This window comes from Notechis scutatus, chromosome 1, assembly GCF_049901735.1.
Source record: "Notechis scutatus isolate UNSWTSFEM ecotype Mainland chromosome 1, rNotScu1.2, whole genome shotgun sequence".
NCBI lineage: Eukaryota > Metazoa > Chordata > Lepidosauria > Squamata > Elapidae > Notechis > Notechis scutatus.
The window spans coordinates 267484667-267556755 of NC_142009.1; the positions used below are offsets into that span (position 1 = coordinate 267484667).

The 72089-nt window shown below is 38.5% G+C and overlaps 1 protein-coding gene across 5 annotated transcripts; it reads right to left on the reverse strand.

Moving 5' to 3' along the window:
• Positions 1-7879: 7879 nt before the first annotated feature.
• CHST1 (carbohydrate sulfotransferase 1) lies at positions 7880-39392 on the reverse strand. Of its 5 annotated transcripts, XM_087951284.1 has the most exons (5): positions 36931-37154; positions 36695-36896; positions 35223-35365; positions 16885-16986; positions 7880-13030 (listed from the first exon to the last, which is right to left on the reverse strand). In XM_087951284.1, exon 5 carries the CDS (start codon positions 12984-12986, stop codon positions 11727-11729), a length of 1260 nt encoding a protein of 419 aa, XP_087807410.1. In that variant the 5' UTR covers positions 12987-13030; positions 16885-16986; positions 35223-35365; positions 36695-36896; positions 36931-37154; the 3' UTR covers positions 7880-11726. The 5 variants fall into 5 exon arrangements, with proteins under 5 accessions (XP_087807410.1, XP_087807409.1, XP_087807412.1 ...); XM_087951283.1 differs by lacking the exons at positions 36695-36896; positions 36931-37154 and adding an exon at positions 39159-39392 and having other exon boundaries at positions 35223-35343; XM_087951286.1 differs by lacking the exons at positions 36695-36896; positions 36931-37154 and adding an exon at positions 39159-39392.
• Positions 39393-72089: the final 32697 nt, after the last annotated feature.

A 72089-nucleotide genomic window follows, 5' to 3' on the forward strand; every position in this document is an offset into this window, starting at 1 on the left:
TTGAGCAGGAATGGGTAACTTTCTTGTGGCCAGGAAATGCAATTGATAATATCATAAAATTAAAAGGATATGTGGGGCAGTCTTTCAGGGAGTGTTTTTAGAAGTAAAATGGGTGTTTTAAGTCTCACCAAATCCCCAGACATACCTACTCCACTTCCTACTTTGGGAAAAATTGGCCTAAACCCAAAATTATTATTATTCTTTCAACTTATCCATTTAGCATCTTGGCAATCCCCCATCCATTATGTCCCACATATGTGGTCTGATATTTTTGGTATCAACAAAGATCAGTTAGGAACTCTATGCCCCATTCTCCTTAAACAACACAGCAATTGTTGTTAGAGTTAGGAACAATTGTGTGGCAATCCTCACAAGAAATGTGAGAAGTTCATTTCTGGATTTGGGCTGCTTCCCCCTCTCCTTCTTGCACTTGGGGCATGGATATGTTTTACAGTGTATATTGGGTGTATTAATCTTTATATTTTAAAACCAACACACTTTTAAGAAGTAACTCCTTTATAGTGTTTAATTATGTGCAGAAGTAAATACAGGTAATAAATGAGCTCATTTCAAGGATCATTGTCCTGTTTCATTTACTAAAATATCCTGATTCAAACTAATGTTATAGAGATGGATGTATTACTTTTCATTCCATCCTCATCCAGTGGGGTGGCCCATGGCCATTTTTAAATGATTAAACACAGAGAGTGCACAGTTCACCATCAGCACGGTAGCAAGGATTAAATAAAAGAGGAGTAGTTACACTGCACTGCTACAAAAGGATTCTTGACTTTCAACCACTTATTTGATAATGTTCATTTGAACATTATATACATATAAAAGACCTTTATACATATAAAAGACCTTTATGAGCTGCAGTGAAGGAGCTCTCTAAGAGTATTGTTTGACTTCATTTTTGAATTTTAAAAAATTACAAGGAGGAATGTATCTCCAGTTACCATAACTCAGGTACCCCAGCTAATCTATTTCCATAATATTTTTCATATATAAATATAAACAAATAGTTTGGGATTTTTTTTAAAAAAGCATATGATGCCAACTTGATTTACCAAGGAATATAGAAGGAGTCCGTTTGTAAGAATCTCATGAATCTCATTTCAGCTAGGATTACATTTCTTCAGCTTCCATCTTCAGGGTGAAACAGTTCTTGCGATCAAAAGGAATGGGCACTTCACTGCACACTTCAGCTGTATTCTTGCTCTTTCATTAGGTGACACCTGCTGTTTTTGCTATGGTGATTTTTATCTCTATCAGTTTCTCTTGAGTGATCTCCTTTGGGCAGATGTCATGTAATCGACATGACTTGACACAACTAAGATTGGGCTATTGGAAAACAAATCCCAAATTGCTATGTTTCATGTAGTAAAGCAATGTCATGGGGGAGAGGGTCTTGGAGACAGGCCTTTTATGTCTGTCCTATGTGAATAGCATCCCTCCTGAATCCTGTGCAGTCCCAACCCCATATGTCCTCATAAGCAGTGGTCCCCAACCTTTTTTATGCCGCGGCCCGGTACCGGCATCAGCTGGGCGCCGCCATCTTGTTTTGATGAAAAAGTGCTTCTGGTGAGCTTTTTACCCGGAAAAGCTCACCGGAAGCACTTTTTCATCAAAACAAGATGGCGGCGCCCAGCAAACCAGCGGCCCAGTAGGATTTGTTCCACGGACCGGTACCGGTCCGCGGACCGGTGGTTGGGGACCCCTGCTCATAAGGATTAAAAATCTGACTTTTCCACAGACTGGAATATGGGCTGCTCCCCTGCAGTGGATTTTTGTCTTAGTCTTATAATAATTGCTTGTCCTTTTCCCAATGTGTTGTTGAGTATTATTATTTATATATATGGACTTAGATATTGTATTAAGTACTAGCTTGATATCCGTGCTTCGCTATGAAACTATGTGGTCGGGCTTAGTTTTGCGGGAGGAAAATAAGGGAAAAAAATTCTGCCTTCTGCCTCAGCATCCATCTGTATTCATCTGGCTAGCGTCCTGTCAGTGTGTGAGAGTTGAGGGCTGTTGGGGAACTGAAACAGTATTTCTGTGTGAGCAAGAAGGAGACAGCAAGGAGCCTGGGCGTGCCTTAGCTCAACTGTTCTGTACTAAAGCTGCTTGGTGCTAAGAAACCAAAACTGAAACTCCTCTCCTCTGCTTGTGTTTTGCATTTGGAATAGATTTCTTTTCAAGTGGGGAGTGGGAATCAAATTCCTTAGCATCAGAGCGTGTTAATAATAATACACAAAATACTAAAGCTCTGTTGGTCATTTTGAAAAATCCTTTCTTAGCGAGTACCTAGAAGCCAAGAGAAACATACATACCAAATTTCAAGTTTGTAGGCTGGAGATTTTGTAATAATGCGTGAGTGGTATTTCGCTTTTATATAGATAGATTCTGGCTTTATCAAGCCTAGAGTTAGGCCATGCCCACAGAACCAGTTAGTGGTCCCTGGGATCTAAAATTATGAGTTTGGCAGCCCCTGAGGTCCAAAAGGTCCATAACCCCTGCTCTATGGAACATGAATGGTTTGTGGTGGGTTTTTTGCAGGAAACCTCCTTCCTTTTTCATCTAGTCCTGTGTGGCTGCCAAGTAGATCTCTCTCTTGACAGCAAACATGATTTATAAGACTCCACTGGGTTGGGTTTTTTTTTTCCCTCCAAGCTTGGAGGATAGGCCACCCAGTTCATTTTTTCTGCTGACCTTTTACAGCCATTCCCACTTAAAATGGGTTCCCATCTTCCAAGCTGAAGATATTCCTTGTGAAGCCTCTCCAACAGGAAGGCATGTGCGGCAGCAGTTCCTGCTTCTGCTCTTTCAAAGAAGAAAAATTAACAGAACAGTTAATTTAACATAGTCTGCCTTGTCCCCATTTGTTTTCCTATTAAGAGCTTGTGTACGTTTTTCAGCCTGAATATGCATTGCTCACAAACCTGGCAAGTATTGGATTTCTCCTTGAAGTTAATCAGAAACCAGAAGATTGTTTAGTCCATACCAATACACTCAGGCATTAGCTTCTGACTATCTCCAAAAATGTTTGTGAGAAGCAAAAAAAAGGAAAGGAAAGGAAAGGAAAGGAAAGGAAAGGAAAGGAAAGGAAAGGAAAGGAAAGGAAAGGAAAGGAAAGGAAAGGAAAGGAAAGGAAAGGAAAGGAAAGGAAAGGAAACAAAGCATCGTAAATAATGTCAGAAATTTTTTGGCCTGAAACATTTTGCTGCTTATCCAAGTAGCTTCCCCAGTTTGAGCAAGCCAGACAGTTGCTCAGATTGAAGAAGCTATTTGGATAAGGAGTGAAACATTTCAAACCCAAACCCAGCTACCGTGACTCAGCTTCCAGACAAGTCAACCTGGATAGCTGAGAAACTTCATGGACTTAAATGTCAGAAATGTTTGTAAGTTTGGGCCTTTTCTCATGGCTCTGTTTAAGAACTATGCCTTCACTACTCAGATGGCTAAAAACCTATATTGCATAAATTGTGCTACCATCGCTATCCTTTGTTCTGGCTTGCTAAAGTATGGGAGCATCTATACTTGATGTTGGGCTATGCAGGGTATGTAAAGCAAAACGATTGCTGTGGTAAGATGGCAGGACCAAATGGTACAGGGTGGAGGGAGTGCAAGAAGTGATGGTAGGTGGAAATAACCCTGGCAGACAAGAAGACTATTGCCTAGACAACAGTCACATAAGTAGCAGCTGAGTACAGAAAGAACATGGGTGTGGTATATGACCCAACAGGGATCTTCCCTAGTTTATTGGACTGTAAAGGTGAGAGGTGGGGAGAGATATACTTTCAGACTTGCAAGATTCTGTTCATGTAATCTTACAGTAAAGTTAGAGCTAGGGTGTGCTTTTTGTTAGGACTAACTTACAAAACTGGTGTATGTAAGGTGGAAGGGTTTCTTCCATTTTATCAAGTTGGTCTCCCTGACCCAACAATCACCGATTAGACAGACTTGTTTTCAGGGAATTTTTAGCAATTTTCTCTTTCAGATCCCACCAAGACCATGTTCCATGGACTCCAGGAAGCAGCAGATACAGGCAAAAAGACCAATTTGAAAAAAGCCAGATTCTTCAGAATTCCAAAACAGAGGAGGATAGCTAGATTTAGAGGGCAAGCAAATTCCCAGCAACCTGAAGCGATGAGGAGGTGCTGAGCTGATCTCACCTCTTCATATGACTAACTACCAACAGCAAAAAAATGCAGAAGTTTGAATGTAGCTCTACCATGAAAACACCAGAACAAGTAAGGACAATTGAAGGCCACCTCAAATAGAAGAGATGGAGGCAATATCAAGAGACAAGGCCAAAAAAAACCGGGGGAGGGGAGTATATTTCCCTTGCATTTAGGTGGGGAAATGTGGGGAAAGTTCACACTAGCACAAAGGACAATTCATATGAAGTTCAGTGTTTGAATAATCCTATTCAGTAGACATCTCTTAATTTCTCATGTTTGCATGACTGAACCATTGAGAATGTGACTACCAATTGTGAAGATTCAGAAGCCAACTTACCTCTGTGGAAAGGAATCCCACGATAGTCTGTCCTCGGTGAAATGGCAAAGGGGCCATTTAATTTATTGAATCATCACATTTATTTGCTGCCCATCTCATGGTCCAAGGTGATTTTCAAAGTTCCCAGCCCACAAAGGAGGGTGGCAGGCTGTAATTGCCTTCTTCTACCTGTCCACTCCACTTCCAGGACAGGAAAACTGTTAAGAAATCCATAAGGCCTGACTGGGTTTAGTGCCTTCACAGGCAATGCAGAGGATCTTGTTCAGCTTATCTCCTCTTTCTCACTATAAGTAATTCTTAACAGATTAACAGAGTTGGAAGGGACCTTGTAGGTCATCTACTCCAAACCCCCACACGAGCAGGAGACCCTACACCAGTGGTGGCTAACCTTTTTGGGCTCCTGTGCCAAAAATTGTGCGTACTTTCGCATTCACATGCCAGCACCCAAAAGGCAATGCACCCCCCTTACGCATGTGTGCGCAATCCCCACCCACCCACCCATGCCGCCCCCTTACCCGGACTGTGCCTCACAGCTGATTTTTGGCCTGTTTGAGGCCTTTTTCAGACTCTCAGAGGCTTGAGGAAAGCTTCTGCAGTCTTTTCAGGCCGAAAACTAGGCCTGTTTCGTCACTTCTGGTATTTCCAAAAAAACAGGAAGTGATGAAACGGGCCTAGTTTTCGGCCTGCAGACGCCTTCCTCAAACCTCTGGGAGGCCAAAAAAGGCCTCAAACTGGCCAAAAATCAGCTGGGAGACACGCGCAGTGAGGTAAGTTTGCCTGCAGCTCACGTGCCAGCACAAATGGCTCCGCGTGCCACCTGTGGCATCTGTGCCATAGGTTCGCCATCATGGCCCTACACCATTTCTGACAAATGGCAGCCCAATCTTTTCTTGAAAGCCTCCAATGATGAATCTCCTACAACTTCTGAAGGCAAGCTGTTCCATTGGTTGATTGTTCTCACTGTCAGAAAATTTCTCCTTGACTTACAACAATTATTTTAGTGACCATCTAAAGTTACAATGGCACTGAAAAGTGTCTTATGACTGCTTTTCACATTTACAACCATTGCAGCTTCCCCATGGTCACATGAACAAAATTCAGACTGAGTCGTGTTTATAATTGCAGTGATTCATTTAACAGCTGTGGCAAGAAAGGTCATAAAATGGCACAAAACTCACTTAACAACCATCTCACTTAGCAACAGACATTTTGGGCTCAATTGTGGTTGGAGGTTGAGGACTACTTGTATCCCCTCCCCACATGGCCACTGTCCATTATGAAGAAAATAAACCCAGAGATAGAGAGTTCTATTCTTCCAAGGCTGCTCTGTAAATGTGGATAGCTATACAAATTTGATCATGTTTGGTTTGAGTGGTAGAAAATCTGTCACTTGTCACAGAAGCACAGGACCTGGCCTGTCCTATCTGGATTGCAATTCTAAGCTGGCTCATTCTTGGATAGAAAAATCGAGGTCTATCAGGACTAGGATAGTTCAGGAAAACTTGGAAAAAGCCAATGGCAAATGACTTCTAAATTGTTGCCAAGAAAACTGCATGCTCGTGTCCATGAAATCACCAGAAACTGAAGTTGATTTGAGGTGCCATTAACATCTTTAATGCTATTTCATTTGAAACTGGCAAAAAAATAACTTCCATCCCAATTATCTTCAGAAACAATTTCTACATGAATTAAAAAATATAGAAATATAGGAATATAGAATATAGGAATATAGAAGGAGTCCGTTTGTAAGAATCTCATGAATCTCATTTCAGCTAGGATTACATTTCTTCAGCTTCCATCTTCAGGGTGAAACAGTTCTTGCGATCAAAAGGAATGGGCACTTCACTCCACACTTCAGCTGTATTGTTGCTCTTTCATTAGGTGACACCTGCTGTTTTTGCTATGGTGATTTTTATCTCTATCAGTTTCTCTTGAGTGATCTCCTTTGGGCAGATGTCATGTAATCGACATGACTTGACACAACTAAGATTGGGCTATTGGAAAACATATCCCAAATTGCTATGTTTCATGTAGTAAAGCAATGTCATGGGGGAGAGGGTCTTGGAGACAGGCCTTTTATGTCTGTCCTATGTGAATAGCATCCCTCCTGAATCCTGTGCGGTCCCAACCCCATATGTCCTCATAAGGATTAAAAATCTGACTTTTCCACAGACTGGAATATGGGCTGCTCCCCTGCAGTGGATCTTTGTCTTAGTCTTATAATAATTGCTTGTCCTTTTCCCAATTTGTTGTTGAGTATTATTATTTATATATATGGACTTAGATATTGTATTAAGTACTAGCTTGATACCCGTGCTTCGTTATGAAACTATGTGGTCGGGCTTAGTTTTGCGGGAGGAAAATAAGGGGAAAAAATCTGCCTCTGCCTACCAGCATCCATCTGTATTCATCTGGCTAGCGTCCTGTCAGTGTGTGAGAGTTGAGGGCTGTTGGGGAACTGAAACATTATTTCTGTGTGAGCAAGAAAGAGACAGCAAGGAGCCTGGGCGTGCCTTAGCTCAACTGTTCTGTACTAAAGCTGCTTGGTGCTATGAAACCAAAACTGAAACTCCTCTCCTCTGCTTGTGTTTTGCATTTGGAATAGATTTCTTTTCAAGTGGGGAATGGGAATCAAATTCCTTAGCATCAGAGCGTGTTAATAATAATACACAAAATACTAAAGCTCTGTTGGTCATTTTGAAAAATCCTTTCTTAGCGAGTACCTAGAAGCCAAGAGAAACATACATACCAAATTTCAAGTTTGTAGGCTGGAGATTTTGTGATAATGCGTGAGTGGTATTTCGCTTTTATATAGATAGATTCTGGCTTTATCAAGCCTATTGATTGGGCTCAATTGTGGTTGGAGGTTGAGGACTACTTGTATCCCCTCCCCACATGGCCACTGTCCATTATGAAGAAAATAAACCCAGAGATGGAGTGTTCTATTCTTCCAAGGCTGCTCTGTAAATGTGGATAGCTATACAAATTTGATCATATTTGGTTTGAGTGGTAGAAAATCTGTCACTTGTCACAGAAGCACAGGACCTGGCCAGTCCTATCTGGATTGCAATTCTAAGCTGGCTCATTCTTGGATAGAAAAATCGAGGTCTATCAGGACTAGGATAGTTCAGGAAAACTTGGAAAAAGCCAATGGCAAATGACTTCTAAATTGTTGCCAAGAAAACTGCATGCTCGTGTCCATGAAATCACCAGAAACTGAAGTTGATTTGAGGTGCCATTAACATCTTTAATGTTATTTCATTTGAAACTGGCAAAAAAATAACTTCCATCCCAATTATCTTCAGAAACAATTTCTACATGAATTATGCATGAGTAAGACGATACCAATTCTTCTAAAAAAAATTTTTTTTAATTTAATCATTTTCAAACTGGCAGATGAGCAAATACCCACCAGTATATTTGAGAAAGAAATTACATGTTGGGTAATTACTTAAATAATAATAATAAGCTCCTATGGAAATTCCAGGTCAACCATTTAAACCTGGGGTCAATTGCATCAGACAGCAGCTGAACTTTTTTAGAAGAAGGGTTTGTATGAGCCAATGCTTTATGTCTGCTTCTCACCTTCTTATCTCTTTTTCTGCTATTGGAACAGAAAATGGCTTCAGGCAGGGTTCCATTACTACAAAGGCAGTAGTAACAATTGGCATTTTTATATGCCAAGGCCTTTTAACAATAAAATTAGTTCTGTCATTTGAACAAAGAAATCATAGTTAATTATTTATATGAATTTTAATTGAATCAAATTTGTATGAACAAATCGTATTTGAATAAACATTCAGAAGAAAAGGCATTTTAGACGGTAGTCCTATATCTTGAAGCAAATTTCAGTGAATTCGGTGGGACAGTACTTCTGAGTAGGCAAGTATAGGACTGCACAAACATTAGATAATGCATGCATATTTCACAGAATTCTCAGAAGTTGCTTTTTCTGTGTGATAAAATAGGTCTTATCTAAGGACGTATGGATCTCCCGTGGACTGCTTATATAAAAACCCCAATATTTTAAAAGATGCAGCCCAACAAAATATTCAGTTTTTAATAGATCAAAAATTATTCAAAGTTTTGATGAATATCTTCCCTCCTGATTTTCTCCAGATGTATTGGACCACAACTACCATCATGGCTTGTTGTCTGGTATGACAGATGTTGTTGCCAGATACATCTCTAAGGTGCTAAGCTGATCAACACTATCATGATTATTTCTGAACTGCCGATTGGGAAACAGCAATCTTGAATAATTTCCCATACCCAAAATATGGTCACAACATTGGAAACACTGAAACGTATAAACATGCAGTTTTACTATCATTATCAGTGACAAACAGGCTCAGGATAGGACTCTTCAGCATGAAGATCTCAATAATGAAAGAATGAACTTGTTCTTCAATGTATATTTAAAAAAAACATTTATAGTGTAGTTCTTGCAAATTTTATGTGTGCATTTCCTTTGTTATACTTTTCCCAAGGAACAAACACCAAAATGAGCAGATAATAGCCAGGTGGGGAAAGGCACATATGCATACCATTCACAACTCACTCTCACACACATGCTCCTTTGCTCATATAGAAAGCCTCTCCTTGAGTAGGAATTAGATTCTGCCACCCCACTGCCACCATTCCCTGGAGGAAACCGGAAACTTTATGTAGACTCCAGTACAAGATTCTGGCAGGTCACAGAAGGCAGGAAAGGCATGGTTTACCCTTCCTAACTAATTCCCCCATTTCAATCCTGCCATAATCAGGCTTGGGGAAAAGTACACTAAATATTTTAGTTGGTTTAGCAGCTGTTCCTTTTCCATAGGGAGTGCTGACTGCATTTGGATCACTAACACAGAATCCTGAGGATTTGTTCGATGCTAACCATCCATCTTTGGAACAGATTCCTGCTTCCCTTTGATGCCTTCTGCATGTTTGTCAAATAAGGGCTGCATGGAGAAAAAGAGCCTGTCCAGAGGGATTTTTTTTTTAAAAAAAAAAATTCAACATATTAATGACACAACCACCTGCATATAATCCTCTAGCAATGGTCCAGCTAAGTCCAGCTCTAGCCTTTCCTTTTTTGAGAACTAGGATCTGCTTTACATTTCTAGTATTAATTCTGACAACATTGAAACCAATCACTTAACTTGAAAGCTTAGATTAGGAAAAAGAAGCTGAATAGTAAAGACTACCCATGTTTTCCCAAAAATAAGACTGGGTCTTATTTTCTTTTGGGCCCTAAAATAAGCACTAGGACTTATTTGGGGGGTGTCTTATTTTTTTTTTCATGTACAGGAGGCCCACTTCTGCTTTTTGCTTGTGGCAGCCACCGTGAGGCATGTGAGGTGGAGCTGTTCCATATGCCCCGCACTGGCTTACCTTAGGGTCCCTGCAACCAGGCCACTCACACCCCACCTGCCTCACCCACAGTCATGGCACCATCACAATGCTCAGCCTCTTGCTCTGTTGCGGCCACAAGCAAGCAGAAGAAGTAGTCCGGCAGCCATGTGGGCTCCTGCTGCACATGGCTGCTGATGCAAGGCAGGTGTTGAAGCATGGATAGTCTGGCTGCGGGGGCCCTGAGGTAAGTCAGTGAATGGCAGCTCCACCACCACCCGCCTGGCCTTGTGATCATGGCACCACGAACAACCAGACAGAATAGGCAACCAGCTGGCTGTGCAGGCTCTTAAGTAAGGCTTATTTTGGGGGGGGGTAGGACTTATATTAGGTGTACATGTGGAAAATACACGAGGGCTTCTTTTTGGGATAGGTCTTGTTTTTGGGGAAACACATCAAGAATGGTTTAAACAATAAGGTGCTGAAAATTAGGGAAGGGGCCTACTGCTAACTCCAATAGTTCTTTTTGATTTGGGGTTGCAGTCTTGGCCATTTCCATCTCCTTTAACTTTGCCATTTGAATCAGGAGTTCCAATGTCCCATTAAGCTACCTTCCATGAACATATGGTGATTCTAGCAGGCAGACAGGCAAGGTTTCTTTAGGTTGAAACTCCTGAGTTCTATTTTTGTTACACTGAATTAACCAGTCATAGGCATCTAGTACAAGCTAAGATGGTATCACATGTGTCATGACATTGTCTTACAAAATGCAAAGTATGTAATTGGCATCAAATAGGTGCCCCCTCCCTTCTACCTATGATTTCTCGGGCAACCTGCTGCAATTGACTACAAATGAAAAGAGCAAGTGTTTAAAAGCTATACAGATCATAGGATTGCCATCACTTCTGCACTCTCGTCACTTAAAACAGATTGTCAACTTGTTTTATTATCATTCTTCTCACTGCCCAACCTTGACTCTAAAAATGACTCCTTCTTCTTCTCCCTCACCATAACATTAAATAGTATCCACAGCTGTCCTGAACAGAGTTCAACAGTCTCAAGATTCACTGAGCCTGGCTTGGTGAATTTCACCCCCCCAGGAACAATTGGTTTTATTGAATTCTTTATTTCAAGAAAACACAAAGATAAAGCATGTTGTCCCCGTTTAGCAAATCTCAATTTTTCTTTCTTTCTTTCTTTCTTTCTTTCTTTCTTTCTTTCTTTCTTTCTTTCTTTCTTTCTTTCTTTCTTTCTTTCTTTCTTTCTTTCTTTCTTTCTTTCTTTCTTTCTTTCTTCTTTTTTGGCACAAAGAAATGTCATAAGTGTTACTAAACAAACTGTGGAACAGCAACCAGCCTGATAACATGACTCAGATATATCAAAACAAGATTAAAAACAAAGAGACAATTCCACCATCAGCTAACAGTAAAACCTGCTCATAAAAGTTGGGAGGGAGGTAACAACACTATTCATAAATTAGACATATATATATTTATAATTATATATATATATATATATTTATAATGACCTCTTACATTGTAAAAGTAAAAAGTGCAAAAGTATAAGCCTTCAGATTCCCATCAATGTGGAAATCTGAGGGTCACTTTTTTTCCCTTTTATATATTGTTAAGTGTGTGTGATTTGTAAACATTGCTACCTGTCCACAGTTCGTTTATTTTAGTTTTTGCTCTTAAGACCCAATAGTCATCCATCTATACAATGGTTTGAGAAGGGGAACTTTCCTTTTGAGAATCCCATTCAACAATTAGTGCAAATTTTTTAGAGAGTAGGCGGGAAGAGGGAAAGTAAGGCAACGGTTACAAATGGCTCATCTCAAACTTACAATAGGAGCCCTAACATCTGCATTACCAAAAGGGCAAGAAATCTCTTTCTTCCACCAGACTTATGGAGAGGTTTCTTAGTTCCTTCTCGGAGGATACCAGTTTGTAACCCAGTTGTATTAATACCTGCTGGCATGCATTCTGTGTGAATGCTACAATTTCATAAGAGAGGCGGAACCGCCACTTCTCTGCTGTTGCTGCTGAATTTCGGACAGTCCCGTATTTGTGCTTGGATGCAGACCTGTCTCCTCTCGTATTATTCTGTATCCATCGTTCCACATTGCTATCCATTGGGATACCAAGGAATTCATAGATTTCCTCAGTCTTTTTTAGAGGATTCCTAGCTAGGTCTTCATATCGCACCAACATGTATTTGCCTTTCAGCCATGAGGGTCTATTTAAGCCAGTGGATACAGAGTTCAAAAAGTCCTCACAAACAGTGGTGAGTTGTGTCACATCCAAGTTGTAGGGTTTCCTACCTGTGCCATCCCAGATTCGCCAAAGTCTGTAAGTGTCTCTAAATGTTTCACTCCTGGAAGCAAGGATGCCTCTGGGGTCCCTCACTAATTGTATAATTTTCAGGTTGAGCCTGGGATCATCCACCAAGGCCCGAAGGTCATTGACCTCTGGCACTCGCACTGTTTTGATAGCAACATGCCCATGATCTTTGCATGATTCGGTAGCTAGGGTCAAGTTCAAAGTGCCACATTTTTTTACGCAGTCTCCTTCTTCCAGAGTCGTATTAATCGGTGCCAGTGTCTCACAAACTGGTGCAGAGCATAGAGCTTTGCTGGCCCCTCTCCTGAACAGTCTGTCTGTGGTGTGGTTCACCGGCTGGGGTTTGATGTAATTTTCCAAAAAGTAAAGATCACAGTCATAAAGACTCCTCAGCAAATCTCTGCCAGCTCCCAACATGATCCGTCGGTCCATGGAGCCCTTCATCTGCGTTAACTTTGGAATCAAGGTAAACTGGACATGGTAAAGGGGCTCAAATAAATAGAAAACATCCAAGTGCTGATTAAAGAGTTGACCGACAAAAGAAGAACCACTTCTGGTGGTGGCCAAAATCAGGACATGAGTCTTCTTAGAAAGGTTGTAAGAAAAGGTTGGGCTTTCATCACACAGTCTGTCAGCAGATTCGGCCTCCTGATTCAGGCTACAATTCATGGGATTGGGTACAGGGCAACTTTGGAAGGACTTGGTTGTGAAAGTGCGGATGGCTGTGTACTGGATAGCAATGGAGGCCAAAGCAAGTAAGAGGACAGCCTTCCAAGAACATTGCATGGCTGGTCACCTTCATGGAGATTCGTCACAATTCAGTTTAGTATCTGCAACACAATAGAGTCAATCTGATTGAATATGAATATTTATACTCCCACAGAAATCACACATGCTCTGTACAATAGCCTCCTTTCAGGAATTTCAAGAAATCAATACAAAAGGTATGCGGGTCTGTATATGTGTAAACACTGTGTTCTGTAATCTCAAGACTTTATAAGTAGAATGGTTTATGTACACATCTACATGTTCAGCCCCTGCTGAGAAGAAAAAAGATGCCTAAGGGCTACCCTTTCTCTCCTAGTAAAAAAAGGTGAAAATTGTACATTTTCATTGCCAATGAAAGGCAGTCCCCTGCAGTCTGATCAGCTGTGGCAGCCTGTATTAATAGCTGAGGAGTGTAGGCAATGTATGACCCCAGGTTTGTTAATGCTGGGAATAATGTATATAATCCAGGCACAAATTGAAAATATGAACTTCAATTACAAAAGGTAAAATTCAAAAGAATCACATTTTCTCCTTTAAAAAAAAGCAATACCTGGGATGTTTAATGGAAGGGGAAAATGGCTTTCACAAGCAATGTACAACCTGCCTTTTGCCAGAGGATGCAGAGGTTGGAGTGCAAAATTCAAATCTTTACCTATAAAGCATACCGAGAAGTGTAATTTACCATCCCACAGCCTAATTGCCTGCAGAAGAATGACAGTAAATTAGCATTTCCTTTCCCTTATACACAATCCTGATTTCATCTGTTTCATGGATTAAGCACACACCCACACAAGGGAGAATGCAACCATGGGTATGCAAAGTGTGGTTACTGAACAATTAACTCTGTCATCTCATCTGCTTCCTGATCTTTTACAGGTTCTGTTTCACCCAGTTCCTCATTTCACTCGGGTTATGTTCTCACTGGTATTCTGGTTTATTTACTTGCACAGAATACCCATTTCTTATTAAACAAACTGACTACATAATGCTATAGCCAATCAAATCGGGGCAGGGGGAATAGGGACTCTTCCACACACTTATTGATTAACCGATTGCCAAAGGCAACTGTTTTCTACATATGATTCAGAAAATTATTGAAGAGGAAAAGGTCATTGAGTAAAATCAATCCAATAGTGTATTTTTATTTTCTAAATTATCAACATAAAAATACCAAAAGATAAAATGTCAGCCTTGTGGTGACTAATTATTAAGACATCTCTTGCAAAGTGTTCAAAAAATAAAATGAATTCTTCCTGTGCAATGCGAATGGATAGGCAAACATTTTTATGAGTCAAATGCTGAATCTTCACAGCAACAATCTGTAAGATTAAGATGCTGCTATTGGGAAGAATCCAGCAGTGTTATTCAGAAAATTTAGATCTAGTGGATCCTTCTATTAATGGGAGGAGGAAATTGTATACTTTTCTCAATTCCCTTTTCCCCCCTCAAGAATATTCCTAAAAATAAATTTCAGAAGATTGGTTGACCATTTAAAACAGTTTGGAAGAAAATATATAGAAGGAATCAAAGAGTAACACCTGTTTTCTTCCTTCATTAGCTTAGAGACATTACCTGACTCTAAGAGTTATCTTATCCAGTGCTGTACCACTCCTTTATTCTCAATATTGAAAGTTTAATTCAAAGGATGAACCCTTGCTGTGATCCAACATCTTCAGATGGAATAGATCTATATGTGGACTTATTTCTATTTCACAGGAAAGAACTTGAAACTGTTGTTTGTAGTTTAGGATTTGAAGCAAAGATGAACAGATCATAAACCTTTTTTGAGGTTCCACTAATGAAAGGCCGACAGCCTCTGGAAATATGCCTAACAGATTTCTTGAAATATTGCAGATTTCTTGCAATAAAAACCATTTTGGATAATGCAACTGCTATCTCTGGACATATTATTGTTTAAGATGCTTTTGTCGCTGCACTTCTGGCAATTTACATTTAATCCGATTTATGACAAATATGACCAGACTGAGGCATTTGGCAACAGTTGCCAAAATATTTCATCTAGACTGAAGGCTTCAAAATCTGTTTTGGGGGTGTGGGGGGAGAGCTTCAAATTGCTTTCTTTCCTGTAGAAAAACCATAATGAAAATATATACTGATATGTATATGCTGTGTGTATGCATGTGCGTTGGTTGTAAATGTATCTATATAGGCTAAAATTAAATATGTATATTCAAAGTAAAGATATCAAATGTATATTTGGATAGCAACAATTTTTAAAATTAAAAAAATATCTTCTGAATTGTAGTCACTACAAAACCTTCCCTTTTTTTATCACTGCCCATATAGCTAAGCACTCTGTAGTGATTCAAAAACTAACAAAAGGCCATTGGACAACCAGTCATAACCTGTACTTTGAAACTGCAGCCGGAAAATGCATGGGAGGGTTGAATTAACAATGGAAAGGAGACGATTACAGGATGAAATTATCTATTTCTATTGTCAAAAAAAAGTAGTCACTGTATCATTCTAATGATGAGTCAGCTAAGTAATGCAGATAAGCTCTCTGTCTATTGAACTAACCTTCAAGTATTGTACAAAAAAAATAATCATTGAAATGCATGATTTGCAAATGTAAAAAGAAAAAGTGGGGGGCTTGTAAAATGTGACTCAGAGAAAGGAGAAACACGTTATTTGATTCATGCAAGCACAGTCCTTGCATTCTAACAAATGGGAGACACAGCTAAGAAGGCAGTAAAGATCTAATGCAGGGGTGTCAAACTCAAGGTCCTGGAAAAAGCAAAGGACCAGCTCGCGGTGCCTGTTATCAAAAACGGAGTGCATGCAGCCCTCCCGAGCTCTGTTTTCGCTGGCAAAGGGTTGCAGGAGGCCATCGCAGCTGAAAACAGAGCCTGGGAGACTGTTTTCTCTGATTAGAGTGCTCAGGCCATCCCAGGCACCCCTGACACGAGTGATGTTGAGCTGGCCATGCCCCCCACCCGCACACCAGTCAAACACAACCCTGACGCGGACTTCAATGATATTGAGTTTGATCTAATGCTTCTCATGGTGGAAATACAGGAGGAGGCTATAAAATAGGGTGCAGACTGCTAGAATCTGCTTTCAAAATGAAACTTGGTTATTGTTTGAAAAACTTTTAATCAATGAAAGCATTCTTCCCACCAGGTGCCAAACCAAATACCTCCTGACTCAATCCCCATCTTGGCCCTTGTGGGAAGAGTCAGAGCTTCATGGCCTTTCAAAGGTAAAAAGGGTGTCTCAGATGGCAACAGTTAAGGGAGGAGACCCTTATTATTTACTAGAATCTCAGATAAGCATAAGTCAGCCTTTCCATATTTTACTGTATCCTGACAACCTTACAAAGTGGATCGGGCTGAGAGATATTGGCCTGTTTCACATGACACTAAATAAAACGGTGAGTTATTATGTGACTATCTTTGAAAATTGCGCTCCAACAGTTCATTTAGCTCTTTAAAATGTGTAGCTTACCCAATCAAACTAGAAATCCTGGTTTCCAGAAACCCAGCGCAACTGTTTCAGATTTTGCTAATGCAACTCTACCCACAGGCATCTGGTTACTTTTACCAGACTGATTGGTTTGACTGTCCCTGTCCCTATGAATGCCAATGCCTACAGGCCTAGAATTTCTGGATGGTTTCCCATATAAGTACAAACTCTGTCCAATCCTTCTTAGCTTTTCAAGAAAACCAAGGTTATCTAGGTGCTGCACCCAGCAGGGCAAAAAGTCACTCAAGTATACTATTGAATCAGAAGTTTTGTCCCAAATATTTAATTTTTCGTCATCCTAACCAAAGAGAATTACAATCACTCTCACATCACACTTGTGGGATAGATCAACAATTCAAGCAGCATGAGACCATCCAGAATTTGCTGCCTGGGCATGTAAGAACAAGGAGTTAATCATGCAATACTTAACTGTTTCAATGGGTAACATGTTGTGCAGCTGTTGCAGGATAATAGCATGCCCTGCTGTCCTCTGCTTCACTATTGTGAACTTCCTGGCTATAGAGGAAGATTTCTATGGGAAACAGAAATATTACATTAACGTTCTCTGCAGCAAATACATGTTCTTTAAACAACACAGAATACTGAAAAATAATAATTGAGGGGTCAAGATTTCTTGTCCTTATAAATGTGCAATGGATAATTCCAAAGGTTTTGTCTCACAGCACAAATGAATAATATCAGTGTTTCCATGAATAGCTACTTGCAGTGGACCTCTGCATCCAAGAGTTCCCTATGGACTCTTGAATAGCAAAATCCTGCCAGCAGATGTATTTGGTGCTCAATGTTTGAAGCAATGTACCAGGCCTCCCTGAGGTTATTGTTTGCAGTCAGTATATTCTGATCTTTACTCCCTTTAGCATACTTGAGATCATGTCAACTATATTTAACTAACTGATCACTTATCCACAGGGAGAGGAACTTATATGTTGTTGATATTCAATTGCAATTTAGATGGCACGGTTAATGACTAAAGATGCTGGGATTTGTAATACAGCAACATTTAGATAATCACAGCATTCCATGGCTTTAAGAGCTCAATTTATTGTTACTCCCTGATAAGCATAACTACATCTAACCACCTTAATTTTGATCTCTTTATGAAACTACATTGGCCTAATTTCCGGATGAACCTATTGCAAGTCAAATTAATGCAGCTTCCTCTGCAAACCTTTATATTTAGATATCTCTGTGAGTTGGACGTTATGTGTCCACAAGCCTAGCAGGTAAAGTATGAGAGGCTTCCTGTTCAATGATCATACGTTCTTGAAAATTAATATCCAGAGTATATCTTGGTTGTCTGGTAGCCAACTTTGATCTAGTATTCCTTCTGATCTTCTTTCAGTCAGTTGGAGATGGATGGCATCCACATTGAATGAAATAAATAAATAGACTGTTAATTTTCAAGTTTTTAATCCTACATGGATCTTATGAAATGTATATCTTGGGCTATATTCTATCCAGCCAAAGATAATACTTTGCTTTCATTTAATATCTCTTGAATTATCTATGAAAGTTTTTATATCCACATTCACCTTTGTTATATACTTGTGCTTCAGTATTTCCTCTTTAGTGCACAATATTATCAATTCCCTTAATGGAAAACAGAATTTTCAAGTATCCTCTCTTTTATTAATCAGAAAAATGAATCACTTTTCCCATGTTTTTAAGCCTAATCATCTCTATTATTATGCTTACATTTATGCCAAACACTGCGAAGCCCTGATCATCTGCAATAGAAAGCAAAGGGCTGAAACTCAACTATTCTCCTCTCAGTTCATGTTCTTTGGACAAAGGCTGTTGGAATAGACTATTATTGAGTGTATAAACACAGTCAGCGTTTGTCTGTTTTAATCTGGTGGCCATGACTGTCTCCCCATTGTGCCTTATTGCTATGTTTTTTGGTTTTAACTGCTGTAAATGAGGGAGTGAAAAATATCATCCTCCATGCAGTGTAAAATCTTTGCATATATTTTGCTAGGTTGTTAATCTGAATTTGTTTAGTAAAGTGAACTTTATTGTTTATTTGTGTTGGTGTGGGTCTTTTTAAGTTAAGTACTTAAATAAGGAGTAATTCCTGACTCTGAGAGTCATGAAGCAATGGAACAGCCTAGCCTGTCTCTTGGTGTTACGGATCACTGGAAGTTTTCAAGCAAAGATTGGACAGCAATTTGTTGGGAATGGCGTGAGGATTCTTGAACTTGGCAGAGGGTTGGACTAGATCATCTCCAAGGTATCTTCTTCATGATTCTATAAATCAACACAGCACTCATAAATATTTCCCACACTGGAGGTTATGGTCAAAAACATACTTGACAGAAGTAAGAAAATCTGTTTAAATTAATTCCTGCAACAAGTTACTTGTCTACCTTAGACCAAGGTGATATCAACAAGAGTACAGAGCATTTTGATAAAAGTCTCATTCAGTAGATTGGATAGCACATGCAAATGAAAGACAGAAGCCAAAAACAGATGTTGCTGCAGTTTGGCTATGGGATTTGGATGAACAGACTATGCTGGCACTTTTACTCTGTCCCAGAATGAGCCATACAAGCTGCACTCAGGGAGAAGTATCTTCTTGGCATAAGAAAAACACTATATAAGCCCAAAATCTCTCCCAGCTGATATAAACACTTATAATATTTTAGACATGTCCTACAAAGTTCCAGGGTAGACTATATTTAAGAAATACATAATTGGTCATACTCTTACAACACATATGAGGCAACCTGCCATTCTTTGTCATCATAATTTTATCCTATTATTTTTCCAAAATTATTTGGGTAACCTTTCTTGGATATACCCTATATTTAGCAATATATGTAAGATACGTAAAGCTAACAGTGAAATGACTGACTTCACAGTCAGTCTGATCAAGTCCTATATTCAGTTCATGACATCATACTGATGGATCTTTCCATCAGAAATGAAATCTGGCCATAATATGAAACAGTATCAGAGATTTCATCAGGATTCTCTGGCTTGTATTTCCTCAGGACCAAAATATAAATGAGTGAAAACAAACTCAGACTTGTTGCTTGCTATTTATTTACATTTGGGGAAGGAAAATAATAGACTAGAGTTAAAATCCAGAAAGGGATGTTTACTTTTTTATTCTTGCATATAATGAATATGGGTTAACTTTGCTCTTTAGATTGGTAAAACAGCTTCCATGTTTTCCACTTTACACATAAACACAATCATACAATTTCTCTGCATCATAGGAATTTAAACTTCCTTCTTTCTCCTGACAAAATTCTTCCTTACACTGTAAACAAAGTAAGAAATTCCAGCAGCAGCTCACAATATGAAACTATATTTTCATTCATTGGTCTAACAACTCTCTTCCTTAGCACTGGAACTGCAAGATATATATTTTTAAAACATCTGAAAATAAAAGAACACAATAAAATACATGTTTGCAAACTCAGATATCATACAAATATCCAGGCCTGGTATTTGGGATTAGGTAGGAGTATTCCCACTCACTTAATGACTGATGGCCAGATTATCAATCACATAAACACATTAAATGGTCTGAATAGACAAATATTAATAAGTGGTGTGGAATGAGACTTTTAAAACAGAGGACATTTTGTTTTTAAAGTTACAATGAGAAAAGGCTTTTTAAAAAGGCAGGTAAAGCTTAGAGAGATGGGATGTTCAGTTTTAGAGACTGAGCATAAAACACTGACAACAAATGCTGTGTAAATCTCAAATTAATTTACCCAAATATTTTTTTAATCTGCCTCTGTTGCAAACAAGAATCTGAGGTTATTCTAATAGCTTGACCAGTAGTTTGCTATTTTCTCTCCCATTTATTGTGAAGTTTTCCTCCACCCACCCTTAAAAGGCACATGCACAACCTTTCATCTTTAATAGTTGCTCTGAGCATTGCTTAAACACCCAAAACAGTTTGCTTCATTGGTGTATTGATGCACACACAAATCTCTTGTCTCCTTATTGCCCATTAAAGCTCAATGGGAGAACAAGAGCAGCAGCTGGCAGCCAACAACATGAAGAGGTTTCTGCAGCCAACAACATAACTACACATACAATGCAGTTTCAGGAATACAGTAGCTACAAATATGTTAGTATTCAACTATTCCATCTCAAAGCTTCTTGTGGCTTTAGCATATTAAAATGCCTAACTTAGGAAAGGTCAAAGTTCTTGGTGATTTCTCCCAAGAGGAGACTGTTGTAGACTGATTACTTGTCTAGAGAAGAATCAAGAAGGGGGGGGGGGGAGGCTAGATCATCTCCATGTCAGTTACAGAAGGCAAAGCAGGACTGCTTTGAATGGGCCCAGAGGCTGATTCAAAATAGCAATGTTTTCATTTATCATTTAACAGCAATGTTTTCATTTATGACCATGAATGTTTTAACTCCAAAAAATGCATGAAAATTAAACTTTTTTTCCCTTGTAAAATCTGTGCATAAGACACTGCAATTAAAAAAAAAATCCAGATGTTGCACAAAGTACAGGCAGTCTTTGACTTATGACTGATCACTTACCAACTGTACAAAATTATACATTTCCTTCTTTGGTTACTTATGACCTGGATTCAAAATTCCAACATCTAAGCCACTCATGCACATTTATTTATTTATTTATTTATTTATTTATTCATTCATTTTATTTGTCAAACAATTATTAGATAACATGTATAAGTATAAACATGCTTATAAATACATGAAATTGATACGAATAAGGAAAAAAGAAACAATAGGACAGGGACAGTAGGCACGTTTTGGTGCGCTTCCCAGTCATGTGATCACATTTTGGGCACTTGGCCACCAGACTGCATTTATAGTCATTTGCAACAACCAACAATCACATGACCAGGGATGGGATTCTCCCGGTTCAGGAAAACCCTTTGTTCAGACGATCAGCTGGCTCCGAACTGGTTTGCTCCAATGAGCATGTGGGCCAGTCCGCTAGACCCTGCTCTTTCCTGTGCTTTTATGTATTTTTGTTAGAGCTCAGCTGATTCACATGGCAGAGCAGTTTTCCGTGCCTCAGCTGTTTTCTTCAGCTGCAGTTGAAGGGAAGTATTAGCTTTTTTTAAACAAGGAGCGCGTGGTCAACAAACCGGTTTTTATACCGGTTGAATCGCACCACTGCACATGACCATGATTTACAATGCTTTTTGCTTTGGGGATTTTGTTGGTTTTTTTTTCCAGAAACCTGCATATGTTTCCAGTTTCCAAACGAATATGCTCATTGTGGACAATGGATTTGCTTGAAAACCACTGAAAAAAAGATTGTAAAATTGGGCGTAGTCATATGGTGACCCACTTAACAAGTAGTGTGACTTACAACAGTAATTATGGGTTCAGTAATGGTTGTAAGTCAAGGACTATCTGTAGCATGGCAGATTTAACCCATCCTATCCCTATATGGTTGGCCAATATTTTGCAAACCTGGCTAATTTTAATAAGCCTTATTATGGAACTATATCCCAAATTCAATCTGTAATCCCATGATTAAGAACAGAATCATTTATATGGTGTAATCAATGCTCACAGGTCATTTTTGCAAAAAGAGATAATCAAGAAATGCTTGCCTGAAGTCACTTACGTTCTAAACTTCTTTATGGGAGATATGAAAAAAGGGATTTAGTCTCCCTGAGAGATGAAATTCTATTTCAAAATTCTCTGTTTAATTTTTTTCAGATTCCAGTTCTAAAAAAAAACGAGTTAATGAATGGAATCCCATACAGACATACGCTAATATTTTAAAACCAAGCCCATTACTCTCCAAAAAAACAGTTCAAGATTGTAAAATGTGAACATGGAGGAGGGGAGAATGTTCTGAAACCAAATGTAAGGCAAAATGAATTTATTATTCTTCAATCAGTAGTTAGATCTTCAAACTGTAAAAATGCTTATTTATTTCTGTATGAAAAACCTAACTCTATCCAGCTATTAACAGCCCTACAGTTCTAAACTGTTTTGAGCACTTGCAAGCAAACAAATATTGTTGCTTAACATTCTTGCAGGAAGGGAGAAAAGGCCAAACAGAAATGTTTATTTTCATAATTGCTTCCCTAAGAGACATGGCCATAACAGGTATATAGTAATCTGTAATATATTGTAGTCTGTAATGTAGTCTGTAACAGGAGTGGGATTCAAATTTCTTAACAACCGCTTCTGTGGGCATGGCCTAATTTGTGGGTGTGGCTTAAAAGTCAAGTGACTGGCTGGGCAGGGCTTGTATGTAAATATTATAAATATTTACATAAATATTGAATTTTTTAATAAAAAAGTAACTTTTACCCAAAATCAGGCAAAGCAGGCAGGCAGATTGAGTTGCTCACAGAATCACAGATTCACTTAGAGATCTACCATTCTGCAATCTGCTACCTGAGTCTATCACATAAAATTTGCTTGCAAGCAAACTCATAAAATTTGCCAGCAAGCAAGCTCACAAAATTAACATACAACACACCATGTATGTAAATATTGAATTTTTTATTTTAAAAAAAGAGCAACTTGTACCCAAAATTAGGCAAAGCAATTAGGCAAAGCAAGCTCACAGAATCAGAGATTCACTTAGAGATCTACCATTCTGCAATCTATTGCCTGAGTCTGCACTGAAAAATAGAAAGTTCAGTCCTAAGGAAGTTCAGCTCTGCTTTTAGATTAGCTAGAAAGCAAGAAAACCAAGGATTTCTTGCTTTCTAGCTAATCTAAATCTCCTGGCACAGCAGAACAGCAGATGATCGAGGGGGGGGGAGGAAAAATAGCAACTTACCAAACGCAGGCAAGTTGGATGGCACGCATGCCATGTAAGGAGTGAGTGGGAGGGGAGGGGAGGGGCACGGCCAGCCAGTGACACGATTTTCTGGTTCTCCAAACTGGGCAGAATCATAACAGCCAGTTCTATAGAACCAATCCGACCAGGTAGAATCCCATCCCTGGTTTGTAATATATTAAGGTAGTCTGTAATATATAACAGAATAAGACCTTGGAGGTCTTAGTCACTTCATCAGTTTCTGAACAGTCTTCATCAAACCAGTGGCCAAATTCCACCAGTTCTCCCTTCACAAAATTGGCATCCCTGAAAGAGCCGCTGTATCTATCTGGGAAGTTGCCACATACATCGTCACATTATCTATGTAATCTAGTCTTCTGCACTTAGATGTTCTTTGGATCAGGCCTACCAAACTGGTGGCCGATAGACCAGATACGTCATGCACAGGACGCACCTACCCGAGCTCCAGAAAGGCAAAAGATGTCACGATATATCATGATCTGGCCCGTGACACAATGTTTGACACCAAATATCAATTCTAATAATCCCTACTCACTCTAAAGCATCTGAAAAGCACCAGACAGGTAGTGTATTTCCAGAATCATATGCAGAAAGGTCTTTTTCATAATTATTGCTTAAGAGATGCCAAGGATTGAACCTAGAACCTTTTGCATGTAAACACATGGTCTGTCAGTGAGCCACAGGCCCTCCCCAATTCCTGCATTCATAACTATTTAAGTTTATATTATTATATTATTTAAATTTATATAATTTATAGCCTTTTGCTATTTGTTCATTGTGGTCCACTGCAACATATTTAAATTCAGCAGTCCCACAACAATAAACAAATTGAACAGCAGGAACAGAATACGTAAACCCAGAAGTTTAAAATGTAGAAAGTTCTGTGATATTACTTCAAGTAACAGTAAAATCCAACCTATAAAATCCAAATGTCTTCTTAAGTAGGAAAGCCTTAATGTTGCAGCAGAACATCAAAGTGAATCTGCTTGGGGGGAAAATACCAAATCTAACAGCTGTCCCCTTCTGTCAACTAAAATTGTCTTGGAACAGATCTGAAGGTCTCCACAGTTTGTATCAATAAGAGAGACAAGAAGATAAATCAGATACCCACACTTTACAGATTTAAAGATAATTCTGCATCATTGCAAAGAACCTACAAATCAAGGCAACAAGTATCCCCTTCTAAAGAAGGATCACAATAACAGTTTTAAAAATCTCTCTACATCACTGAAGCATGGGAGTGCAAGTTTTTGTTCAACTCTTAATTTTTGACAGGATGTGGCACCTTGATGCTCTCAGGAGCAGGTTCTTGTAGGCATATTACAAAACACACATACAATCAGTTAGTTTCTAATTGGGAAATAAATCATCCCCATTTTGGAGAATGAACACACAAAGTTCGTTTGCAACAGGCAGCCACTGAATAAGAGTGCCATTTGCTAGGTCCACCATAAACTCTCGTTAACTAGCTAAAATCTCTTTCAGTTTTACAAAACTAATAATATCAGGTGCTAAACAAAAGAATAGCTAGGAAGTTCTAGCTATAATAGCCTTACTCTTGGCCATGTGGAAACTGAAGTAAGAAGAATAAAGGCTTGCCAAAAATGAATTATTTGTGGACAATCTAGTTTTTCATGCGCACTCCAGCTTTTCAACAGAGCACTCTCTTTTGCCCTCTTGTGGTACTCTTTTCCCGTCTTCTAAAATATTTGGAATTTTCCTTTGGATTGATAGTGGCAAGAATGTAATGGCTATGAAAAATGAACCCTTGTCCTCTAAAAGTCGAGACAGATGTCAAATATGTTTTCTAAATCCTTCTTTTACCAACAAGCTTCACTGTCAGTTTACAACTGAGTTTTATTTCACACTTCTTCTTTCTGCTTCTCATCCCTGCACTTTCTGATGTCTGTGATGTCTACAATTCTTGAAATCGTCTATTTCAATACATAGAGTATGACCATATTTCTACAAAATGATTAAGGAACTTTCATTTGAATAAAGTCAGAAACTTAAGGCAAAACAAATAAAAGATTTTATCTGATTCTAATTTTTAAGGACAACTGTGGAAGGCTCCTCTGTCTAATGCTTACTCTTTGCCCTTTCTGACTCCAAATGATTCCCATGAAAAATATAATAGCAAAGCTGATGCCTGCAGAAAATTCCTCTCCACTTTCACTGAAAATAACGCTGTATCCCCATTGGAAATTAGGGCATTCCCATGTTTCAAATTACAATTTTATAAAACTACTGTTGTATTCCTTTTCTTTTCAGCTCACTAGCATGGATGACCCGAATTCAACAGAAAATCAAGAAAAAAGTAAGCAATTTTCTAGAAAGTAATTTTCTGTCTCTTAATAGTTTAGTGATCAAGACTCATACTAATTACTCAAGTAGACAACATTTGCAACATTTCAGTCACAGCAAATCACAAGAGAAATAGAGAAAAGGGTAAGGCTAATTTGGTTGTTTTATTCCTTTTTTCTGGGGGAAGGGTGATAATATCTCACAAGGAGGAGTGGGATTATGATCAAACATTTTGAAAAAAACCTGAATCTATTGCCTCACCGAACTTCTCTAAAGTATCCTGCTTATAATGGTATCTAGAGGTTTTGGTGTGTGAAGCAAATAGCCTTAGGGCAGGCTGTTTTAATTAGGAGAAATGATATGAGGGGAATGAGTGGAGAAAAAATAAACCTCTCCCCACCTCCCTACTTCCAAGACTTGTTTTTATCTTAGTTATACAAAAGCATTCATGGCTAATATACACAATTATTTTTTAAAAAGCCTATACAAAGCATCTTAACATGCCAGTTTTCTTCTATCACAATCTTCTCCTGGTGCTTTGTGAAAGTGCTAGACTACAGCTTCCATCACTTCTATTTTTGTCATGGCAAAGATGAATTCTACTGTACAGTCCCCTACACTTTGACAACATAAAAATAGGGAAGAGTTACACATCTCTTCTCCCCCATTTATTTATTCATATATTCATTTCAGTATCACTTTTGTTTGCTTCACCAACTGTGCTTCTCAGAGGAAAATGCAAGCACTTTTACTTCTGAAATTGTTCAGATAAACAGCAAAGGTCAAGGATAGCCATGCTTTTGAAGACTGCTTGGCACAAGAAACTGTCTGGAAATGCCAAGGAAATTCAAGCTAGTCTTGCTTAGGCTAACTTGGTACCATACAATATATTGTTTTAAAAAATCAGCTTGCAGCCAAATGTTTTGCCCCTTTCCCATAACATTATGAAACTCAATATTTATGGGTCATGACCTCCTAATAACACATTCTTCCAGACAACATAGCAAAGAAAACTACCACATTCCACTACTGTTTTTAAAGAGCATGGCAGTGTACTCCTTTACCCTCATTCTCTGTGTTAAGCCTTCTTGTCTTTTCGTGCCAACATTTCTACAAGGCAGCTGCACTAACAATGTCCCTGGCATTAGCAATCAGAGCCCAACACTAAACTTCTACATGAAGAGCAAGAGAAGATTGCCAGGGTAGCCTAACCAAACATATTCTTCATCTTTATATATCTATATCAACTTTCCCAATCTAGCACCATCCCAAAGAGTTGGGAGTGCAGCTCCAAAATTTCTAACCAATATGTCCTCTGTAAATTGCAATTCCAGCTCATACAAAGGATACCAGAGTGAACCTAATTTACCTGACACTTAGCCCAAATTAGGAGTTCTTAAACATTTTTACCATCACAACTCCCTTCAGTGTAATCTTAAAACACATCTCCCCTAAATATCAGCACACCAAAATGAGCACCAATGAACAGTAAAAACAATACAATGAAACTATATTTTTAATAAAAGCATAAAATGTTGAAATAAAAGGTTCTTCATATCTCCCCTGGACTTTGTCTGCACCTTCTCAAGGGATCTATGTCTCACAGTTTGGGTAACTCTGGTGTAAATAATCACCACAGACTTCCCAGATTCAAAATTGGTACATGAAAATAAAATTTCATATTGTAAGTAATCATGTGAACCAAACTGAAATTTCTAAGCCTATGGATAAAAAAAAGAAAAGGTTTGTAGCAGAGGTGGTATTCAGCAGGTTCTGACCAGTTCTGGAGAACCGGTAGCGGAAATTTTGAGTACTTTGGAAAACTGGCAAATCCCACCTCTGGCTGGAGATTTTACAGTGTCCTTCCCCTGCCACACCCACCAAGCCACGCCCACAGAACCGGTAGTAAAAAAAATTGAATCCCGCCACAGGTTTGTAGTAATAGGTAAGACATTGAGCTAGAAACTGGGAAAGTGTGAATTCTAGTGCTGCCTTAGGCATAAAGCCAACTGGGTGATCTTGCACCAGTCAGTTTCTCCCCATCTGGCAAACCAGTTATGGAAAACCTTGTCAAAAAATCCTACAGGGACCTGCCTATGCAGTCACCAGTAGTCAATAATGACTCAAAGGCAAACAAAACAGGGGTTGTGGGAGAATAAAATTATTCCTGGGACCTACAACATAATGCTATTATTTTTTTTATCTCTGTTCAGGGTTAATAGAAGGAAAATTATCAAAACCAGGGGAGGTTATTCCTAGAACTTCATATCAGCCACCCAATCCCTTGATAGTGAGATGGGCAGCATATAAATTTAATAAATAAATGAAATACACTTCTAGAATCTTTTGCTAGCTTAGATAAAAAAAAGTAAGCAGTAAAAAGTAAGTAAGCAGTTAAAAGCAATACCCATCTCTCCATTGCTTCCATTGTGCACTTTGCATACCACAGAGACCTTTTCAAGGTGTGGAAAAGCAGCACAGTGAAAAACATGGGGAACACCAACAGCTTTTCACACAAAGACCTGAGATTCAACCCACATGAAAGCAACATGCTTCCGACAGTTTTACTTACTTGTTTTAATCTGCAGGTTTAATCCACCCCTGTTTCAGATGAACTTCATAATTTTCCATCTTTATTTTTTGACTTAACCTTGCTTTCTGGATAGATCTGAATTGATTTCTTTCTTTTTTCCTGCCCATGCTGGCTGCATCCCTACTGGGAAAGATATTTCAAGTTTCTATGTATGGAACACAGTGGGAAAGAGTCAGAAAATAGATGTGGACATAGTAATTAACACAAGGCTTTTCATTGGAAGTTTAGTATTGATTTCCAATTTTATTTCTCGATGCCCGCAGAGGGTCCCTCATTTGGGATTACATCAGCAAGGACTTGACATCTGGTGACTCACAATCACACTCTTGTCTCAGGGGAGAAGGGAAAACAGGAGGAGGAGACCTAAGAGCTGAGCAGCTATGCTAAGCCAGCAACAATATCCCCGCCATATTGTCTGTACCCAACAAAGTGCTCACTCCCCACCACCACCCAGTCCTTGGAAATATTGTTACCTAAAGTCCTAGATCAGAGATGGAGAACTGAAGGATTGCTCAGCTTTGTAAATATTGTTACACCAAGCAAGGCTATCGAGGAACAACTTGCTGAAGGAAACCAAACCTAAACTCAGTTAATTTTGCTCAGAGACTTCTGGTATTCTGCAACCAAAAAATGGCAGAACTCCTATAACAATGTTGCCTCCGATGCTTCTCATTGCTATCTAGATTCAGCTCTTTAAATTGGGCTGCTATCATAGCTATGAAGAAATCCATAGCTTGGCTCTCTCTCTCTCTTCTCTTCAATTTTCCCTTATGTTTATTAATTTGAACACTATTAATCAGTGACCTGAGTTTTGGTATTCAGAGTTTATATTTCATTTATGACCATGAGATTAGCTTGACGGATTTAATATAGTAATAATCAAGATAATAAGCTGACATTCACAATGCCAGGTCAGTAGCTTCACTGTTCTTCTTATCCATTACAGTCTTGCACATGCAATGATATATCTCAACATCTTATTTTGGTTTTCTGGTAACAATGCTGAAGAATAGAATGTTCAGCTATCACAGCAAAACAGGTAATAATGTTGTAAGAACAGGTTGTGTGGTTAGGAAATGTGCCTGTAAATTTCATGGCTTAGCTGTCATACAAACATGGGTATATTGCCCTTAAAACCAGCAGGCGTGATTTTACACAACACTGCTTTCTACAGTGGTAGAGAATGAAGCATGAGCCCCTCACCCAGCATTATGAAATCTTGCATCTCTCTTGCCAATATGATTCTGGCAAAAGTCCAATCCCTAGCAGCATCTGTACTATATTTTCACTATCCCTAAAATGCATTATAACGAACAAGTCTGTTTCCATGGAAACAATACTGTGCCTCAGGATTTGGGGGCTGGCTCTAAACATGATTGTCAACAGCAAATGCTCTAGGAGATTTAGGATACTCAAGCAATGAGACTGGGTCCCTCCCTCTCTCTCTCTCTCCTCAAGCTGACACGGATATCCCATATAATGTAATGCAAAGAGTAAGATAAAGGCACATGGCTCAACTTTTTCCCCACAGTCCCAATTCAAATTCCTTTAGATGACATCAGAGCTATTGCAGCATTTGGGAATTACATGGTAGCATGCCAAATAATTCCCTACCAGGCTGAGAGATGAGTTTCATTCAGCCAACCTGCCAGTCATTTTTGATACACTCAACATATCTGAATATAAGCATAGTTAAAAGTTAACTTTATACTTCATGCAGATATAATGTAGCCATACCATTATCTCTCTGTATACTGCATTTTCAGTTACAAAATCGCTGAAGTATAGCATATGTTTTCAGACTTACGAAATAGTATATGTCACATCCTTTTAGTTGTGAATTTAAATCAGAGTATTTATGATGGAGGAAAAGATTTTTGCAGACTTCTACATTGTACAAAGTCTTATTCCAGTACCAACAGAGAACAATTTACTAAATCTCATCAGTTTCTCAATAAGACCCATTATTCTTTCACAAGGGTATACTCTATTATTTTAAATTTACTAGCTAGCTAAGCCTGATAAGTAAGCATGTTTCTTTTATTATCTAATTCAGCTTTTCCTTATATTGGAGAAGCCAGTCAATACTATATTCTTTTCGCCAATGATTTCCAAAACAACCCCAATAATATTCATATATGAGGCTCTAGTTTTCAGAATTATCAACATCCAGCATTTTCCCTACTATTAATACCATTCCCTATTGTTACTTACAATATTGCCTGTTTGCAGCACAGAGTGACTGACAGGTCTTAACATGAAACAACAATCAGTCTCAGAATATTTAGACTATAATGCAATACCTGGTTTCAAACAATCCCCATTCATACACATCTATAAGATGTAAGATCTCATTCATTTTGCTCTAACATTTATTCTGGTAGCAAAATCATATGAGCTAAATTTCAGCCATCTCCAAGAGATATTGGGATTGCACTTGCCACAATTCCCAGCCTCAATTTATCTAAAAATCATGAAATTGGGGTGACCAATACAGATATTTTCCAATATTAGGACAGAAGCAACTTCCTCATGATACAAGAGAGAATATGTAGATAACGAGCCATCATACCTAAATACAGTAGATTTAAACATATCTAATTGTATTATTTCTGTTGGGTTGAGATTAAAATCAAATCATATAAAACTTTAAGAAAGATAACTTTAGGAGCATCTTTTCAAAGCAGTATAGATGCTGGAGGGGGGAGGATAGAGATTATTCTGCAAAGATACATGAATCTAAACAGGATGATTTTATTGTTTGAGAGCCCCTTGCTAAGATATGTGAACTGGACACAGCCCAAGTTAAATCAGAGGAATCAACTTCAGTATTTCAGTAGAGACTTTGTTTTGACAATTCTGAATCAATTCCATAAGCAGTTGTCTAGTGCTAGAATTTGAACTAAGAACCCAGTCGTCTCTTACTGATGTTGCCCGCTTCCTGATCATATGTAACTAGAATGTATAATTCTTGCTCTACTGTAATCCGCTAAAAGATTGCATAGCCTTCGATGCCAAACTATTAAACAGAAAATGTGTACTAGATGCTGGTGCTGCCATAGATGAGATTATTACACCAACAGCCAAATCCCAAAAAGGTCCAGGATTAAATGTACCCAATTTTCTTTTCTCAGGATGGCAACAGAAACCAGTGGAAACCTAAGTCATATCTATATAAACCGTTGATTGAAACTGGTCCTCTTTGCATTTGTGAAATACTGTTAACTGATGATAAATAAGATTACCTCAAAATCATACTCTAAGAGTCTTTCTCTCATTGCTAAGAAGCTGTTGCCTTCAAAGCTAAGCTCCATGGTTTCCAGATAAGTTTAAACCTTACCCCAGAACTCATAAATAAGGACAAAAGGCACTGAAAAAAAAGTTCTGTCTAACAAAAAAAAAACAGTTTCTCTCTTTAATTTCCCTTACCTTCCCCCTCCCCACGAAGCTTTCCTCTTCCTAATGGATGCTTTTATTACAACTACAAACATAAGACTATTGGTTGGCAAAACACAAATCCTGCTAGCAGTGAACAAACTGCTTTTGCTACTTGCCTGACTGAATAACTTTTTTTAAATTAGAAATGCTGTCGCTTTACAGGCATAGAGTATACATGACACCAAGACTTGGGCTCCAACATGGCTTTATTATTTGTATATCCATTCTCAGGATACGCCAAAAAAATTCTGCAGATTTTTTATGCTTGTAAATATTAACATGCATTGGTTAGAGTGGTCAACTAGTTTTAAGAGAGCTCTATTTGATCTTATGTCATTCATCCTGCACTAACTTGATTTTCATATGAATTCATAACCTAACGGAGGCATGGTAGTATTTTGTGCATCTATATAAGTGGTCTTAAAATTAGGAGTGTTGAATGGTAAAGCTACTGGGTATAGCGAGAAAAAAAGTTGTTTCTTTATGAATTACTTCATAGAAAAACATTTCCTTCTTAATAAGTGCTTCTTTTTACAGCCACAGACGTCAGACTGTTGGTTTGTAAAACACAAATTCAGCTGGAAGTGAAACTATAGCGTTGCTGGCTGCCTTAACTATTTGACTAAATAACTTTGTTTCTTGAAATGAAATGCTGTTGCCCTGCAGGCATGGAATACAGCAAGCCATAATAGCAAGAGTTAGGCTCTGGCATGGTTTTATTTTTCTCATACCCATAAGAGTGGGAGGGCAGAATAATACAGAATGGCTGGAAGCACTGTTGCCATACAAGAAGATAAAAACTGGAGGTTGTTGAGAAATCCTTTGGTTAAACATAACTCAATCATCTCTGGGTTTACCAAATTGCATCCAACATGAAAGACACTGTACTGTTACATCAGTGATATAAAAATCACTTTTCTGAACAGCTGAATAGCATTTAAGAAACAAATCCAAGAATTAGCAACTTTTTTCAGCACAACAGAGTGTGTCCTAAAAAGAGAAAGAGTCTGTGACTAAATATGCAGAGTATACATATTTAAAGCTCAGATAAAACGTGTCATAAAAATAGTAAAGCCAATTTCAATCCTCCTAATAATTTTTGATATATCATACAGATTACTTAAATCGTCTTTAATAAAATGTTCAACTCAGCAGAATCTCTTTAGCCCACACTCATAGTACAAGCAACATAAAGGCCAACCGCATTACATATTATTTTTCAAGTCAAAATCCATCTTATAAAAAGTCTATCTTAAGGTAATTCATTAACTTTATTATTCCCAACATGTCTCCTTAAAATAACATTTCTATCTGCCTCGTAGATGATGAAGATGACTTAAATTTTATAGCTACTCACACCACATAAACTGAAATATGAGCATAGGGTGTCTGATTTCAGTTCAACACAAAACTTTGAAATATATGTGCATTGTTCCATGCTGAGAATATTCCCAACAGCTAAATATTTATACTTCGTACTTTCTTATAGGAAAGTATTATAAGTATGCTTGTATCCTTAGAATCTATTATGAAACCCTTCTTTTGATCTTTTATATTTTAAAAGTTGGTAGGATCAGAGAGGGTAATTTTTATGCAAATATCACAATATACTTCACATTAACATTCTGTCCAATCCACAACAGTTATCATTATTACTATTATTGGTATTGTTTCAAAATATTTCAGCTTATTAGCCAAGCTTTTTAGTTATGACTTAACCCTTGAATCATATGATTATAAACAATTCCAGTCCTTTCTCGATCTGACCCTTGGTAGTTATAACCAAGGAACCATTGTGAATATTCTCAGTATGGAACAATGCACATGTATTTCAAAGTTTTGTCTTAAACTTGAAATCAAACAATTTGTGCTCATCCCTGATCTTAGGGGCAATATTTTAAGAGTTCCAATTGTCTATGATCAGATTCTTTTTCAAACTAGAAAGATATCATGTATGGATTCCAATTCTTTTGACATTGGCTGGAGGTAATTTAGTTCAGGATATATAGGATATGGGAAGAAGCCAGTTAGGCACAGTTTGAAGACTAAAAGCAATTGTGCATTTTTGTTTGTTGAACTCTTGAGGCAAATAATTTTATTTTTGCTATATTCACAGGCTGGGATGAGGGGAACCTACTGCTAATGTTTGTTTCTTTGTTGGGCTCATTTCTGAGGTTGTGCAACAAATTAGGTTGCAAATATCTGTTCAACTATTGCTTCAATTGCTTGTAATGGGAATTTTAAAAGTTTTAAGTTTTTATTTATTTATATTTTATTTATTTACTAAATTTATTTGCCGCCAATCTCACCACAAGGAGAGTTTTAAAAATGATCTTATTGGTCAAGGTTTGGTAGGATAGGATCAGGGGTGGGATTCTCCCTGGTCAGACCAGTTCTATAGAACTGGTTGTTACGATACTGTGCAGTTCAGAGAATTGGCAAATCATGCCACTGGCTGGCCTTGCCCTGCCTCCACTCACCCACTCACTCCTTACCTGGCATCCACGCCATGAAACTTACCTGCATTTGGTAAGTTGCTATTTTTCCTTATTCCCCCCCACTGACCATCAGCTGTCCTGCTGTGCCGGGAGATTTTGATTAGCTAGAAAGCAGGAAATCATTAGATTTCTTGCTTTCTAGCTAATCTAAAAGCAGAACTGAGCCTTCCTTAGGACTGAAGCTTCTATTTTTTTTCAGTGCAGACTCAGGTAGTAGATTGCAGAAAGATAGATCTCTGAATGAATCTGTGATTCTGCAAGCAACTTAATCTGCCTGCCTGCTCTGCCTGATTTTGGGTAAAAGTTGCTCTTTTTTATAAAAAATTCAATATTTACATAAATATTTATAATATTTACATACAAGCCACGCTCAGCCAGTCACAAGCCATGCCCAGCCAGCAAGCCATACCCAGCCAGTCACATGATCACCAAGCCACACACATAAATTAGGCCACACTCACAGAACTGGTTGTTAAGAAATTTGAATCCCACCCATGGATAGGATTTAGCAAAAATATTACTTCAACCATTTTATGATCCCACTATGAAAAACAAAACACTTCATTCAAGTTTTCTCTATTCCCTACAGTAAAAGATTCAAAATATTTTAATTTAATTTCAATGGAACACTAGTTTCAAGTTTTATTACATCAGGATAGGAGACTTTAGCATTTCCCTATGAAATATTCTAAGTGGTTGGTATTGTTCCAAGCTCAGAACAATTTATATATTTCATGGGCATTTCTAGTAGGAGAAAGTTAGGGATGATGAATCAAAGAAATGAACTATCTTAGTCTGAAATCTGAAGCAAATGAGCTAGCTCAATTTAAAACACATGCATCTTAACTGTCTAAAATATAGATTCTAAAAACAAACATATAGAAATGTAAAGATAACCAAAGTGTACATCTTTGAAAAGTGTCATTTCAATTTTCATCAGATGGCCATGCAAGTTTGCAGTCAGTGAATAGAAGAAATATATTCTTCAATATTTTACCAAGTTAGATCTCAGTTTTGCATTTTACTATCTACTACAGATGATTCTCTTAATTTAGTTGCTGATTTTCTTCAAAAATGATGTCCCAAACTAAGATAATTTGTTTTAAAAAATCATTTTGGTAAGTGTATATCCTACATACCTTATGTAAATGTACAGAAGTCACGGACAAATCTGCAAGGGCAGCAGCTTCTCCCCTTTTATTCACCCCAATCTTCCCTTGCCTGTGGCTTGGTTTTTTCTTCTTCTTCCTGAGCTGAGTTCTAGAGACAGAAGTCAGATTGGCTGTGAGGAAAAGTTATATAAACAGAAAATTACAGGTGAGGAACATATTAACTCTCACTTTCCCAACTGTCTTCTGCAAGAATAACCCATTTTATTATGAGGGAGAACTTTTGTATGCTTTGTATCATCTAGTATGTCTGGTTTAATGAAAAGAAGAACTAGGGGTGACATGGTAGCAGTGTTCCAATATCTCAGGGGCTGCCACAAAGAAGAGGGGGTCAACTATTCTCCAAAGCACCTGAAGGCAAGACAAGAAGCCATGGAGGGAAACTAATCAAGGAGAGAACCAATCTAGAACTAAGGATAAATTTTCTGAAAGTTGGAACAATTAATCAGTGGAATGGTTGCCTTCAGAAGTTGTGGGTGCTCCAACACTGGAGCAACACTAAGAAGAGATTGGATAAGCATTTGTCTGAAATGGTATAGGGTTTCCTGCTTGAGCAAGGGTTGGACTAAAAGAACTCCAAGGTCCTTCCAACTCTGTTATTCTGTTACTTTGTTAGAAGGATTAGTAGACCTCTAACATAGGAAATTTTGTTTACGATGTGTAACACTTGGAATGTACCCAATACCAAATCTTGTGTAATAGGCAGACCGCCTTTAAAGCAAGCATTTATAGCCCCAAGCATCCGTCACTATTGGCCATGCTATTTGAGGCTGCTTGAAACTGCATTTCAGCAACATCCTAAGGGCCACAGTGATTTATAGTAATGAAATCACTACTGTACTAAAAGCTAGCAATGGCTCCATGGGATAGAATTTTACTCACAGTTCTACAGGCCTTAAGAATATAAATAATCTATTAACTTAACCATCAACCTGTCTCTTTCTCATTCTTGGTCTGTCTTATACAGCTTCTGATTTTTCCTCAATTTACCCTTGACAACACAACAGAACAGAGCATTCAGTTCAGTGCTTATTCAAAAGGTCCCACAATTATTTTTCAATTGTTGTCAATAGACTGCTTTGAATTAAGGATCTTCTTTCTAGAATATTGAGAAAAAGATTGTTCCGCAGCCTGAGTATTAAAGATGAATACACTTTCTAACCTTTTTACCTGTCAGGTGTAGTTTCCTACCTAACAAATATGCTTTCATTTACACATAAACCATAGCAATGCGCTGAACATATATAACTTCTTATATAGGTGAAAACCAAAACAGGCAGAAATTTCAAAACATGGTGGCAGATTTGCCTACTGCACAGGGAGAAATGAACTTATCACATCGATACTTATCACTGGCTCCATCATATTTGGGGGCTCAATTCAAGGAGTTCTTTTAATTTGGTTGTAGTTTGGAAAGAGGAACAGGCTATGCCTTGTCATACCTTCCCACCTGGATTTTGAGATCTTCTGATGACTTTTTCTAAATGTCCCTGCTGAACATTGGCACAGCAATTCTCAAGAAGAAAAGCTCCTCTTCAGGTTTTGGAATGTTCTTCCCAGAAATATGTACTTGGCATCTCTCTGGGTTAGTATGATTTCAAGTAAAAGCCTGTATTTTTCCAATGTTTCTGCCCTTTCACCTCTCTGCTACTTCTAAAGCAACATTTCTGTATTTTACTTTTCATTTCTTGCTTAAGAGATTTGTTAATCTAGCAACCTTTAAAATCCAAAATAAAATATCAATAAGAAGTCATATTTATTTCACCTCCTCCTCAGGACATCTTGGCATTTGCATTGATGGAACAAAATCTTGAAAAATAAACAGAACTGTGGAATTGGTTTTACTTCAACTGTGAATAAGATATATTTACTCTACTCCAAAGTTTATTTTAAAAAAAATAGTCCATTATAAACCCTAGAGTTTTTCAAATTAATCTTTGCCCTAACTATTTTTAGGAGCAATTGTAACAATCAACATACATCTATATTGCATTTTGGTCCTTACTTTATAGAATTACTTTACAAGATCATCATGAACAGCTGATCTGCACATAATAAATTAAAGTAGTTTTGCTACTACAACAGAACTGCTATTATGAATGGAAATAAATTAGAATGTGTACATTTCCAGGGAAATACCCCACCTGAAAAAGATATTTTTTTCCTTTCTGAAAGCTAGAACTATCCAGCAAAGTCTGAAAACATGGTGTGTTAGAGGGGGAAGGAATGAATACGAACATTTTCAGTCACTTGAAACCTGCTCAGTTTCAGGTCTTCTCTAAATCCACTCTTTGCAAAACAAAACCCAGCTTTTAGATGGGGAGAGATTACAGATGGCACAATCTTAATCAGTGACATGGCCTCACTCTTTGGGGAAGGTTAGGCTCTCTTCTAAATAGCAGAATATTTTTAGGTTGATCCAATGCCATATAATAATACACTGGTTCTTTTTTAAAAAATTGTCCATTTCAACCGAAACAACAACTTTACTTGTTGCACCATATAAATTAAATCATCTGGAGTAAAAATACTATTCTCATTCCTTTGAGTGCCTCATATCATTTAGGAGCACAGAGATGCTACCCATTCCGTGAAATCTTTAATGTTTTCCCAGACCCCCCCCAAATAAGGGTGTATCTCATCCATACAAAAGCTTCTTTCTACCAATGGATTGTTGAAAGGCATAGATTTTTCTTCCGTCTGATTCTTCCAAATTAAACTGGGAAACTATTAAGACGATTTGGAAATTAACATAGGGAAATCCCAAGTCAGCAGAGAAAGAACTTTAAATAGAGAATAAGAAATTAGAGTTTGGAATTCTGGACTCCAGTTGTTGCTCTAATCATCTCTGGGAATCAGAAGTAGAATTATAGAACCTCAGTGAAAGCAGAATCCTCAAGACGCTCTATTCTAGCCAACCCCATTTCTAGCTCCAAACAAAACTAGAACTTTTATCACTCTGGCAGGCTGGAGAAGAAATCCATATATTTCAATAACCCACCCACCCCCCATCAAACACCGTGCCACTCTGTTCTTCTATATCACCAAAAACTTCTACTGGGAATCAGAGCCAGTCCACAGCACTGGGTGAACAAAGGCAGAGTTCTAAGACAGACAATAATTCTTATGATTCCCCATGTGCACTGATGTACTTACAGCCACTTCTTACATCTCGGATACCTGTAAATGAATCCTTCCAGCACAACATACAGACCATCACGTTCCCCCACCACCACCCCGAGCCATAATTACAGTTACTTATAGCTCATTGTATGCCCCACCATCATGGTGAAAGCATGGTTCAAGCAAGGGTGGGAAGAGATTCTCTTCTATAGCAGAGTGCCGGCGCGTTCTACTAAAGGACCAGTTTCAGATTTTCCAGGGACCAAACCGAACAATGCTCAGTTCCAAAAAAGGTCTTTTCATATAGTAGCCCGTTAGATCGGACAGATCCCTTAAAGTTAACACGATACCTTAAATACCTTCGGCAATCGGGAGCCCGAGGGGGTGTTGGTATGAACTAGGAAAGCTGAAGCCACAAGAAAGGTCTGTTAAGACTCGGGACCCTCTTTTGGGCTATCCCGAAACGGCGTTTCCACGGCGGAAAAGTGCATTCCCGCGGTGTTACTTATTGTCCAGTCACCGACCCGAGGTGTGGGAATGCACGTGTGAAAATCCCAAGGCTCCCTCCCCCTTCCTTCGCTTCTCTAGCAATTCAGTTTCAGAGCCGGCGAGAAAGAAAGAAAGAAACAAGCCACCCCAGGTAAGCCAAGAAGAGCGGATCCGGCGCTTTCCTTCTCCAACCACTCACTCCCACCCCACCTCCCACCCGGCCCGCCGCGTCCTAGGCAAGGGGGACTTAGGCTGCGTCCCGTCACGCCTTGCTTTCCCGTTCACAGAAACTACCTTCAAAAACGCGGGGCTGCTTCAGACGCAGCAGCGGCGGCGGGCGCCCGCCTCATCTCCAGAGATTCCCAGCCGGAGACCGTGGCTGCATTTCCCTTCCGTTCGCCCCTCAAGCTCTTTCTGTCCCAGCTAGAGGCAGCGGCGAGCGAACCATCCTCTCCCGCTCGCTCTCAGCGCGGCTGAGCTCTCGCGTCCGCCAGCCTTCTCCCCCCGCTCTCTCTGTCTCTCTCTTTCTCTTTTTCTGTGCGCGCGCGCGCCCGCGCGCGGCCAGAGCGAGAAGGGCGAGCGGGGCTTCTCGCTCGACCTACCCCGGCCACGCGCGCTTTCGGCTTCTCTCTGCAGCGCCGGTCCCGGCTGCCCCCGCTTTCCCCTCCCCCCCCCACTTCAGATGGTGCGGCGGCGGCGGGGGGGAGGGATGAGGGGCGGAAGAGAAGGAAGCGCGCTTCACAGTTGCCGCGTCGGTCCCGAAAGGCTGTGGGGAAGCGAGCGAGGAGGAAAGGGCTCACTTTCTCCTCTCTCGCGGAGCCCAGTCCGTCTGCGGAAGCGGCTACCTGGAGAAGCCGTTCGCGTTCTCTCTCACACACACCCTCGCCTCCTTCCCCCCCACACCCTCCGGCGGTCTGATGTCCTGTTTTGGGCCCCTCTGTTTGCTCTGACCAGAGCACGAGTCTGGATTTTTTATTTTTATTGTTATTTTGGTTTCCCTGCTCTGGCTCTCCCCTCAAACGGCCGAGCAGCAAAGAAGCGGTAGAGGCGGCAAAAGCTGAAAGGAGCTCCCCTTAGGGGAGCCGGATCTGCAGCAGGAGCGGTTGCCGGCCCCTCCCGCGCCCCTTCTCCAGGGTCAGCGCTGCTTTCTGCTCTGCCTTTAATTGGATAAAACGGGATGCGGTGTTTTGTTTTGTTTTTTTGTTTTTGTTTTTTTAGGTTTCCCCGCTCGGGCTTCTCCTCTGCAGTTTTTTCTCTCTTGCACAAGGAATTTGGCACGAGAAAGGCGCGCGAGCGGCTCACTTCGACGCCAGGTAATTCGGTAGCAAAGGTCCTCGGGCGTGAGCCGATGCTGCGATCGCCTCGCGCTATCCAACCAGCGGATAACTTTGGTGTTTCCAGATGGCCAAACCGACGGGGTTCTCCCACTTGAAAGGCGCCGAACGGGCTATAAACGACGCAGGAAGATTTGCGGTTCAGTCGCTTGTCACAAGCCCGCTCAGTTACTGGGCTGTCCGCGAAGAGTTTTGCGATTGGCCGCCAGGGGTCGCTCTCCTAATCGTTGAACAATTTCCCATTTTTATTTTTAAAGAATGAGAGTCAGCATTGGAGCCCGGTTTTGTGCACCGGCTACTCTTCTCGCGGATGCTTCAAAAGTCTGTAATTTTCCAGTTCTGAAGTGGAAATTCCTGCATATACACTTCTACGGATCTCCAGGAGCAATGGAAAGAGTGCTGAGTCGCACTCAAAACACGTCCTCCTCCCCCCCCCCTCACTTGGATCAATATAATCACAAAAGCCATGTTAACATACTAGCTATGCCTCTTTCTGAATCTAAGAAAAGGGTATGAGATGATTATTATTATTTTAAAATTGATACTTACTGAACAGATGGTTTCTCATCTCTGGGGCCATGTAGCTTTAGAATTTGCTTAGTTTGAAATTGGCGAACCCATTTCCTTCTTCCTACAATTTAACAAGTATGTGAAGATTCTTTTTTCTATAACCTTAACTGAACCCTTCCATGTTCTGCAGTCAACGTTGGAAACAGATTTATTTTTCTTTAACATCTTCATAAAACCTGCAGTACTGCTAGTCTTAGTACCATCGCCACCACCCCATTTTATTCCATTTCAGGCAAAGAAAACTGTGTTATCAAGGTCTAGAGATGAAAACATCCTTCTGTATCCCACACTAAAAGAAAAACAAAACTGATCAAACATTTTCATGGCTAATGAATTTCAATTAACTAATGAATCATGGAATGGTAGGGACCTTGAAGATCAACTCCCTATCCAGTGTCAGAATTCCTGACCTTTTATTTATTCCCAAATAAAGGTATATATGGTAGGTGCATTTATATAGATACAGATTAAGCGAGTTGGAAGGGACCCTGTAGGTCAACTAGTCCAACCCCCCTCCGACCAAGCGGGAGACCCTACACCATTTCTGACAAATGGCAGTCCAATCTCTTCTTGAAAGTCTCAAGTGATGGCGCTCCCACAACTTCCAAGGGCAAGCTGTTCGATTGGTTGATTGTTCTCACTATCAGAAAGTTTCTCTTTATTTCCAAATCTCTCCTTGATCAGTTTCCACCCATTATTCCTTGTCTGGCCTACAGGTGCCTTAGAAAATAGCTTGACCCCCTCCTCTCTGTGGCAGCCCCTCAAATATTGGAACACTGCTATCATGTCTTCCCTGGTCCTTCTCTTCACATATATAAAGGACAAGGTTATTTATGAAGACTAGATGATGCTATCATGTTTGGCAATATCATGTTCCTCTTCTATGCGGTCAGCTGAAGTTCTAAGTTTATATATTCCATCCTTCATTCCCTCTTGGTTTGTAATGCCAGACCATCGAGGTTTTCTTGACTATAATATTGACTGAAATTCAGAACTTTAGGAGAAAGGTTCCATGGTTTACAATTACATTTATGTACACTTCTGATACAGTTTCAGACAGTCAAAAGCACTTGTTCAAAAAAAAAAAAAGTGTCTAGACCACTTAGTCATAAATATATTATGTTGCTTGAAGAGGGAGAAAGAGGCAGGTATGAGTGGGCACAACAACAAAGAAAGAGGAAGAAAGAGCTTGCTATTTATTTTTATTATATTTTTTTAAAAAAAAATATTCAGTCTTTATTATTTTATAACTAACTCAAGATGGTGAATATAATATTCCTTCCTCTTCGTGTCAAGTGAATCATATCCCTAAGAGATTTGGAGAATCAGTTATAACTGCAGGTCAGCATCTTTTCACCATCCTACTTCTAGCTGAGATATTTGGAAATTTCTAGCTCCAAATTTTCTAGAATGCAAATTGCTTTTCTAAGAAGGCATTATTTATTCCAACTGGAAAAAAAATGATATATTATGTAAACGTGGATTTCCTCACTCTTGCAATGCTAATTTTATTCTCATTCCCCTGTTTTCTATCCCACCACTGCTTCTCTTGTTGAATTACTCAAGTGCCTGTATATCCCCACTTACTCTACTCTCATGAAATACACAATCATTATTTGCATGCCTCTTAATCGCAGCTGCTGACCTGGGTGTAACTTAACAACTGCAATAATACACAGAGTCTAATTTGTGTGTCCATGCTCATTTTTGAAAAATATTCTATTTAATTATTTAATTTATATGCCACCCATCTCAGTATCCAAAGTGATACTGAGTGTTTTATAATCTGTACATACTTTATAGTTCTAACATATAGCTATATCTGCTTCATGTCTATAGTATCCTCCACCCTCAGATTTGCTTTTTGCAACAACTTGCCTAGTGGAGAGACCCAAACAACTTGACAACTTATGAAATTTGTGACCTTCTAATTGACCTAATAAAAATTGTCCTAACTGGAATTCTTCTTTGGTTTTTCACTCATATAATCACTAAATTGGCTGCCTGATTTGCAATATGTTTGTGTGAGGTAGAATTTCCCTTTTGGGGGTGCACTGAAAATTTAAAGCAATTTGATAAGAAAAGAAAATATTGTTCTAGGCCTCCCCCTCCATCACAAATGTAAACAATTTTAGTAACTTATCACCTCTAAAAATACTATACAACAAATGATCTCTTCTTCCATATCTCATGTCTTATCTATAAAACAGACTTTAAAGCCAAAGTCCTGATCAGCAAAAGTCCATTAAAGTTTACAAGAGATAAAAATAAATCTATTTTAATCTTGATCAAATAAACAAACATTATATTCCTCCCCTTTACTTTTAACAATCTTAAGTCTTTAATCTTTTCAAATAACTAGATTTCTCTTCTTTCCCTTCACAAAATTCTTCCAAACTTGAGCAAGCATATATTGTAAATCCGGTATAGGAATTTATCCAATTAATTCTTCTGGTCTGTTACTTGTATGTCCCTTTTTATTACTAAGATATTAACTGGTTTCATCTGTAAATCCAGTACATCATCATTTTCCATATAAGTCATATAGCCCAGTGGTCACCAACCAGTGGGCCGGGGACCACTGTTGGTCCGTGAGGAAATTTTGGTGGTCCACAGATAAATGTCACCCCCAAAGCACCCCCCAAAGCAATTAATCCAGGCTGCTTGGGAACACAAGGCTGTGCCGCCCACATGGCCCATGGGAACACAAGGTTTGCATCACTTGCATTGCGAACAACATGAGTGAGGGGACAGGGGGAAAGGCGGAGGGGAGGAACTTGCCCCACGCACCTTGTCTGGCCACCAGGCTGCTTTCCACTTCTGCTTTTGGCTGCACACAAGGAAAGCAGGAAAAGTCTTTCTTTCTCTCCCCCAAACTCCACCAGAAATGAGTCTTTGGGACACTGCAAGGTATCCTGCTCCAAGAGGCTGAACCAGCAAAGACTCATTTCTGGAGGAGTTTGGGTGAGGGAAAGAAAGACTTCTGCTGCTTCTGCTGCTTTCCTTGCATGAAGCCAAAAGTCTCTCTCCCCCACCCCACCCCAAGAACGGAGCTGGAAACGGTATCCTGCAATCCCAAATAAGGAATGATTGGTAGGAAAACGGGGTGTGGAATTTTCCTGCAGACTTTTTTTGGGATTTTCCCAGGGTCTCTGATCCGTGGGATTTAAAATTATGAGTTTGGTGGTCCCTAAGGTCCAAAAGGTTGGCGACCCCTGATATATCCTGTCATTTTTATATTCACACTTAAATCAATTTCAGTCTTGTCTGATAGAACTTGTTCCTTTTCTAGAACTTCATTTAGACACTATCTATAATGGCAAATATTCTTAAAAATCCATTGTTCACAAATATCTTTCCATACATCCAATGTTAAAGTATTTTGTGCCATTCTATGTTAGCAAGTTGAATTATGTGTTCTTATCTTTTAATTGTATTCTTTGGTTCCTTCTGGTAACCAACCTTCAAAGTTCCATCCATTTTTTTTTAGAAATTAGAACAACAGCTGTTTCCCATAGGAAGAATTCTTGTAATTAATTTCAAAATCTTACTTCAAATCTATCTGGACTCTTATCCTTTTATAACTTTTTTAAAAAAATCAACATTGTAATTACTCTTTTGCTATATATTTCCCTCAACATATTTTTTTCTAAGTCCTTAAACTTATACTTAAACCTTCTTTTGCTAAGGATTGAGGGAAACCTATCCAGTAAATACCACAAAACTTGTTATTCTGAAGGTTCTTAATATTTAAAAACAAGTAAACATAATTTGCAAGTGTGATTATAAAATGAGACTCAGCCAAACTCTTTGCATTACACCTGAGAGCTTAGTTGGAATGCCTAGACACCCAGCCACTCAATCCTCAAGCTGACTTGCAAAACCCCTTGGTTCCTGTGGTCTACTCATGAGGGGCAGCTGTCTAAAGTACATATGAGTGATCTCACAATCTCTCCTTTCTTTGGCCAGGATACTCCATCCAACCACTAATCTCCACTATAATGTCATCTGCTTCAGGGATGGCTATTTTGCCATGTCTTCCCTGGAAGTATCTTCTCGGTCCTTCCATAGGACATAATATTTAATCTGGATCATCTGAACCAAGTCTACTCTGTCCTTCTTAAAAGTAAATATGCAATATTTGAGATAAGATCTGTATCATGACTAATACAAAGTAAAATTATTTCCCATGATTTGAAAACATTACTGATCAACTGTTATTCCAATAATACTTTTTCAAGCTACGTGTCCCTCCTGCTCATTGTTTTCCAAGCTAGGTGGCAATCCTATTCTTGTGCATTTACATCCTCTATTTTAAATTTTTTTTATTCATTTATTTATAGGCCGCCCATCTTACCTCAAGTAACTCTAAATGCATAGCTTTCCTGATCTCTTTGATAAGTTTCATCCAAATATGTTGAGCCCAGTTTGCTGCTTATCAATATTGTTTTTAATTTTATTTTTGTCCTTTAGTGTAGTAATTATCCCACCAGTTTGATATAATTTACAAATTCAATAAACTTTTCTCTCAATTCTTAATCCAAAACATTAGTGAAATTACTATAGTTAGCTGCAGTCAGTCAGATCTTAGACTGGCACTTTTATCCATATATCAAGTCCTTCCCAAGGATATGGGATAGGCAGAGGTTGTTGTTTGTTGGTGTTAAAAGTATAATTGCAATTGGCTGATGGTGATCTAATGGTGCCTATTGCTATTGGTATTATCTTTGCTTTCTTTTGCCATAATCACTCTATTTCTATTTGCAGGGCTTTTGTGATTGTCTCCAGTTCTTTCTCTTCTCTTCTGCTGTCTCCAGAAATTGCAATGTCCACTATTCAGATTTTTTTTTTTTTTTGGTCTTTCTTATAAAAATTATTAAGTCTGGGTAGTTATGTGATAGGTATTTGTTTGTCTATTTAATTTTGAAATCCCAGAGCATTTCATTGAGTTACTGACACATATTTGGGGGGCTTTTTTCTTCACTGTATAAATACTACTTAATGTAAACTCTTCTCTTTTATATTTCACACTTTTAATAAATAATTTGTTTTTAAAATTAAAAATTAAATGCTTATATATTTGGGGGCGAATCTCAAATGACCCAAGCTATTTAAATATTGAAAATGCATGTTTCAATAACTTCAGATAAGGCAGGATACAAAACTCTGTGTTCAAATGTAGTTTTTCCCATCTTGGAATTTACCAGTTCTTTCAGATTACAACACCCATAATTTTTAATTAATCCTAGATTTAGAAAGGCTGCAATAGAGTTTAGGATGTCATTTTGCATCTTATTGTGGTTTAGTAACAGTAGCTCATTTGTATTTCTGAAAGCACATATGGCTACATTTTTATGGACCCCCTTTTGTTAAATGGGTGTTTAAAGTGATATTCAAATAGTTCTAATATATTCTATAAATATACTTAAATTGCATTTAGAAAGTATGTAGTTCCTGGAGAATGTCCTAATATCACCTGGTAATTAAAAATCTTGTTTTTGAGCAGCTCATATTATCTGGTTTAGCATTCCAGAATAATGTGTCCCAGTATGCAGAATTCCAGAATTCCTCCAATCCATGTTTAAGGATATTATCAAATTACCTTGCACCACCATCCTTCCACCACAGCAATGATGCTTGTTTTCATGAAATGAAATTTGAAAACTGCTTCTGCTATAACTTTACACAAATGCTGAAACAAGTCCACTGTGGTTGATTTTGAGATAGGGACAGTTGGAAATATCCTTTGAAACTGAGTTGTTCCTTGTACAAGTAGGGGCAGCATAACATTGTTGTGCATTATTTAAAAGATCAGATTTGTGAGTGCAGCCTGGCTAATTTATTATTTATTTTAAACACTGTTTATTATATTTTCTTCAATAGACTTCAGGGTTCTATAGTGAAGAGACAGTGTATGTTCATCTCCATGTTCACTGCCTCCCACAAACTCAGACATATTCAAATACATGTCTCCTTCCTAAAAGGAAACACATGAGTTTTGGCAGGTATGCTACAAGCATATCCTCAAACCCCTTCCTTTCTTTTGGAGATAAAAACATTTGGTCTCTTTAAAAACAAATGAAATTAGTGGATGAAGACTGGGATAACTGTCCTCTTAATCCGAGATAAATCTTGGAATTGCCAGAAAAAACAAAACAGGTAAAACTTAATCAGAAGGAATTTCTGGTCCAAGGAATCGTTACAGGAAAAAGTCTAATTAGCACTGAGCTAAGGAAATATTATATTTTCAAAGTGTTAGGATTTTTTAATTTCAAATGTTTACTTTATAATATTTTTTTCAATGGGAATATTTTTTCAGATGCTATTTATGTATTCAAAAGGTCATTTTTGCCATCTCCGCCAACTCAACTAATTTCACCATCCATTCTTCTACTATAGGAATGTTTGAGTTTTGCTGATGTTATCATGTATAAGAAGAAAATTCTTGGTTTTAAAAAATCTGTTTATCCATCAAACTGGACAAAAAATATCTGGTTTTGGTTATTCATTTAGTTTGAGAATTCTATGAATTAAAATCCACATTTGATCCCAAAGTTTCTTAGTTTTCTTGTATGTCCACCAAAGATAATAAAAAGTACCCTTAGGCTGATCACATTTCCAATATATGTTTGACATATCTGTATATTTTATATCTTTGACAATTTATCAGATAGTCAATATCAATGATACATCATCTTGTCAAAGTTCTTTTCAAGTTACGATTCAACTTCAATCCTTTTATTCCACTATTGGTCAAGCATTACATTGTATTCATTACTACATTGTAAGCTTCCCAGAGTCTCCTTGGACAGCAAGATAAACAGCATATAAATTTAATAAATAAATTCAAAATGTTTTGCCCATTCAATCAACCATTTAGTCTTTCTCATGTTCATTTTCCATGTTCATTTTCAATAATAGTTTATACATCTTAAGAATAACATGCTCATTATTAGTACTACAGGTAGTCCTATGATTGAGTCTGCCCATTAGGGTTGTAAGTCATGATGGTTGTAAGGTGGGTCATGTGACCAATCCAATTTTATATGGCAATCATTAAGCAAATCAACATGATTATTAAATGAATCTGTGGTCATTCAATGAATGCTGTGATTTTTAAGTGAACCCACTGTCCACTATGGGGCATTTTTGCCAAAACTCAGAAGTAAACATCATTTTTCAGCAAAAACAACATAAATCACTCTGCAGTGAGATGGACAGCACATTAATTTTAAATATATAAATAAGGTAAATTTCGGTCATGTGACCACGGGAACGGCAAATGACCATAAATGCAAATCGGTTTCTGAGTGCCCAAAATACAGTTATGTGACCAATAGGGGATACCCATTGGAATTCTGGAACTGGGTTGTAAATATGAAGGGTGCTGGAATTTTGAACAGTTTCTAAGTGACCAGTTATAAGTTGAAGACTACCTGTCAATTCACTTCAGGTTTTTTTAACTCATAAAAGCAAATTCTTTGCAATAGTAGTGAATATCTGTAGCACAGGTGTAGGATGAGGGTGAAGGTTTGTTCTCCAAGCTTTTGGGTTGGTTTCTGAACATTTTGTTACCTGACTAGGTAACATCTTCAGTGGAGTTTAGGGAATGTTAGTGTCCCCTAAAGAATACTGATATTGACATCCCCTAAACTCCACTGGAGATGTTACCTAGCTTGGTAACGAAACGTTCAGAAACCAACCCACAAGCTTGGAGAAAAAAACCTTCACCCTCAGAAATTTTTTTATCCAATTTAAATTACTCAGTCAAGTGAACATACGCAAACGATTGTCGAATGTGATTGTCCCTTTCCAGTAATTTGTTTTTGATCCTGTAAAACAAAATCCTCTCAAGATATAATCTTCCAGAACAGCTAAACTGAAATTTTAGAATTGCCATATTACAAGGCAGTGGGAATTCTGGAAGTTGGCTTCAAATAGATTGATTTTATTTTATTTTTTCAATAATCATAGCATGTAAAAACATGCTGTAATTTTCTAACCTATTTAATCCCAAAGAAATAAATGCATGTATATTTGGGGGGAAAGGAAAAGGGAGTATAAAGTTGTACAAAGTTATTGCCAATTTGTAAGGATTAGGTCACTAATATTTTGAAAATAAGTAGCTCCAAGTTGGTAGCTTTATTGCTTGAAACATAATCAAGTATAATTTACAGGTGAATTAAATCATTCAAGGCCGATAACATAAACAAACATACAGGTACAAGGTTCTATGATCCAGAAACAGTATCATGGCAAGACAAATTCAACTCCTTTAAAGATGGATGAGGATGATGGTCCTGAACATATTTCAGCTGGCCCTTCTTCCTATTCTAGTATTTTGAAGAATTGTTGCTTAACTATTGCTGTATCAAGTGAAGCTAGACAATTATTCTTCTGAGGAAGTAATTTTAAATTTCATCTTTAAAGATGTGGGAAGTCTTAAGGGCAAGGGAAACACGTTTCTTTTCTGATCTACCTAGTAATTAGTAAGCAAGTTAATGGATCTCAGTAGGACCCAAGAAATCTGCCTGATTCTACTCTCTCTCCAGGCTGCTTTTTTCCCTCAACTATGCAGACTTGTGATGATGGACATGAAGCTTCCATAATAATTTTCTCAAAGTAAAGGTGGCTGGGATGTTTAAGAATATATAGTACCTGAAAACAAAAAGAGAAAGAAAAGTCAACAGAAGAAAAACGTTGTTCACAATTCTAACAAATACTACATAGAATTCAGATACTACAAACTGAGTGAAAACGTGTTGTTTGAACACTCTTCTCTAATCTTGAAAATTTTAAATTGAACTAGAAACCCAATATTACTACTCCACTTTTTAATAAATTAATCTTATCCTGATAGAGAAATCATTTTTCAAAAACCTGACCTCAAGAAATAGACAAAGGTTTGTTTTCTAATTCAAATTTTGTAGAAATTGATTAAAAAAAAGAGAGAGAGATTGCAGATGTACCAGTGTAGGAAATTGACATCTTAAGATACAAGGTTCATTGGGGGGGATTTTCCTGATTTTTTTTTTACCCCATCCCAAGTTGACATACATGATAAAATCCTACAGCAAGTAATAACTGTCCTTGAATTTTATCCATTTCTTGTAGTATATTAAATAAAAACAAAAGTGCTGTTGGTTATACAACTTCTGACTAAGGAAGCAGACAAGCAGCTATATCTCTCTTTCTAACATAGCAGATAAACATTGACAGCAGCAATGATGTTTGTTATTCTGTAATATTTAGGCCTAGATTAATCTCCAAGTCAAGCACAACTCCTGATGGCTTCATTGACATGACAGTAGCTTTTAGGTAATATTATGAATATTGTATACAATTTCCTTCTTCCATGTTTTTTTTAATCTTCCCAATATGTGTGCACAATTATTATGCAAGATGTATTTTGGGGATTAATTTTATTATTGAACAACTACAATGCCCTCAGTCAATCCAAAACATTAATAAACCTCAAACCTGAATATTTAAAAAAGTCAAACTGAGGTTATGGCTTTCTTAGGAGAACATATGTGCACAATTATTGGGCAACTATTAGTGTGCAGCAGTGGTGGGATTAAAAAAAAAATACTACCAGCTCTATGGGCGTGGTCATGGTGGTCATGGCAGGAGAAGGATACTGCAAAATCCCCATCCTCTCCCCACTCCTGGGAGAAGGTTACTACAAAATCCCCATTCCTCCCCACCTCACTAACCTGCTTTCCAGCTCTGTTCTCCTGTTCAGGGCAACAAAAGAAGACCCAGCCAATCAGCTGGGACTTGGGAGGCAGAGAATAGATGGGGGTGGGGCCAGTCAGAGGTGGTTCTCTGCCAGTTCTCTGAACTACTCTTTATTTTGTTTGCTTTATTGAAACTTCAAGAAAAAATAAATCCAGTGAATCAACAAGAATTACAAAATAAACCCAAGGTAATCAAACAATAATATTAGATCACAGGCATGCTTAAGCTTAACCCAGGCTAACAAAAACCCAGTATGCCCTATTTCTTGGGTGTGAGGAAGGCTGGATAGAAAATAGAGCATCTACTGGTACTGTATATCTGATTGATTTGTAATTAATATTCAAGACATTTTGACTCCCAGTAATTCAAACATTGCAGCTAAAACTACACAGTTAAGAAGATATATTTCCCAGAACTGTATTGCTAAAATTGCTTTCAGCGATTCTTATCATAAAATATGAGTATCAGTTTTTTGCCTTTGATCATATCTGTTTACAGTGTTAGTTCCAGTTTGATAGCAATATTCTTGATCAGTATCCAAATATATCTCTAATATTTAGAATTAGAGTTTCACATGCAACTTATTAAAAGGAAAGGGCATGCTTGGTTCTGCCTCTAAATCCCCATTTTCTATCAAGTTCCATTTCTTCAACTGTTAACTTAAATTTTGCATTAAAATATAACTGATATTTGCATACTCCTGAACTAAAGAATTGACTAGATAAATTATTCACCCAAACGGCAGAGTCCGAATATTATAAATATATGTGTAATTATGAGCATAATAGGAAAAGTCTTTCTGACAGTTGGATTACAAAACTACACTCTGTTTGGGTGATCCCAAATTTGCACAAATTTGCATTGGTGGAATCATCATTGAAAGTTTTTTTTTGCAGAGGAAATACTTCTATGACATCATACTACAGAATGTTTTTCACAGTTTTCCTCGTCATTTAATTTCTACCTTCCATGGATTTCATTCAATCCAATCACTACTCCCAGTCCATTTGAGATTAACCATATATTTATTTATTTGTTTGTTTGTTTTTTATTTGTTTGTTTATTTATTTAGCATATGGCACATTTTAGCCAGAGGTCACCAAAGTGGCTGGCTACCTCTGTGAAATGATTTTTTTGGGGGGTCGTGTTATCTTTGCCCGTGGGATGCCCAGGGGGAGGCTCTTTTCTTGTCCCTCCACAATTTATTCGCTCATGGGAATTGAGCTGCCAAACTACTAACCTCAGCAGTGTACAGGTCCAGCGTCTTCCCACTTGAGCCACTGCGGCCCCTATTAGCCATGCAAACTCTGTGGGTTTCAAAAGACTCATTGAATTTGAGTTTCCGGTTGGTCGGCTTCGCGGCGGTAGGGATTCGCGAAGCTGCGCGATCCCTGCCGCTCTAGCCGTTTTGGGGCTCCGACCGGACGGGTGCGGAGCAAGGCTGCCCTGCAGGGGTAGCTGAAGGTAAGGGGATCCGGAGGAAGGGTCTGGGGTGTTGCAGACCCCTCCCTGGCCGGCAGAACCCCCTTTACCAGGACGGTGCAGCGGCGGTCCGTAATGGCCGCCACAAAGAAGTCGGCAGCCGGGCAAGTATGTGCAGGAGGAAGAAGAGAAAGTTATTGAAAGTGAAAGTTCTTCTTGGTCGACCCAGGGCTTTGAGATTTATCTAATTTAATTCCTGGAAAAGATGGTTTTTTGATGATTTTTTCCACACAAGAGAAAAAAAGCGGCTATTTTGAGGTGCTGAAAGGAAAGTTTACTCTCCCTCCCGACGGAATTAAGCCGGAAGGAGAGGATAAAGAAAATATATAAATTTGGATCTTGTTGGAGGAGATGCCTTGAAGATTTGAGGAAAGAAATATAATTTTAATAAGGCTTTAAAATATAGATTTGGACTCTTTTTTTATTTGTTTGATACCACCCCTGGAAGAGGAAGGGAATTTTGGCTTGCTTGGATTTATTGAGGATTGTGGATTTTGGGATTGTTTTACCTTTCTCTCGGAATATTTGGTTGGTGTAAGAAGAAAGAGGAATAAAGAAAAGAAAAGATTTATTTATAATGGCTTTCCCTTTTGAAGACCTAAGGGATGAATATGAGCAAACAAAAGCAGCCTGCAAAGATGGTATGGAAAAAGCTTTTCTATTTCTAGAAATGGCGCTGGTCAATTACCAACAGACAATGGAACAGATGGAAACAGAAGTTGTTCCAGAAGAACAACAACAAGGAAAAACGAAGACGCCATCTTTATTGAATCCCAAAACTTATCTAAGGAAGAAGGAAGGAAGAGAGCAAGGAAAATGAAGGACTTAAGATCTAAAAAAACATTTGAGAAAGAGAAAAATATGATGCAAAGTAAATATAATGATAGCAAACAAGAGAAAAAAGGGAACACAACAGAGAAGGGATCCCAGCAAGGCAGAGGTTAGAAGAAGAAGGGGGTAGGAAGATTTGGTGGGGGAAGAAAGAAAGGGAAAGGCGGAGAAAAGCCTCAAAGTTTTAAAATTGGATGGGAGAAGAGGAATTTTTTTTAGGGACAAAGGATGAAATATAAACTTCTGTAAGAAAGATTCTGCTAGGTACAGAAGATGGTATTGTAACATTTATATTTGAAATAGTAAATTAGAATGGTTTAAGATTTAATAAGAAATTAAAATGTTGAAGTTTTTAATAATGATTGATTTTTAAAATGTAATAAAATATTGAAGGAAAGGAGGATACAATGTATTTAAACATTTTTGGTGGATAGAATGTACCAAGCAGAACCGAATTGGGTATTTGTTATGTTGAATGTTAATTTTACTAACTTAGGGGAGGATAGAAAGGCATCATACTCTGATTAGTGATTTCAGGAGAAATTCTTTTTATTATAAGAAGAGATAGAGGGATAATGAATGGGCAAAAGATATAAATTTAATGATTTAATTAAGATGGATTAAATAAGATAGAATTGTGAAGAGTGATATGCGCTGCCCATGCAAAAGAGAGGTAACTGGGGCCAAGGTACTTTACTAAAAGATTTTTTATGTTTGTTTGTGTTTGTTTGTGTTTTATGAGAATATTGGGGAAAATTTTGTAGAAAGACAGGAAAAGATTTAAATATGTAATGATTTGTTTGTTGTTGAAATTTTTAATAAAACTTGTTTTTTTTTTTAAAAAAAAAAAAAAGACTCATTGAATTTCAGGGCCTGTAACATGTCACCATGTAACCTCAGTGTATTTGATCCCTTACTTGTCATTCCTCTACTTTTTCCAAGAGTGCTGATTTCAGCTGCTTCATGCCGAGATGGAAAGACTCTCCTACCACTTCCCCAGCCAGGTTTATGGCATGGTTACGTGCTGAAAGACGGATGTATTGGCCTCCCACCCTCTTGATTCGGTTGTGCTGATTAAGAGATGGATGGCGGAAGATTGTGGAGAAAAGGAACTGTTGAGAACTTGATTGGCTGGCAAGGAAGGAAACTAATGGAAGGAAGGTGAAATCCCTTGAGGTCAATCTTTCAAGTGACAAAAGGTGCTAGTACTAAGAAAGGAAATTCATAGAGATAAGGATGAGCCTAGGTCTAAGACATGATCAACTAATGGAAAAAAAATGATTTTGTGCTGCATTTAAAACTGGAGACAAAATAATACCCTCCAGGCAGATCTTGGGGGGTGGGGGGATAGGAGCTGTATAAAGTCAGTAAAAGAAAGAGTTGTCTGATTTTTAGCAGCTATTTCAGGCTGATGGGTAGATCCTACCAATCCTAATCAGGAAAGTTAACAGCAAAAGAATATAAGGATGTTAAATCTGACCACTCTTGGAATGTCATGGATTACTAGTACTGCAAGAGGTTGTCTTTTCTTTTACAAGAATTGTTGGCTTTCTAGCTGCTGTTTCCCATCCATCTGCTTAGATTTATAAACAGTATAAAAGCTTTTGTGGGAATCTGGGGTGGGGCTGGGCAATCATACTGAGCAAAACAGAAATCTTCCAGACCAAAGAAAGAAGATATGGAACATTCCCCCCTACCCACAAATTCCCCAGTGTGGTTCTGTTTGTACAACAAGTTTAATTAGATCAGTTACAAAACTAATATTTATACAGTGTGATGGTAGTAGGGTCCTCTCTTAGGTTGAATCCAGTGCATTTGGATTCACATGGAGCCCCAAACCAAGAAAATTAGGTCCATCCAATAACTAAATTAAATCTGTTGTGCAAACATAGTCATTATATGGTTTCCTCTAAGATTGTTTTCCCATTTTCTCCAAGGCACCTCTGAAGATTTACAAATAAATCTCATTGAGATGGGGAAGAAATATCAGCTGGATACATTAAATTCCCCATTCATCACTGTCCTCTGTAGGAGGGTCCCATACAAACCATATTATTAAGCTAGCTAAAATGGAGAGTAGATCTGCCCTTGTCAAATATTAATCCAGCTCTTGTTGAGCCTTCTTGCAAACCAGCAATTTTTCCTTCCAAAGTAGTCTTTCTTGAGCTGCCTGTTCCTTTTATTTCAACGCCCTCTTAGGAGACACTAAACAAAAACAGCTCAAGTTTATGGTACTGAAAGGAGAGAGTTATGCTGAATGCCACATAATCCTGCCAAAAAAAAATCTGGGGATTCCTAAAGCTAACCAACAAAGCAGAACAGCTGGCAGTTGTTGGGAAAAATCAGATAATGGGTAGCATGGCACTGTTAAAAAATAAAGCCATTGAAGGCAACTGGATTATATGCCAAGGAAGTGACTATTGGTTTTGACACAAGCAACTACTAGAGGAAACAAACAGGAAGGTTAAAGCAAATTAGAAGCAGCAGCTTCTGTTCACTATCGATGTTAACATTTTATTTCTTTTTCTCTTTCATGATCCCAAGAAAGAAACGTAGTTTTACAAACAAACCACAACGCACTCTGCCCAAATCACTCTGGATTGTTTTCCTGTAGCCTGGTCCCTTGAGTCCAATTTCTTCTCACTTGTTCTTCTCTGAATCTTAGATACTAAAAAAAAAGGTCAAATCTTATCAAAATGTGAATCTAGAAAGAGATTGCAGGTTTTGGGAAAATGGGGGAAGCACTGAGAGCAAGAATACATATTTGTACCCAGTAGATATAAAATTCAGATTGTTATTTATTATTTATGGGTATTTATATATTAAAGATGACAAAATATGATGAAATTATCAGAGAAGCTTTCACAGTTCACATGAAAAGCCAAGATATCCTTGTCTATTGGGCCTGCTGTTTCTAGGTATTAGTTGGTTAATATCATATCACAGAAATATACAGGTTCCAAACCTTCTTCTATGTTTCTTCTGGCAACACTGTTACAAACGATCAATAAGGTGAGTCACAAGGACAATGAAACATAATATAATCACAGTGACAATAAATCATAAACATCTTCCAATGTTGTACATGCCATTATTTGTAGCAATTTTTGCTATATTTTATATTGGACAATTTCACTGATCTCTAGGCAAAAATAAATAAATAAATGGGGATGAATAAAAATGGAAATATTCAAAACTCCAGATACACTATCATTGACTTCAAAGTGGCTGGCCTTCACAAAAAGAAATTGCAGAAACTAATTGTGTCATAGAGTAACTAAGGTAGTTCATTTGAACTCTTAAACACCATTTCTTATAGACTAAAAATGATCAGAATTTCCTATTACACTATAGGGTGGTGTAATGGTGAAGGACTATCACAATGGTCATGGTTTATTTTTAAATTTCCATTAATTTTGGTTTGTGGGCACTTGGGTTCAAATTAAATATACTCTCCTGCAACACTAATGGGTGTGATTATGCCTGATTCTACAGGATCAGTTCAAACACTGAAAAATAAGTTGGGTAGACTGCTTATTATCAGCAACAAGCTCATATGATGGGACCAAAGAATATTTAAAAGGAGGTTTCTCTTTCATAAACTGAAAATCACTATTTGAGATCTTGTGTGAATTATTTATAATATTCATATGGAAGCAACATTAGTTCATATTGCTGGAAGTGATTCTCTATCAGCCTAATTTAAGAACTACATGCTTTATTATGAAAGAGAAGAAAAAACTGTATATGATTCATGGAGACAATGATAATAAATAAATCTGTTAGAGCTGATCTTTCATTTTCTATATGTGAAAGTTGTTATGATCATTAATGCTATTATCTCTTCTGATAGGAAACTCGGTTCTTTGGCTTCACTAAAAATATTTTCTTAGAGTATATTCTAGAGTTTCAAATGGGAAAGAAAAGATTAGTTAAAGTATATTGTATACTTTACAATAATCTGAAATATTAGAAAATATTTGTGAGGACTACACTGATGAAGTGTGTTGGATAGTTAAACAAAACTGTTTTTTGTATTTATAACCAAATCTTTACTGATTGAGCATCGATGTGAAAAATATACAACTTTCACTCACATTTCCATTTTATAAACAGAAAAGATACTGCATGCTTTACAAAAGTAATGTGGAGAAATTGTTATGCAAGCCAAAAGAGATTTATTATGGATTTAACACTACTTTTAACTAACATTACCAAAATTCCATCTTTTTTTAATGTTGTGTTACATATACTCACTTGTATTATTAAATGTTATTTTTTTGAAACTATTTTTCTTCAATATTGTATTGCATTTTTAAAATTTATTTTAGAAGGAAGAAAACACTGGGGAAATGTGGCAAAGTAATCCAAGACTCAAAGTACATTTTAATTAAAATAAATTTCAACTTGATATATTTATTTCAGCATTACAATTAAATAGAAAAATATGAATCCAAATTTTCATATTTTAAGCAGGAGTACTCTCTGCCAACTCACCTTCTGAAAGGCAGTTAAAAGGAATTCAAAATGTAAATAAAAATAATAATTCAAAGCATAAAAACTTGACTGAATAATGTTAATGAATCTGCTTCTGGGAACTCTGAATGGTTTATATTGATAAGAATAGAAAAGCATCAATTTGGGATTGATTTAAAATGTAAAAAAAAAACATTTATTTAACCCCTATTTTTTAAAAAACCCCCCCCAAAAACCCCCACCCAAACCCCCCCCCCCCACCCCCCCCCCCCCCCCCCCCCCCCCCCCCCCCCCCCCCCCCCCCCCCCCCCCCCCCCCCCCCCCCCCCCCCCCCCCCCCCCCCCCCCCCCCCCCCCCCCCCCCCCCCCCCCCAACTGATCCGGCCTGTACTGAGATACCAAGTTCTCCCTATTCTGATTCTGTTTAAATATATATAATATATATATATATATATATATATATATATATATATAAATAAATATAAAATTTCAATTTTTGTAAGAATATATAAATATATCTGATAACCTGTTATATACATTTGGTACAAAAACATAATAAAGATAAACAATCAAAGGAAAAGAGGTATTACAAATTAGAGTATCTATTTTTCTGTACATCTATATTTCTTATTATTTTTTCTGTATAAACAAATTCCAAAGGGGCCAGCTTCACCTTCACCGGCCTCATCGGCCTGATGCGAGCCAACCGCCTTTGCTAGTATTTTTTTCTAACATGGCGACAATCCTCACGTCTCTTCTTTGAAGGCAATAGGAACCTAAGGGCTTGGGAAAGAGCCCCCTTTGTACCCCCCCCCCCTCCCCCCCCCTCGCCCTCTTCCCTCGAGTTCGCTGGGTCTTCCAGACCACCCCCCCCCCCCCCCCCCCCCCCCCCCCCCCCCCCCCCCCCCCCCCCCCCCCCTCACGGTTCCACCTCACATCAGCTTGGATGGAATCAGCCATCCGCCAGGCATCAGGACTACAACTGACCAGATCAGGCTTGCGACTCCGAGCCGCTGTATCATCAGATCCTTCACACGGTCCCCAGTTGATCGGTACTCTCTCAGAGCGGCCTTCATTGGGTAGGAGCAAGCCCCCCCCCCCCCCCCCCCCAATTTGGCATGGGTCGCTGAACCAGTAATAAGTTCTGCCTGGCCACGCCCCTGACCCAGTCACCCTCCCGCCCGATGCTCACTCAACCCGCCCACCTGACATTCACCTAAGGTAATTTCTTTTTTTTCCTTCCCAACAATCAGCTGTACATAGACCAGCTGTGCCGGCATTTCCTTGCTGAGGCCCAGGAAGGCAAAAAATGGCTCACCTTCCCCTCCATTTTTTTGCCTTCCTGAGCTTCAGAGGAGCCTTAGGGGATCAAAAATGCCCCCCAGAGGCTCTTCTGAGGCCAGGAAACTCCCAAAACGGAGCGTGGAGGGGTGCTGCAAGCCCCTCCCATGCTCTGTTTCTTTTCTTCCTGAGCCTCAGATGAGCCTTAGGGGAACAAAAACACCCGTCTAGAGGCTCCTCTGAAGCTCAGAAGCCCCAAAAATGGGTGGGGGCTGCAAAAAAAGCCATGCCCACCCAGTCACATGGCCACACCCACCAAGCTATGCCCACAGAACCGGTAGTAAAAAAATTTGAATCCCAGCACTGCTATGCATATATGTATATGAATAAAGTGGTTGCATAGCATAGTGGTTAGTGTGCCATCTTTGATGTGGGAAACCAGCATTTAAATCCTTAATTTAATGTTTTCTTAATGTTTCACCACCTTTCCGCTGAAGAAGTTTTTTGGATGAGAAGCGAAATGACTTCAAAGAAAAACCCAGAAAGTCATTTCAAACTGCCCCTTTATTGCTCCAAATTTCTCCAAACACTCCTACGTTTCTGGCAAGTCCCAGAGCAAAGTGATCACACACACACACACACACACACACACACACACCTCTATCAGCCTTTGGTTGCAAATAGTCCAGCCCAATGTTGTGAGTGCAATGGCTGCAAAGCAAGAAATCCAGCAGGACAGGTCAAGGAGTCTAGGAAGCAAAAGAGCAAGGCAATTAATCCAGAAGTCCAGAAAGAACGCAAGGAATCCAGGAAAGTTCAAATGCCGGCACTCAGCACTCCACAAATTCAGTATTTGTTCCCAACAAATGCCCCTCCCCACAATATCTCCTTAAGTCTCAGTCCCCAGGTGTGCCTTGCGAAGAGTAATTCTCCTCCCGAGTAGTTGGGTTTGTCTACACTGTTCTCACCTTCTCTCCACTCTCTGTGCTTGAGGATCAGGAGAGGTAATCCTTGATCATCACCTGAGTGTTGTCTCTTATGTTTACTGCTTATCCTCTCTTGGTCATCCTGCCCCCCTTCCTCCCTGCCTACAAGCCATCCCAATCCTGAAAGATCCTGGCCTGACTGGGCCTACTCCTCTCCATTTTCCAATGAAGCCGCCCCCTCGAACTCTGCTGGCTCATCTTCCTCCGCAGATTCAGGCTCTGACAGGGGCATGACAGACATTTAGGAGTATCATGCCAGCTCAGACCTCACCCAGTCTAACAAAGTTCATGTCAGATGTTGGGGAGCCAGAGCAATCTAACAATAAGTGGGCTACTGGAACAAACCATGCATGGAGAAGATAAGAAAATTTGGAATTGAGTGTTACTACAACAGCAGAAGTGATAATAGGGGATATAAGAAACATAAGAGGTAACTATGGGTGGATAGAAGACCTGCATACATCACTAACTGAGAAACAGCTGTTTATTCAACACTTCAACATAGTGAAAGGGAAACTGTTCTCACAACTTGAAATAGATCAACTATATATTACATCCTAGACTCAATAAGTTAGGGAACAACAACAGGATGTGCAGCCAATATCTAAGTTGCAGCATTGCTGCCACATTACAGGGCATAAAACCAATAAAAGTCATAAGATAATGGATAAAATAGCTACAGTCAACCATCAAGATTGGTTACCAAAGCTCAGTGGGATATGCCAAAAGATTCCAGTAGAGCCCTTAAAACAATATCTACTAACACCATAACTCAAACCAATGAACTGGTATACACTACAGCCAGTGTAATTGTGTTGACCCAGGGTGGGATACAAAACAAACACAGTCACAGAAAACAGGTGAAGCCCCTTTTATTCCTTCACTTTGCTTCCAAGCTCCGAATATTCTTGACAGAAGACAAAAAACTCCCAAACAACAGTTACAAGGAGAAGGAAAAAAGCAACACAAACCAGGCAAGATAAGGACTGGAGGACATCCACAGATAACACACACTGGGAAGGATGCCAAACTCAGAGAGGAACCATAATTGAGAGATATTTCCATGCTTTCTTTCCAGCATTTGCCCGTATGCTGGTCCATACTCTTATTCAGTTGTCACAGCTACAGCCCATGAAGAGGATCAAGGCCCTCTCCTCCTGAGTAGACCACATCTCTCCCTTATCCTCTCCTTCCTGCGTGCCCTAGGATGGTTAGGGGATGGGCCTGAGTCCTCCTCTGACTGCTTAGCCGGCCTCTGCCATTCCCCAGCCTCCTCCACAACCTCCAGAGCCACACCTCCAATCCCTGTCAGCTGTTCCTCCTCTCCTTCAGAGTCAGTCTCCACCAAGGACATGACAGTAATCCTGGAGGTCCTTGACTACACAATCAAGAAAAATAGCAGTGTAGAAGACAAAGAGCAGCGGTCCAAGGAATAAGACCCTGCAGCCAGAATACAACTGATAATTGGTAGGAAATGGTTGCCTGGAATTAACTTATTGATCAGTGAGTTGCATGGCATCAAATTCCCAATCCTTTCCCAGATTTTCATAGAATTACCTTACATTAATTATGTCAGTTAGAATTAACCCATTAATTATAACATGTTAATTATGAATTTATGATAACAATTAACTTGTTAATTAACTATTACATTATGTTGTAATTTGTTTGACAATCATTTGGGTTAACTCATTTAAGTGCAAACCTGCAGGTGTGTCACTATTAAATTATACAGGAAGAGAATGTTTAGAACAGTATAAAAGACTTAGTGAGAAATGGTCACGAGAGGCAGTCACATATTTGGTTCTGCTGAAATAACAAAATTATAGGAAAGTAGTAGCAATTATTTTTAATATGAATGCATATTCTCAATGGTGTTGATGGGGAAACGACAAAAGCAGCATTATAACGTGATTAAGCCCCACCCTCCTTATACAAAGGAGCAATGCATGCAGCACAATGGAGCAACACTGCTATTGTCATTTCTGCATACACCCAGGTACTTTCTGATAGCAAGCTGTCCTAAATTAAATCTTTCAAGTGACAGATATGAATATGAGAGCTGACTTAGGTATTGTGAAATGGTTCCTGAATGTGCTGATTTATGCATTTTAAGAATTGGTCTGAGTTCTTCCCTGCGTGGAATAGAAATTGAAGGTAAAGCAGAATTTACCCAAATCCTGTTTCCACAACTATTGAATTCGTATTCCTGTCGATGTTTAAAGCAGTCCTTCCAACCTCATGCCCTCCAGATGATTGAGATTATATCTCATTGAGTTCCTTCAGAGGCCTGCTGGACTTGAAATGCTGCATCAAATATGGTTGGCTGTGGTTTCTGGGAGTTATAGTCCCCACTTAATTGGAGAAAGATTGGGAACTTTAGAGCTAGGACTGGAGATTTACAGAGCCACTAGCAACCTTTCAAATGAACAAATCCAAGTTAAATTTTAACTGCATGCAAACATTCAGTGGCCACATTTTTGTCCTGCCTGTGCTATTTTAAAAGCATATAGTAAAAACAAATAGAGAGAGAGAGAGTTACTGCTAACTTTCCTAACTCCCCCAAAGTTTTCCCTTAGGAAAGATGGGCTGCTATATAAATTTGATTAATAAATAAATAAAAACTTGGACACAACATGCATCATTACTGCTTTCAGCTCAGCAAAAAAAAAATGGCTCAGTCATTCATTCTTCTTGTCAAGATGCCAAGTGACAGCGAGACCTTTCCTTTTGCTGCATCACACCAACACAACTGTAAAAACTCATGTCAATACATCCTCTGTCAAAGTCAAGTTCAAGAATAATAAGGCCATTCAGGTTACCCTAGATGGCACATTTTAGACTGGCTTACATACCAATCATTATGTACACAAACCAGGCAGCAAAAATTAAGCAGTTTGTGGGGAGGAGAAACAAAACAAAAAATTAAACATGATCCATTTATGTGTCCTAGAAGCAGAAACTCTGTAAAGTAGATGCAGACCATTCTACATCTTTTATTATCCTTTAACTGCTTTAAACTATCTATGGTTTTAGCATGCAGAGGTTTCAAAAATCACGGGAAACCCCCACTATGTTGCTCAGCCTAATGATTTGCCCAGAACTGTATAAACAGAAGCAAAAAGAAAAAGAAAATTAATTTGGTAAGGATGCTTAACATTAACAGGAATAATCAAAGAAGACAATCAGAAATGCTACCATTAATAATAAAAAGGGGGAATGACTAGGCTAACCCTAACCCTATCAGGCTTTATCAGAAATGCATTTGCAGCTTCACAAGAATTATAGCAGAAAAAGTTAATCATATTACTGTACATGCTCGGTTGCAGCAACCAAACATTCAGGTGGGCCGAAAAGCAAATCACAACTCACGTGCTTTCTGTAGACCCAAATCTGCCTATATGTTAAACAAAATGTCAGGCTCTCACGTGACAAGTTCCATTCTGTGCCTGCCTATAGTAGAAGGGCATCAGTCTGCTTTCTTTTCCTGTGTCTCTTTCCATTCTGCTTACATCTCTCAGGCTGTTTTATTAGGAATGAATTTCCCTATCCCCATCAACCTTTTGAGCTAGCCATCCCCAATCTGATGCTCTTCAAATTTGCTGAGACTACAATTGCCACCATGGCCAATTACTGGAATTTGGGACTTGTAGTCCTGGTATACACAGAAGATCCCCCCCCCCAAACTGCCGTGGGTGATCTTCAGGTACAATGAAGACAATTATCAAGTCAAAGTTGAAACTTGTGACTGGTATTCCGATGTGTGCAGGAAGAAGTATAGCAGCAGGACCAGTCTGCAAGTTAAAAGAATAAAAACAAGACAGGCCAGCAACCTGAATCCAATCTGCCTTTTGCCATGGGAACAAGAGCAATCTTTTTACTGGGTCAAGGGAAAATATGATCCTCTTTAACAAAGATTCTGTGTAACATCATCTTAACCATTGCAAGAGGGAAATGAAAGGACATTTAGGCATTCCTTCTTCACTATAAAGTTTTCAGTTTTCTCCCTTACCATTATAAGAAAAGAAGATGAATCTTTCTGGATCAGGCCATTGATCCATCTAGTTTGCAATTGATGTCATGCAATGGCCAGCTAGATACACCTGGAAAACTCTCACATTTGGAGGGAAAGTGATGGCTCTCTTCCACTGATTAACTAGTCCAGCCATATTGGCTGGGGAATTCTGGGAGTCCACACATGAAGTTGCTGACATTGAGAAACACTGAATTAGTCTATAAAATATGCTGCCTACAGTTGAAGGGGTAGGCTATCGATATTAGTTTTCACTGATAGTCTGATCTTCCATGAACCTGTCCAGTCTTTTTAAAACTATCCAAACTGGCTGCCATTTCCACAATTGTTGGCAGGATATGTGACTGTAAACTGAATTATTGTCATCAGCAGAAAGATTAATCTTGTGGCTGGCTTGTGTTTGAAGATATTTTCCACTGATATGAATTTACTGCTATTTAGAATTTATAGACTGCCTGGCAATCAAGTCTTCGTGGTGTCAGTACAAAAGAGGGCACTGATTTTAATGGAGGTAAGTTGCAACTTGAATATCCAAAGGACATTTGATGGGACAGATGCCATTACAATCAGACTGGGAGATCTGAAGGCTTATCAAACAATCTGCAATCCTGTAAAATGTATCCCAGCTGCAATTTCTTTCATTGTCTGATCCATGTAATATTTTTGGCTTGTCTGCTTTCTTCAGATAAGGAATTGTGGCAAACTGATGTTGGGGGGGAGGTTATAGATGTGTAGATAAAAGTCCTAATAAAAAATTCTGCAAAGATGCCTATATGCTAATTTAATTATTGGTAGGCCCCAAATATCAGAAATTATTATGCTTCTGTTTTACCAATCTCTGAATAGTTTACAATTAGCAGTCAAAATACAAAGTGCAAACAGTATATCAAAACATAGAGAACTGGAATACCCAGTTAAAAACTTAAGCAAAAAGAGGAAGATAAAAATGAAACCCTTTTAGAATTAGAATTAGGATTCTTTTATTGGCCAAGTGTGATTGCACACACAAGGAATTTGTCTTCGTGGAAATGCTCTCAGTATACATAAAAGAAAATATACATTTGTCAAGAGTCAAGAATCATCAGGTACAACACTTAATAATAGTTATAGGGAAAAAACTGTCCTTGTGTCTAGTTGTTCTGGTGTGCATTGCCCTATAGCGTCGTTTTGAGGGTAGGGGTTGAAACAGTTTATGTCCGGGATGTGAGGGGTCTGTAAATATTTTCATATTTTATACAGGAAAGACAGGGGTGAAGAGATTGCTTTTTCAAAAAGCCCAAAACTAATTAATTGTAGGTATCTCATGCATTTCAGAATGAAGATCTAGACTAGAAAGTAACCTCAATATAATGTTCTGTGGTTTTCAGCACAGGAGGCTGTTCCCTAATGATCTTAGCAATCAGCTAATACCATAACCTCTAAGGCCATCAGGTATCTGATCCCAAGATGATTAATGCCTGATTTATCACAAGGAAAAAGTTGCGGCTGACTTGGTAGCAAAAGGGCAATCACTTGACTGCTTTAACAAAAGTTCAGTATGTGTACACACCAATGTCCCACTTGGCAGCTTGGTCACTGCCTTCTGCACTAGTATAAAAAAATAAAGGTTTCCCCTGCCAGTCGTGTCTGACTCTAAATTGGTACTCATCTCCAATTTATAGTTAAAGAGCCAGCATTATCCAAAGATGTTTTCGTGGTCATGTGGCTGTCATCACTGTACACTGAAGATGCGTGGAACACTGTTACACTACCACTGAGGTAGTACCTATTTATCTACTTGCATTTGCATGATTTCAGAACTGCTAGGTTGGCAGGAACTGGGACAAGTAACAGGAGCTTACTCTGTCATTACTCCATTACTTCAAGAATAACCACAAAGTTAGCCAGACTGAGACTAGTACAGCAATCTAAATATTGAATACCATTGCATGCTGTTCCTCTTTAGGAAAGGATAATATTGGTCTACCAGTTAAAGATGACAGTTAGACCACATGGATGAGCAAAATCTACAGGCAGACTTGGAATACAAGAAAGCCATCCATGTAAAAGGAGTCTTTGTTCCCTTATTCTTCATAGATTAGACCACACACTACATTTTAGGCATGATATTGACAAAATAGTGTCCTTGGAGAAGGGAGCAATCAAGATAATAAAGGGTCTGAAAGTGTGTGTGGGAGGGGGGGAAATAGAGAAAACGGTTGAAGGCATCAGATAGGTTTAGCCTGGAGATGAGTCTATGAGGAGAAATGATAGTAATTTTCAAGTATCTGAAGGTTTGTCATATAAAAATGAGTATTGTTCAGAATTGTTCCACAAGGCAAAACAAGAAACTTGGGGTAAATCTTGGCTGAACACCAGGAATAATTTTCTCCTGGTAAGAGTTATTTCACAATGAATAACTGGCTGACTGTGGAATTCTGGAAGTTGAAGCCCACACATCTTCATGGTGTCAAGGTTGAGAAACATTTATCTGACATTATTGTCTTCACCAGGATTAAATCTCAGTTTAATACACCTCACCTACATGAGTGAATATAAGGGGTGGGTGACAGAAAGAGAAACAAGGAAGGCAAATGGGTGACTAGAGAAGTTATCTGTTCTAAGGGACCACATGCTCAGCTATGAGGGTGAAAACAGCATTTCCTGAATAGCTGCTAATTATAAGTGAGTGTTTTGAAAATTGCTGATTACCCAGGCACTGCCCAAACAAGTAATACTTCAGTCCTTAATTTTTGAATCTGGCTTGTGGCACAACCCAAACAAGTAATGCTTCAGTCCTTAATTTTTTTAAAGAAATGGGGGGAAAAACTAAATTTGAGTGTAGTCAAATAAATAACTTAGACTTTTTTAAGGGTGATTTTAATAAAGGTCTGGGAAAAAAAGAGGCCAAATTGGAAGGGAGTTCTTAGGAAGTAAGGAAACAGTGAAAGAACAGTCAGAAAGAATTTCAATGAAGGGGGAAAGGAAGGTAAGAGAAGGATTCAATATAACTACACCAAAATGTATTTTAAGTGAAGATGTAAAAAATTAAGGGGACACCAGTATGAAGTGGGGAAAGGGACAGGTAAGGAAGAGTACAAGCTGATAGTCCAGAAATGTAGAGAGAAGTAGAAGTCAAAATTAATTCTGCAAAGGTCTTTACCATGCTGGGATTACACTGTACCTTTACAGATGGGACTTTTACAACAGACAAGACTGTAGCCTTTCAACTCTATATTATTGTCAATAATACATTTTTATTCTCCTATCGTAAAATTAGGGCTGAACTTCCCCTCTCTATCTTAATGGATGACACCACTAGAAGTAATAGAGCAGAAAGTAATAGAATAAATACTATGGAGGTAGTGATGGTTTCTGTATAAGTGAGTTAAACTATATTAAAAAAGAGGAATGACAGCTAGAAGGAAAAAATTTCCAGAAGAAATTAAACACTGGGGAGTTCTATAAAGTAAGAGAGATTCCTAAAGTCAATAAAGTCTTGGGTGAGAAAAAAAAGAAACCAGAAAAGTTAGAATTAAATAATCTATATATAAAGATCTACAGGATGCAATTCAAAGATATTATGAATGTAACAAAAAGCCTCTAAATATTGGTTATTAATACAAAATTAAAAATTAAAGGCAAACGAAGAAGGAAAATTTTAACTTAGAACTCCAAAATCAGGCACCAATTTGAGTCACTCTTTCAAGTGATAAGGATCTTGATTTGAGTATTGGCCATATCCAACAAGATACAGTTCAGTGCTGAAAAAAGTAAAGTCCTGCATTTAGACAGGAGAAATCAAATGCAAAGGTATAGAACAGGAAATACCTTATGAATGAAGGTGATTAAACATGTCCCAAGATAATGTTGCAGGATCCAATATGGGTCAGTCACTGGGACCAAAGGGTTTGTCTTCCAAGCTTTCAGACTCATGCTAGAACCCATCTTCAGAGAACTTTTCTCTAGCGCTCTCTAGGTCCTAGGAAGTACCTTGCTTAACAGTAGTAACTATGAGAGGGATTTGGGTGTCCTAGTGTCCTAATGGACTACCATTGAAGTATGATGGTGCCAAAACAGCCAACGCAGTCTTAGGATGCATCAACAGAGGGATAGTATCAACACAAGAAGTGATAGTACTGCTCTACACCATGATGGCAAGGCCACATTTGGAATATTGCATCCAGTTTGGTCACCATGATACAAAAAAGATCTTGAGAGTTGAGACCGTGGAAAGTGTGCAAGAGCAAGAAAGATGATAAAGAGTCTGGAGGCTAAATGGTATGACAAATGGCTGAATCATCTAAGTATGTCTAGCGTATCAAAAAGAAGGATTAAGGGAGAACATAATAACTGCCTTCCAGTATTTGAAAGGCTGTGACAAAGAAGAGAGGATTGACTCATTCTCTAAAGCACCAGAGGACAGGACAAGAAATAATGGCCAGGAGCTTGTTAAAGAGAGATCCAATCTAGAAGGAGAAACTTTCTGACAGTAAGAGCAATTAATCAATGAAATAGTTTGCTTCCTGGGATTGTGGGTGCTCCATCACTGGAGGTTTCCAAAAATGTGCCTGGGAAAATATAAGGCTCCTACAATGAGTTATAAATGGTAATAAATGGTGCTGGCTACATAGCACATGTAACAAATTGTTGTCACCTTTAAAGCAGTGGTGGGATTCAAAAAAATTTACTACCGGTTCTGTGGGTGTGGCTTGGTGGGCATGGCTTGGTGGGTGTGGCAGGGGAACGATATTGTAAAATCTCAATTCCTACCCCACTCCAGGGGAAGGATACTGCAAAATCCCCATTCCTTCCCCACCCCACTAACCTGCTTTCCAGCTCCGTTCTCCTGTGCAGGGCAACAAAAGAAGGCCCAGCCGATCAGCTGGGACTCGGGAGGCAGAGAATAGATGGGGGCAGGGCCAGTCAGAGGCAGTATTTGCCGGTTCTCCAAACTACTCAAAATTTCTGCTAGCAGTTCTCCAGAGCTGGTCAGAACCTGCTGAATATCACCTCTGCTTTAAAGCCCTACATGGCTTGGAACTCAGTTACTTGAGGAACTTTTTTCAAGAGTTTACCCATCCAATTCAATCCTTGATTGGGCATGCCACAGCCAAGGAGTATCAACTGATGGAAACTATTGAGTGGGCTTTTTCTGCTGTTGCCCCTGCTATGTGGAATATTCTCCCCTTCGATATTAGAATGGCTCCCAACCCTGCTAGCTTTTGACAAAATTTTAAAAACTTGGCTATGTACCTGGATCTGGGTCTCAAAATGTATTGAGGGTGCTGTTATTTGGCTTTACTATTAGTTGCTTATCGTGGCTGCTCTTTATACTATTTATTTTGGGGGTGTTTTTATTGTTTCAGTCATTTTATAACTTTAGAATTGTAAGCCACCCAGAGTCACTTGGTTGAGTTGGGCAGCTATAAAAAATGAATGAATGAATGAATGAATGAACCAATGAATGAATCAATCAGTCAATGAATGAATGAATCAATGAATGAATCTCTAGTAAAGCAGTAGCACTAGAACTCAGAACTAATGTGGACAGAATCCAAAGCAAAACAACAGATGGAAGTATGCCTTTCAGTTATACACTACACATAGTTTAAAACAATATTTGCTGTGGTGATGGCTATTGTTTTTTAAAAAAACTAGATTAAATTATAGTATTGGAGGGAGTTAAAAATGGCTATTGTTCATTGATTACTTTCAGCTAATTCCATTCCAAAGCAGCATATTTTAAACATCAGTTGTGGACAGCAACACTTATTCACTTGTCTGACTTGTTATGCACTATGGCGTCATCATAGCTAGACTCCATAGCTTTGGATCTCATTCAGAAGGGATGGTCTTCAGTCTTATCTTCCTGAATGTGTAGCTTGCTAATGAAAATCTGCAACACTTGCACACTTATTCAATCAGAATCACCGCTATGAATAGTCTATAAAGAACCCTTGTCAACTCTTGCAATAGGTTTCTGTTCCCCGTCAGACTGGGTGCTGATGTTTATTATTTCTCCTATAAAACTTCTTAGCATAAATATTTCCCCCCAGTAACTTTCATCTTGTCCTCTGTGTAGTGTCAGCAGCCTGCTTCCTTATCTTTCATTGGGAAAAGAGCTAGAGCTTCTTTTAAAACAAAAATTGGGTTTGCTCATGTATTACACTTTTTTAGAGCTCTATTGATTTTCTACCTTATATGACCTTTACAAATGATGAGGCTTCCTCTAAAAAATTGGCACTGCCATCATTTAGCAGGGTTTGTTTTTAAGATACCCATCTTGCTAATAAGGTAAACCAGCTCTCAGGAAGTGAGTCTATGCTGCAGTCTGAACAGATTACACTCTCTAATGGGAAGTGCATTCTGTGTGAACCAATAGCAAAAATTAAACAGGACATCTGAAATGCTTCGACAAACTCTCAGTTTCCTCAAGAGCCAGGCCAGGCCAATTCACACATTATCCAAAAGGAAGCCTGCCTTTATAACCAGGTATATCTACTCCATTTGGGAGTTATGAGCAATTTCACTTTTGTGCATTTAAGAGGATAATATACTCATTTGCAAATACATTTTAATTAGCATCAGTGTTCTAACATCCTTTTTAAAAAGCTACAATTGCGCCAATTTCATCCTCCCTACAACTCTGAGTTGAGATACAAACTTATGAACAACTCAGCAGGGTCATAGACTGAAATCAAAGCCTTCCTGATTCAAGCATAGCACACAAGCCATTTGACTGTTGTCACCCTACTGGATATCCATGTTGGTTGTAGTGTATTGAATAGTGGTGGTGGTTAGGTTAAGCATACTTGTGATCTAATATTATTGATGATTACCCTTGACATGCCTGTATATCATCCAGTTCTTAATGACTCACTGGAGTTAATGCTTCTAGAACTTTCAGTAAAGCAAGTACAGTGGTACCTTGGTATTCAATTCCTTTGAAACTCATTGAATTTGGGACTCAACACATTTTGACATGAAACTTTTGTCTTGACACTCATTGTTTGTTTGGTAGTCAACACACTGCCTTGTGACTCACTACCTTATTCCTTATAGGAAAAAATTTGTTTAGCACTCATCGTTTTGGGTACTCATTGCATCTCCTAGAACCAATTAACAATGAGTGCAGAGGTAACATTGTAGCAGGAAAACTTCTTGATCGAAATATCTTTTCCTTAAAAATAAAAAACACCAGCTCCGACTGTGTATTTGAATATGTATTTTGAATATTACATGAATCTGGAAGCATCCTGAAATCATACGCTCATCCCCAGGTTTCCATATTTCTTGGCAGCAGAGAAACTTGTCTTATTCTGTATCAGACCCACTAGTTCATTCTATTGCAAAGTTGCCTATAGCATCATTTTGGATCTCCCCTAGGATTGTGAGCTGGCTTTGTTCCCATGCCTGGGCTTAAAGTGGTGTACTTTACTGGCAGGGCCATTGTTTTCATCTGGGCTGTCTGTTTATGTGGGTTTTAATGTTTTCTGCAGATTTTGTAAGCTGCCTAGTCTTCTGGAGTGGACAGGCATATTAAATCCAATTGGTTAATTCATCTCAAAGCTATCATAACCACACACACACACACACACACACAAAAACCAAGCACTGAATCTGGGTTTTCCACAGGCTCCATCACTAAGCTATAGCATCACCCAGTCTCCAAACATAGCATCAAATAATATTTAAAGGGGTAAGGTTGGCAGCTAAGATGCTACTGTGCTTCTAATCCCTTTGGAATAATGATAGTGGTGAAAACATGCAAAGGAGTAAAGGAAGGGTTAATTTCTCCATCAAATTTTAAATATATAACATGAAAGATCACCTAGAAGGCATACCTAATTAAACTTTATAGGCATGCTGACTAGCAACTGGGGGTGGGGGGAGAAGAAATTTTTTTTGACTGATTTTCCTTTTACTGTATTTTTCCCCCTGTTATATAAAGTAGGCTTCCTTTATTCTGCAGCAAGGCTACATGCAGTGTCTTAACCTTTCCTGTTATATTATGAGAATCATTTCAAAGCTATTTTTGCCTTGAATGAATTGTCTGTTCTGCTTCTTAAACTAAGTAGCATTTACTTAGGCTGTTACTCATCAGCCTCAGTCTCCTTAATGAGACACTCTGCCAACAGGACTTTTCAAGCTATTGAATAGATAGTTCAAGTATAAATACTTCAGAGCTAAATTGTGGCATCTGAAACACAAGATAACCATTATGGTTTTAGTGTGCTATTGTTCAATGAGAAATATCTCTCCCAATCTATGGAGCCATGAGCTAGAAAAATAGGGACATCCATTCTATTATTAAAAAATGACCAGAAATAAAATTCAGTCTTATATGTTTGGCAACTTTTAAAGAAATCATAAGCAGTAAGGCATTTACTCACTTGAGCCAAGAACATCTTATAGAATGTCACTTCCTTGATAGAGAAGCTTAAATAGTTTTATACCATCTTCTTTAAATCTATATCTCTGTCATATTTTAAGTGCCTATGAAAGATACT

Bases quoted from the DNA above. Each gene is read 5' to 3' on its own strand.
- CHST1 (XM_026671026.2), bottom strand. From the start codon at position 12,986: ATGCAATGTTCTTGGAAGGCTGTCCTCTTACTTGCTTTGGCCTCCATT.